The sequence below is a fragment of the Erinaceus europaeus genome, chromosome 2 (genome assembly GCF_950295315.1).
Source record: "Erinaceus europaeus chromosome 2, mEriEur2.1, whole genome shotgun sequence".
Taxonomy (NCBI): Eukaryota; Metazoa; Chordata; class Mammalia; order Eulipotyphla; family Erinaceidae; genus Erinaceus; species Erinaceus europaeus.
In genome coordinates, this window is record NC_080163.1 from 1406945 (window position 1) to 1476896 (window position 69952).

At 51.3% G+C, this 69952-nt stretch overlaps 2 protein-coding genes and 1 long non-coding RNA gene across 3 annotated transcripts; all 3 read right to left on the reverse strand.

Annotated features, from left to right (window-relative positions):
• Positions 1–1269: 1269 nt before the first annotated feature.
• On the reverse strand, positions 1270–42166 carry LOC103127639 (leukocyte-associated immunoglobulin-like receptor 1). Its single transcript, XM_060186511.1, has 16 exons — positions 41838–42166; positions 41460–41495; positions 40088–40396; positions 38280–38390; positions 38134–38173; positions 38029–38063; positions 37568–37620; positions 37001–37142; positions 22839–22874; positions 21467–21775; positions 2946–3032; positions 2583–2696; positions 2441–2480; positions 2336–2370; positions 1965–2017; positions 1270–1558 (listed from the first exon to the last, which is right to left on the reverse strand). The coding sequence occupies exons 1-16, from the start codon at positions 41869–41871 to the stop codon at positions 1385–1387; spliced, it is 1608 nt and encodes a 535-aa protein (XP_060042494.1). The 5' UTR covers positions 41872–42166; the 3' UTR covers positions 1270–1384.
• LOC132533111 (leukocyte-associated immunoglobulin-like receptor 1) lies at positions 16601–19655 on the reverse strand. Its single transcript, XM_060173076.1, has 3 exons — positions 19429–19655; positions 19004–19056; positions 16601–18577 (listed from the first exon to the last, which is right to left on the reverse strand). Exons 1-3 carry the CDS (start codon positions 19565–19567, stop codon positions 18431–18433), a joined length of 339 nt encoding a protein of 112 aa, XP_060029059.1. The 5' UTR covers positions 19568–19655; the 3' UTR covers positions 16601–18430.
• Positions 42167–53728: 11562 nt separating the features above from the next.
• Positions 53729–56220, reverse strand: LOC132536894 (uncharacterized). The gene is made up of 2 exons (XR_009548429.1): positions 56173–56220; positions 53729–55745 (listed from the first exon to the last, which is right to left on the reverse strand). It is a non-coding gene; the product is annotated as an uncharacterized LOC132536894 (long non-coding RNA).
• Between the last annotated feature and the right edge of the window lie 13732 nt (positions 56221–69952).

A 69952-nucleotide genomic window follows, 5' to 3' on the forward strand; every position in this document is an offset into this window, starting at 1 on the left:
CTACTTGGCTAGTATAAATACAAGCTACTTTTCTGAGTAAAAACAATTGGAATTGATTTCCGGCTCTGAGAGTCCCAGAGTGTATCTCCTGCAACGTCAGCTCGGCACGAGTTCCTGATCCTTCTCCCATGCAGCAGCCTAGATTGGCCTCAGTTGAGTTCTCTCCAACCCAGAGAGCATTTGCTCAGGAAGAAGCACCTCAGGCTCTCCTGGCACTGTCCAAGACTCAGTCCCCAGTACTTGTAGAAGCCAGAGCTGAGCAGTGCTCTGGTCTCTCTCTCTCTCTTTCTCTCTGTATCTTTCATTGTTAAAACACAGCAATTGAGTCTCCTGTGCCCACAACTCACCCCCTCTGTGGCCCAGATCTGCAAAGTCTTTCTTCTGGCTGTAGGAAGAACCCCAAATGTCAGGGCACAATACGTGTTCCCCTGCCCCAGACCAGGAGGGCACAGCTGATGTCCACTCCAAGATCAGCTAGTTGTGGGGGTGCAGAATCAAGACCCCTCACCCCCTGTCTATGCTGAGCTGGTGCCCCAGAAGAAGAAGCCCCAAGAAGCCAAGGAGTAGAGTTGACCTTCACAGGGCACCAGCAGACAGTGCCCACACCCACAAGTCACTGTGGGACGAGGCCTCCATGCTAACCAGCTTCTGTCTCCAGGCTCGCTCATGTTCTGGCTGATTGAACTAAGGCTCCTCAGTCAGGGGCCTCTGTTACATGGGGAATTCCAAATGACGCTTCTCTCAGAAAGGATGGATGGATCCTAGTCAGGGATGAGATAGATGGATCGCAGAAAGGTGAGGGAGAATGTCCAAAGGGAGAGCAAGAGATACGAAAAAGAAGGCACGTGTAATAGTTCTGTCTGCTTCTCCTTGTTTTTATTAAAGTTTTCTCTGATTACAAGAATGCCATATTGTTTCCATTAGTGGAGACTCCAAAATGAACACCGAGTAAAGATTTTAAAAAGTGAAGCTGGCCTACTGCACCACAGTGGGGGACTCTGGGTGGGGGAGGGGGGTTCAGGTCCTGGACACGAAGGTAGAGGAGGACTAGAGGGACTGAATTATCAAACGATCACACAGAAAACCGAGAAATGTGACGTGTGTGCTGACTGCTGTACTTCACTGTCGACTATAAACCATTAATCCCCCCCAAAAAAAGGAGGAAATAGCAAAATACTCAAGGGAAATATTATTTAAAGTGAAATTAAAAGCTGTTTTATTTCTTGATACTGGTTGGCTGAGGAGGCAGGGGCCCTGACCTTCCTGGAGTGAGTAGGGGGTCTCCACCTCCAGCTCCTCAGTGAGTAGAGAAGGGGGCCACCTGGGATGCCCTCCAGAGGCCCCTGTGTCTTTTGCGGGAGTGACTCCCCAGGTCTTGGGCTTCTCAGTGCCAGGCCAGGGCTGTGTATGTGCAGGACTGGGCCTTGGTCTCGGGGGGCTGTGGGGAGCCAGCTGGGGCTGCTCTCTGGGCAAGGCGATGGTGATTCAGCTGAGCATATGTGACCTCCTGGGGAGCTCCTGCATCGGGGGCCTGAGAGACACCAGGCGGGTGAGTGTTCTGGGAGCAGAGAAGATTGGACTCAGCTCCCAGGGGACCCCAGATCCTGCCGGCCACGTCTGCATGTGGGATCCCCCCGACAGGGGAGTGAGTGGGTGTGAGCAGGCTGCAGTGTAATGACTGAGGGCATGTCACCTGATGCCCACGTGGTGGGGGCTCCTCTGGGGGGTCCACTTCCAGGGTGACTCTGCATGGAGAGAGGCAGCCCCTACAGTGTGGGCTACTCACATGGGCTGGGGATCCCAGCCCTGGTCAGCCTGGTAAGCCCTTGATGGCAGCCTCCTAGAGGCCCTGGGTCTGCCCTCCAAAAGCCACTGACCCCACCACCACCCATAGGAGCAGACACCCTCCTGACACTGCCTCATGAAGAAAGCCTGTCCTCACACAGACCACTCAGGATCCTTACCGAAGGGGGCTGCACTCTGTCCTGCTCAGAAAGTCTGTCCACAGTGACCACACCTGGGGCAGAGCACAGGCATTGTGCTTGGGAGCAAGCTCAGCTGACACGTCCCTGCTCAGGACACACACACACATAGAGACACATACACAGACACACACACATACACACACAGACACAAACACACACACACAGACACATACACAGACACACACACAAACATACATACACATACAAATACACATATAAACACACAGACATACTCAGACACACACACACACACACACACTAACACAGAATGTGGCTGAAGGTTTCCCAGTGTCCCCTCCCCATCTTCCCGAGGGATACTATGCCATCCCAGACCCGCCATGTCGCTGTACCTGCTTCCACTGGGACATCAGCCATGGGGCAGAACCTGAGGGAAAGAAGGGGTGAGTAGGGGCTCCTGAGGTGGGGCAGGAGGGGCTGCTGTCCCTGGGCCTCACCTCTCCTGAAGTCTCTCCTTGCCTCTGTTGCCTTGGGACCCTGAGGACAGCCAGGGGTGTGTGAGTTAGGAGGGGGCCCTGCCAGCCCACAGCCCACCCAGCTGCCCTGTCACCCAGCTGCCCTGACACCCGGCTCTCTGACCACCTTTCATTTTCTGGTGTCGCCGGTGGAGGAGCAGGAGAAGCAGCAGACTCAGGAGCAGGAGGGAGGCCCCGGAGACCACGGCGAGGATGATGATGTGCTCTGGGGACAGGCCTGCCTGGGACAGGACCAGCTGTCAGCAGTCACCCAGCTCCTCCAGGGATGCAGGGATGCAGCTCACCTCAGACACTGAGCCTGCGCTCGGGGCTGTCACCCCTGTCACAACCTGCGCTGACCCCCTAACCTTGGCTAAGGGAGGGACACATGGCACAGCAGCCCCGAGACTGGACGGGGGAGTGGGTAAGGTCCACTCTGTGCCCTCCCCAGGGAAACATGCTGGTCAGGACCTGTGTTCCCACTCACTCTGGTGGTGACCGGACTCTGTGTGTGTCTGTGTGTCCCCTGGGAGGGCTGACGGGGATGTGGACTCTGCATGTGTCTGTGTGTCCCCTGGGAGGGAGAATGGGACATGTGTCACTGCCCCAGGTTCCCTCCTCCCTGCAGACCTGCCCCTGCAGCACCACTGCTGGGGGTTCAGAGGGGAAGCTGCCCCACAGGCAAGTCCACGGACATTGCAGTGATGGGAGTTAGAAGCCTGGTCCTCAGGGGCCGGGAGGTGGTGCACCTCGGTGAGCACACAGTCCCATCACAGGCACCTGGGTTTGGGCCCTTACTCCCCATCTCATGGGGCAAACTTCACAATTGGTGAGACACGTCTGCAGGAGTCTGTCTCCCTCCCTCCCTCTCTATCTCCCCTTCCCCTCTCAATTTCTCTCCATCCTACCAAATAATGACGGGAAAATGGGGGTAAAAATAGCCACCAAGGGTAATAGATTTGTAGTGTCAGCATGGAGCCCCCGTCATAACCCTGGCAGCAAAAAAAGAAAGAAAGAAAGAAAGAAAGGAAAGAAAGAAAGAAAGAGTCTGAGTTTGTGAGATGCTGAGCCCCTGTCCCTCCCAGTGCAGCAGTCAGGACCCTCCCTGTCCACCAGGGGCCACCACAGAGCTGCCTCCCTCTGCGGATCCACTCTGGGGTGTGAGGTCTGGGGTGTGAGGTCTGGGTGGGGCCTAGGCTGTGTCTGGCGTCTGGGATCCCAGGCCTGGGATCTGGCTGGCCTGGGCAGGTCTACTGTGTCACACCAGGGGCCTCTGGGGGGAGAAACTGCAACTTCCATCCTGCATGTTATTGGGTTGAGGGACAGGGGTGTGGGGGGTCTTCGAAAGGTGAGGGGAGCCCTCCCTCTCACTGGAGCTGTGGGCACAGGGCTGGTTCTGTCACCTACCTGTCATCTGGGCAACATGAGAGTTAGTGACACTCCTCCCTGTGGGCTCCTCAGCCCCTAACCTGAGTTCTGGGACTGGGCCTGCCCCCTGAGCCTGGACCCCAACACAGCGCACCCCCTCCCCGCTGACCCTTGAAGCTTTTCTCTGTACTCACCCCAGTGGGGTGTGGGGGAGGCAGCCTGCATGGCTCCTGTGGGCAGTGGGTAGGGTGTGTGTGTGTCTGTGTGTCTCGTGTCACTATATCTCTATGTGTCTGTGTGTCTCTGTATCTCTGTGTCTGTGTGTCTCATGTCACTGTATCTCTAACTTTCTGTTAGTGTATGTGTGTCTTTCTTGTGTCATCATGTCTGTCTTCACGAATAAAGAATTGTATTAGCAGGCAGCCATGAATTCCTGGTCTCCTGCCTGCAATGCTAGCCCAGCATCTATGCCTGTGTGTGTCTGTCTTATGTGACAGTGTTGTCTGTGTGTCTGTCTTGTGTCACTGTGTTTGTCTGTGTCCATGTCTCTGTGTCTGCACCCAGCCTGGCCCCCTCTACCATGGCATCATGCACAGAACATGGTACCACCTCTCAGCCCAGACCCACCTGAGGGTGGAGTAGGAACGTCGTCCGCCGTCACCACCAGCTGCAGGTCCTCACTGCGATGTGACCAGCTGCCGTGTCTTCTGTAGATGCAGCTATAGCTCCCTGCAGAGGCCTCACTCATGGCCTGGATGAGGAACCGGGCCTCTGTGGCTCCAGAAGGTGTTTCCTTCTCTGAGTATGTTGCTTCTTTCTTCTCCAGGCAGAAGAAAGGCACTTTGCCCACAGGGCTCTGGCACACGAGGGCCACATGCTGCCCGTGGGGCACCACGGGGCCTGGCTCGGCCTGCAGGGATGGCTTGGGCCAGTCCTCTGAGGGAGGACCAGGACCCATTGGGATGTCACACACATGATTCTCCCAGTCTGATGCTGGGTGTTTAAATGAACGTTAGGGAGCTGGCCCTGCCCTCACCTATGTGCCATCGTTTCCATCTCCCCCTCCACTGCCAGGACCCTGCTGCTGCCACAGGGAGAGAGCTCCCACCTCTGCCTCAGTTTCCTCACTTGACATGAGACTGCCCAGAGGGCAAGCTGCTGGGCCCACGTCAGAAGTCAGTGTCAGGCTGACCACTTGCTGAGCAACATGTGTGTGTGTGTGTAGGGGGAGTCCTTAGAGGGGAGGCAGGCAGGGGTGCACGGGAGAAGGAGAGGAATTCTGTGCCTCCACAGACACTGGCCGGGTGGACAGGGCAGCAGGGACAGACTGTCATGGCTGAGAGAGCCAGAGCCTCCTCTGTGGAGACTGGCCGTGGTCTCTGGTGCAGAGACAGCTGTGTTTGCCCGGAGATCAAAGGGAAACAGAAGCGGCCAGGACTGCAGGCTCTTCCTCAGAGCGCCCTGCTGAGACACGGAGATGCAGTGGGGGCAGGCAAGAGGGAGGCAGATCCCACCCAGGACCCCCACCTGGGGCTGCAGGGTGTCATGGGCTCAGCCTGGACACCTGGGGAACCAGCTCTGTACCCTCAGTGCACAAGACTGACTGGGGTGAGGTGGCGTGTAGTGGGGGTGGGGGGAGCAGGAAAGACAGTGCAGCTGGGAAGGCACCTGCTGGGATGCTCTGACCCAGACCCACATGGAGGAAGCATCTGTGTTATGTATTTGTGTGGGGGGTGTGTGAGAGACAGAGACAGAGATAGAGACAGACACTGAGCCCAGAGCAGTGAACCACTAGCAACAGCAAATAATAATAAGAAATGTCTGTGGATGATGATGTAGGACTCATATCCGTAATAAGGACCATATGTGAAGCATCCAGAATGCTGCAAAGGCAGGGACTGCAGTTCCGACTTGTTTCAGGCCCACAACCCCCAAACCAGCCCCCCAGACTCAGACTAGACAGCTCTTGGGGTGCAGGGGGACTGGAGAGACACTCACCGCTCTGTGAGGAGGTCAGCTGGCACAGACAGAGACCTGTGAGACAAGGTGGTGTGGAGAGACACCCTCCCCCAGGCTGCCCAGCAGCTGCTGGATAGAAATGGGCAGCCCCCCATGACTGCCTCCTCACCAGGCACTGAGCACAGTCCTGGGCTCTGCACAGTATTGGTGGCCCCCAGTCCCTCTCAGCAGTCCCCCAGCCTCCTCAGTGTCCTGAAACCCTCTAGCTGGACCCCTCCCCACTGAGACCTAGGTCTTGCCCAGAGCTGAGGGAAAAGCTGGGGAGAGGTGCACATGGCTCAGAGTCTCTGGGTAGCAGTCAGGACCCAGCAGGGAGCACCCCCACCCCAGGCCAGGACTCACCGAGGAACAGGATGATGGGAGGTCGGAGGGCCATGGCCCAGTGCAGACACGGAGCTCAGGACTGTGCTGGGCTCCACCTGGCAGGGCCTCCCTGAAGACGTGCTGTCCTGTTGACTGAACAGAGAGTGCCTTGGCTTGCAGAAGCTTCTCCCAGGCTGGGAAGAGGCCACCTCAGCTGCAGAGCGGTGGGGTGGTGTGGTCAGTCTAGGGAACCTGAGGACAGTGGCGTGTCACTGGCCACCCAGTACGGGTCCCCTCCCCTAGCCATCTGCTCTGGCAAGAGGCCCTGCCCTGAGTGCGTGCCTGCCTGCTGAGCTCAACCCACAGAGCACCCCAGCCCTGTGCCCTGCCCCAGCACCTGTGAGCCCCAGCAAGGGTGGATACCTCTGTGGGTATTGCTGGTGGCTTTCCCAACTGCTTGGCTCAGGATGGGAAGCATGCACCTGTGCAGACAGATACAGACAGACAGACAGCTGAGCAGCTGCTGCAGGCACTGATGAAAGGCCTGGGCAAGCCCCAGCCTCAGCCCAGCTTCCTCTCTGGCTAGAAGCAACCCTGTGGGGGGGTTGGGGGAGGACACCCTCAGCCTCAGGGGCAGCCCCGGGGGTGCCGAGATAGCCTGAGGGTGCTTCTTCCCAGGCTAGTGCTCTCTGCGTTGGAGAGAACTCAACTGGAGCCGATCTAGGCTGCTTCATGGGAGAGGGATCAGGAACTCGTGCAGCACTAACTTCACAGGAGATACACTCTGGAACTCTGGGAGCTGGAAAGCAATTTCCAAGTGATTTTACTCAGAAAAGCAGCTTGTATATATACTAGCCAAGTAGGGTGGAAACAGGGTGTGGCAGAGAGAGGGTGGAGGGAAAAAGGAGATTGGTGAAAAATCAGGGTGTGACAAGGAGAGGGGGCGGAGCAGGCAAGAATTCTACCACTGAACCACCAATGCCCTGGAGGGAGGGTGGTGCTTAGTTAACAGTGGTTTATGTAAATAGACCGCAGCTCTGAGTGGGATCAAACCAGTGCCCTGCAGGCATGCCGGTGCTTAGTTAAGCAGGATTAGAGACAGAATCTTCAAGCCAGGGGAGCTGGCATACTACCCAACACGGGGGCATGGCTGGGTGTGGCTGACATGCTCCCCTCAGGGCACAGCAGGCCTCTGAGGACCCTCTGTGCCTGGACTACAAGGACTCCCCTGGCCTCCTCCATTCCTGTGCCCTGCTGTGCCCCTGTCCTCTGCTGGAAGCATGGCCCCACTGTCCTGAGAGCCATTTCACAACCATGAGGCAAAGAGCTTCAGCAGAGGAAACAGAGCAAAGTGGATCCATGTCCTGAGGACTCTGCTGAGTTGCCAAGCACCCCAGGCTGCCTGTGCCCGTGCGTCTAAGCAAGCAAGTGCAGGCGGACTGTCTCTGCCACCAGCGTGCCAGCCTAGGTCTGTGGCACAGTCGTGGTGATGCTGCAGGCCCAGCTTACATCCCCAGAGTGTTCCAGGTGTTCTTCTCCTTTCTCTCTGAATGGACAGAGAGAAACTGAGAGAAAAGGGGGAGACAGAGGAGAAGATAGACACCTGTAGCCCTCTTTCTCCTATTGTGTAGCTTCCCACCTGCAGCTGGGCACTGGGAAGTGGGGACTGGAGGCCTGAATCCAGATTCTTCCACATGGTGACATGAGTGCTGAAGCACGTGCACCACACCTGCCACCTCCTTTTTTATTAATGAAATTTTATAGTTTTATAAAATATTCACTTATTATTCCCTTTTATTACCATGTTTTTTATATTGTTGTTGCTATTGATGTCTTTGTTGTTGAATAGGATAGAGAAATGGAAAGAAGAGGGGAAGACAGAGAAGGGTAAAAAGACAGACACCTGCAGACCTGCTTCACCGCCTGTGAAGCGACTCCTCTGCAGGTGGAGGGCGGGGTCTTGAACCAGGATCCTCACACTGGTCCTTGTGCTTTGCACCATGTGCACTTAACCTGCTGCACTGCCACCTGACTCCATGATTCTTTATTTCTTTTTTGGACACATACAGCCAGAAATTGAGAAGAAATTGGGTTATAGAGAGGGAGAGAGACAGAGACACCTGCAGCACTGCTTCACCACTTGTGAAGCTTTCCCCCTGTAGGTGGGGTCTGGGGTCTAGGAATCGGCCTCCTTGCACTCAGTCAGATGAGCCCTCAACCAAGTGTGCTTCCATCCAGCCCCCGAAGCTTCCCCTTTCTTTATCCTTCTAGACATAAAGACCAAAGGTGTCTATGGGGTCCAGAAGGCCAGAGGTCTCGCTTCTGTAATTGCTTCTCAACTCAATATAGGCAAAAATAGGCTGATCCATAACCCCAGACTGTCCCTTCCCTTCCCAAGTTGAGTAGGCCTCTGAGGAGGTGGAGTTCCAGGGCACTGTGGTGAGGTCTGACCAGGGAAGGCAGGCTGGTGTCATGGTAGCATTTTCACCATCTGTCTATGAGTGAAACCATCCCGTATTCCTCCTTCTCTTTCTGACTTACCTCACTCAACATGATTCCTCCAAGCTCCATCCTAGATGACGTGAAGAAAGTGAAATCACCATTCTTTTTCAATTTCTTTACGGGAGAATTAATGGTTTATAGCCAACAGTAAAATATAATAGTTGATACATGTGTGATATTTCTCAGTTCTCCACATAACAGTTCAACCCCCACTAGGTCCTCCTCTGCCATCTTGATCTGGGACCTGAACCCTCCCCACCCCCACTTCACAGTCCTTTGCTTTGGTGCATGTAACCAGCTCCAGTGTGAGTTCAGCTGTGTTTTCCCTTCTGTTCTTTTTTTTTCCAACTTCTGTCCATGAGTGAGATCATCCTTTGTTCTGTCTCCTCTTTCTGGAAGATCTCACTTCACAGGATGCCTTCAAGCTCCAGCCAAGATGAGGTGAAGAAGGTGAAGTCACCACTTTTAATAGCTGAGTAGTATTCCACTGTGTAGCTAGCTAGACCACATCTTTCTCAGTGACTCCTCTGCTCTAGCCCTCATTCTCTCTGTGTCTCTCAGTAAGTACAGAAATAATTTTAAAAATATGTATTTGTTGTTTAGAAGTGGGTGAGGAGCTATCTGAAGGTGCAATAATACTCTAGGTTGTGGAGAGATGGCTTAGTGGTCACACACAGGGCTTGCATACTAGAGGGCCAGGTTCAATCCCCAGAACCGCCAAAAGTCAGAGCTGGGTGGTCCCTGGATCCTCACAGGCACACGTACATTGCAGAAGTCCACGAGCTGTGGCCTGGGAAGTGGCCCCGTGACTACAGCATCTGACTGTGAGCTTGGAGTCCCGGAGGGATAAGCCCAGCAGTGAGTTTGCCAGTGTGACGCTCTGGTCCTATCCCCTCTGCTCTCTCTCACAGGGAAATAAAGAAGCCAATACTCCTTAAAAACACCCGCATTAAGTGCGCAGCTTTGTAACACCTCTCGGGTTGGGCTGGGTGGTGGTGCACCTGGGAGAGGAGACACTACCAGGTGCAGGGATCTGGGTTCGAGCCCCACTCCCCACCTGCAGTGGGAAGTTTCATGAATAGTAAAGAAGGGCTATAGGTGTTTCCCTTTCTCTCTCCCTCTCTACCCCTCCTCCCCTCTCAATTTCTTTCTGTCTTGTCAAAGAAAAGAAAGGGAAATGTCAGGAAATTGTGAGGATGTGGTAGAGCCTAGAAGGGCTTGACCTGAGGAGTGTGTCTATCCTGTCAATCTTTCTCTCTACCAACAGGTTGAGCAAGGAGGGCCGGGAGTAACCCCAAAGGTTTGCCTCATATTATCAGATTCCCTGCCTCACAAAGTACCCTGCATTCCTGATACTATGGCCTTCTCCCTTATTATCTACATAGTCATTGTTTTGCCTGAAAGATCCCCACCCATTCCATTGCTTTGATCTATCTTCTTTCTACCCTCAAGACCCTCCCTGCCTGCAGGGTATTACTAATACTACCAGGTAAAACCCTTGCAGCAGTTGCTAAGGAAGTTCCTACCTTTGCATCCCCTTTTGCCTTTCTCTGCCCCTTTCCTAGTTGTTTCCGTTTCTAGATTGCCATTTCTGGGTCTGCCCTTTAAAAGCCTTGGCTCTCGGATCAATAAAGAATGGAATTGCGTGGCCACCATGAGTCTGTTCCTGAGTCGTCTCTTTCAAATTGCTGAGTGAGTAGCAGCCCAGGCTGACTCCGGTTGAGTTCTCTCCAACCCAGAGAGTATGCACCCGGGAAGAGGATCCCCCACACTATCCCGGCAGTGGGAAAAATGGCCACCAGGAGTGGTAGGTTCCTCACACAGGTACCAAGCCCCAGTGATAAACCTGGTGACAAAAGAAAGAAAAATGAACAACAACAACAACAAAAAAAAAAGAAAAACAGAAAGGAGGGAATAAGGAAGAGACTCTCAAGGTGAGCACACCCAGATATCCAGGGAATGTCAGGCATTAAGCCAGCCCCCACCCCAACTCTGCTTCATCCTCCATTGCTGATACTATGGTCTATTTACATAATCATTGTTTTTCCTGGTATATGCCTGGCCTGCAGGGTATTAATTAATCCCACCAGGTAAAACCTTCGCAACATTTGCTGCAGAAGCTTTCTACCATCCCTCTCTTTCCTTTTCTTCACAACCTTTCCTAGCCATTTCTTTTTCTGACTTGCCACTTTTGGTTCTAAATATATTAAATAGCTGTCTCTGATCAATAAGGACACATAGCATTCCTGCTCTGCCACGAGTTCCTGTTCTCTCTCCCGAGTCGCTGAGTAAGCAGCAGCCCAAGTTGTCTCTGATCAAGTTCTCTCCAAACCAGAGAGAATGTGCCTGGGAAGAAACACCCTCACTCTAGCCTGGCAAGGGAACCCTTCCCAGAGGCAATGGTCATCCCGCTCTAGCCACTGGGCCCAACATACACAGGCACATCTGTGTTATGCTGTATGAGTGTGAGTGTGTGTGGGTGTGTGTGTGTGACTGTGTGTGTGTGTGTGCGTGAGGGTGTGTGTGTGTGTGTATGTGTGTGTGAGTGTGTGTGTGTGTATGAGTGTGTGTGTATATGAGTGTGTCTGTGAGTGTGTGTGTGTGTGTGTGTGTGTGTGTGCCAGGAGCTATTTCTCTGCTTTATAGATGATAAGCTTTGAGACAACGGAACCCCTCAAGACAAAATGTTAATTCCCCCCTGGGCAGGCCATTTACCCTTAGGTAAACCATTTATCAGTAATCAAGTGAGTCAACACAAGTGAGTCAACACACAGTTTGGTTCCTGCCATTTGTTGCAAGGAACATTCCGCTTTGAAGTTTGCTCCCCCTTCCCCTCCTCCAGCATTCCCTCTCCTTCCCCAAAGCCTTATAATGCCAGTGTTCTCAATAAAAATTTACAGCTTGATCAGAAACTTGACTTGCTGTCGTTCTTCGTGTCTCTTGTCCCTATCATTTCAGGTTTCATTGGGTTCCTAGCCCCTGTTCACCGCCCTGCTGGCAGCCCAAGTTGTCTCTGATCAAGTTCTCTCCAAACCAGAGAGAATGTGCCTGGGAAGAAACACCCTCACTCTAGCCTGGCAATGGAATCCTTCCCAGAGTTAATGGTCATCCCGCTCTAGCCACTGGGCCCGACATACACAGGCACATCTGTGTTATGCTGTATGAGTGTGAGTGTGTGTGGGTGTGTGTGTGTGACTGTGTGTGTGTGTGTGAGGGTGTGTGTGTGTGTGTGTGTGAGTGTGTGTGTGAGTGTGTGTGTGAGTGTGTGTGTGTGTATGAGTGTGTGTGTGTGTGTGTGTCTGGTTTCTTTGTGAGTCACTTGGAGTGGTGCGTGTTGAGGACAGTGTCCCATGCCCCAGTCTGTGAAGCTCTGCTGGGCTTCTCCTTGGGCCATGGCGGTTGAGTGTCTCAAACGCCTTCCTTCAAGTGTGCTGACCAGCAGCATGTGTTTCTGTCTTTGGAGAGCAGCAGGTGTCGGTGCTGTGGGGCCTGCTGCTCACCCAGCAACTGTCAGCTTGTGGCAGCTTGTGCCCCGCACAGCCAGTCCAGTGACCCTCAGCCAGGTCAGCTCCTGGTCCATTTTCCTTTCCCTGGTGACTGGAGCTGGTCACCTCTGTCTGATCCCGGGTCAGCTCGTGGCCCTGCATCTCTCTGCTGACTGGAGCAGCTGGGCACATTTCCGTCCACTCCCCTCATTTGCATTTCCTTTCTCTGGTTGCACCATGTCTGTCTGGGACTTTCCTCGTTTCATCCCCCTGAACTGACTGTTCCTCTTGGTCTTCTAACCAGCCCGCAGGGCCTTGGTCCCAGGCATGAGTCCCCAGCAGATGTGCCCCTTGGGCAGAGTTCCCGCTCTGGGCTCCTTACTTAGCCCAAACTGGCAGCGCCCCACTCCCGGAGGTACTATTGTGTGTGTGGGACCTGGGGGAGTCACATATATAGTGGGAATAATCAGTTCTATGTCACACATACTAACGTTGCAAAGGGGCAGGATTCTGAATGTTTTCACTCAATACTCAAGTGTGTGTGGGGTCCCAGAGGTGGCACAGTGGCTAAAGTCTGGACTCCCCCGCGTGAGGTCCCAGGTTCCATGCCAGAATGACACTCTATTCCCCTCCCTCACTATAAATAAATCAAGATCTTCTCTTTCATAAGTGCAAAGTTTTGCAGTGGAATGTGGTGTTCCTTGTGGCTCTGTGTTGCAGAGGTTGGAAATAGTGCAGTTGTCCCGGGACAGAGGAGTGGGTGAGGGAGTCGTGGTGTCTGTGCACAATGGAACAGCACTCAGATCTGAGAGAAGATGAGGCCTTGTCTCCCCAGCAATAAGGATGGAGCTGAAGGGGCTGCGCCGAGAATGCCAGGGGATCTCACTCCTGTCTGGGGGTTAGGAAATCAAGGGGAAAATTTCAGTTTGAAGTCTCAAGTTCACATCCCAGCAACACATATGCCCTAGGGGTGTTCCATCACTCTCCCTCAAGTAAATAAACAAATAAATAAATAACTCCAGACTTAGGAGATAATATAATGGCTATTCAAAAAGACATTCATGCCTGAGGCAGAAGGTTCCTGATTCAAGCCCAACATCACAGGAGCCAGAGCTTATCAGTGATCTGATAAAAGTAAAATAAAATAAAATAAAGCTATTTTTAAAATTTACATAATGAAGGGCAGGTGTAGACAGCATAATGGTTCTGCAAAGAGATTCTCATGTCTGAGGCTCCAAAGTCCCATGTTCAATCCTCTGCACCACCATAAACCAGAGCTGAGCACTGCTCTTGGGAAAACTAAATAAATTGATTACTTTAGTAATTAAAATAAAATTTAATAATGGACCCAGAAGGTTGTACAGTGACTAGAGCAATGCACCTGAAGGCACAAATTCCTAAGGTTGATCCCCAGGAACAGATAAGCCTGACTGATTGATTCTCTGGTCTCCATCTCTGCCTCTGTCTCTGTCTCTCTAATAAGTAAAGCTTTTTAAAAAGAAATGACAGAATGGCAGAGGTGATGTGTAACCTGTAGTGACACTTGAATTTTTCTCACGAGTCCAGCTCAAAAGACCCAGTTGACCACCTGGACTTTCTGTCCCACCCCTGTCTCTCTAGCCATCGCCCCAGGGCAGTGCTGGAGCTCCTCCATGGGTGAGCCCTGCACCCAGGGACCTCAGCCTTGGGCACCCACAGCTGTGATGCCTTGAGGCCTTGTCGCCTGCATCAGGAAGTGATGCTTCCCCTCTGAGGAGAGGACGCTTCTCCAGGAGAGCTGGACAAGGGAGAGCTCACTACCATGAGCCTTAGCTGGACATACTCTGGCCACTCTCTATTTCTCTCCCTCTCCCTCTCTCTCTCCCTTTCCTTCTCCCTCTCTCTACCCCCTCCTTCCTTTCTCCTCAATCTCCCACAACCTTCTTTTCCCTCTCTCTCTCTCTCTCTTTCTCTCTCTCCCTCTCCATATTCTCTCCAGAACTAGCAACAAATCTTTATGGTTCTGCTTTTTGACTATTTTTTTATGTTTTAAAGAAAGAATGAGACAGACAGAGGGAGAGAGAGACAGAGAGAGAGAGAGAGAGAGAGAGAGAGAGAGGAGCTAGACCACTACTCAGCATTGGCTCATTATGATGCCAGGAGAATGAGCCTGTGCCCTCTTGGGCTTCAGGCAGGAATTTCTGGTGCACAGTTTTATCTCCTGGCCCTAAATGAATCTTTTATGCAGCAAGCTTCAAATTATTTTTTATTTTTAAATATTTATTTATTTTCCCTTTATATTGCCCTTGTTTTTTATTTTTTATTTATTTTTCAAATATTTATTCATTTATTCCATTTTGTTGCCCTTGTAGTTGATGTCATAATTGTTGGATAGGACAGAGAGAAATGGAGAGAGGAGGGGAAGCAGAGAGGGAGAGAAAGACAGACACCTGCAGACCTGCTTCAGCACCTGTGTAGCGACTCCCCTGCAGGTGGGGAGCCGGGGAATCAAACCGGGATCCTTATGGTGGTCCTTGTGCTTTGCCCAATGTGCACTTAACCCACTGCGCTACCTCCCGACTCCCTACCCCTCGTTGTTTTTTTTTAATTTCATTATTGGGGAATGGATGTTGTACATTCAACAGTAAATACAATGGTTTGTACATGCATAACATTTCCCAGTTTTCCAAATAACAATAGAACCCACACTAGCTCCACTGTCATTCTTTTTAGGCCTGTATTCTCCCCCCACCCACCCCAGAGTCTTTAACTTTGGTGCAATACACCAACTCTAGTTCAGGTTCTACTTGTGTTTTCTCTCTCTCTTTCTCTCTCTCTCTCTCTCTCTCTCTCACTTTCTTTCTCTTTATTTAAATATGTATTTTCCCTTTTGTTGCCCTTGTTGTTTAACATTGTGGTGGATATTGATCCCGTTGTTGTTGGATAGGACAGAGAGAAATGGAGAGAGGAGGGGAAGACAGAGAGGGGGAGAGAAAGATAGACACCTGCAGACCTGCTTCACCGCTTGTGAAGTGACTCCCCTGCAGGTGGGGAGCTGGGGGCTCGAACTGGGATCCTTACTCCAGTCCTTGTGCTTTGCTCCATGTGTGCTAAATCCTCAGCACCAGCACCCGACTCCCTACTTGTGTTTTCTCTTCTGATCTTGTTTTTCAACTTCTGCCTGAGAGTGAGATTACCCCATAACCATCCTTCTGTTTCTGACCTATTTCACTTAACATGAATTTTTCTTTCTTTCTTTTAATTTAAGAAATGAGACATTCACAATCCGTAGGATAGGAGGGGTACAAATCCACACCATTTTCACCACCTGAGATCCATAACCCTTCCACTCCCCTGATCGCTTTCCCATTCTGCATGCTTCTCTCAATTCCTATCAAATAACATGAATTATTCAAGGTCCATCCAAGATGGGCTGACAACGGTGAAGTCACCATTTTTGATAGCTGAGTAGTATTCCATTGTGTATATATACCCCAACTTGCTCAGCCACTCGTCTGTTGTTGGACACCTGGGTTGCTTCCAGGTTTTGGCTATTACAAATTGTGCTGCCAAGATCATTTGTGTACACAGATCTTTTTGGATGGGTGTGTTGGGTTCCTTAGGATCTAGCCACAGGAGAGGAATTGCAGGATCATAGGGTAGGTCCATTTCTAGCCTTCTGAGTTTTTATGATTGTTGTAGTTAACCTTCAAATTATTTTTACTGGGCAAAGATTAGGATGGCAGCAAAGAAAGCAAATGCAAGAGTGTGAGCTGGGAAAGAAGTCAGCAAACTGCCGGGGGAAAGAAGTCGCGAATACAGCCAGACAGAGAAGGTCCACAGGATTTCACACAGAGCCTGTGAGCCGGCATGGTGATGGCTGTCCTCTGTCAGAAGGGAAACGGAACACTCCTGCGTCTGAAGCCATCGATGTTATTCAGGCAGGTCCAGTAATAGAAGAAAGAAAGAAAGAAAGAAAGAAAGAAAGAAAGAAAGAAAGAAAGAAAGAAAGACCGAAAGGAAGGAAGGAAGGAAGGAAGGAAGGAAGGAAGGAAGGAAGGAAGGGAAAAAGGATGAATGAATAATGGAGGGAAGGAGGGAGGAAGGAAGGAAAGGAGGGAGGAAGAAAAGAAAGAAGAAAGGTAACAAGAAAGGAAAGAAAAGAGAGAGAGAGAGAGAGAGAGAGGAGGGGGGCTGGGTGTGAAGAACTCCGTGAGGGCTGCCTCGGGATTCCAGGTGAAATGCGTGTGGAGAGTCTGAGAGCAAGCAGAGTGTCAGAGCAGGCCAATGAGCTCTGATCCTTATCAAGTCTTTCAACATGCAAGACAACGTATAGTGACAGGTCTCTCTCAGACATGCAGGTTTCTAAGCTCTTCTTGAACAAAACAGAAAAAGACAAAAGAAATTTAAACACGGCACTGGTGCCCCTACTGGTTCCATGGTAACTCAACATTTGATGTTATAAAAGATTTATTTATTTGGCTGCCAGGCGGTGGTACAGCTGCTTAAGAGCCCATAATAGCATGTGTGAGCATCCGGGTTCGAGCCCCAGCTCCCCACCTGCGGAGGGGATGCTATGAGCAGTGGAGCAGGGTTGCAGGTCTCTCTCTGTGTCTCTGTCTCTGTCTCTCTCTTCCTCTTAACTCTCCCCTCCCCTCTCAAGTTCTGTCTGTCCTATCAAATAACAAAGAAGAAGAAGAAGAAGAAGAAGAAGAAGAAGAAGAAGAAGAAGAAGAAGAAGAAGAAGAAGAAGAAGAAGAAGAAGAAAGAGAGTGGGAAGCAGAAGAGGGAGAGGAAGAAGAGGAAAAGAAAGGAAGAATGGCTGCCAAGAGTGGCAGATTCCTGATGAGGCTCTAAGTCCTAGCTGTAGCTTGCTGGCAAGGAACAAATAAATAAAGAACAGATTTCCTTGTTCATGAGAGATTCAGTGCACCAGTCCTGCTCCTGTGGTGCCAGGGACCAAGGTAGGGCCACGCGATTACTGCCCTGACACCCATCTTAACTGGGGTGGCTGCCAGGAGGGCTCTGGGGACTTCACAGATAGGACAGAGACAGCCAAGTGCCACGTCTACAGTGTGGGGTCTCCCTGTGAAGGGACCCCTGGCCCACCCCGCCATGTGACATAGCTGGCTTCACCCCAAGCCTGGGCCCACAGAAGCCCCGGGATGCCCTGCCAAGACTTCAAGGAGGGTGTGGGGAAGGTGGTAGAGTCCCCTCCTGCCACAGACAGGTGCAGAAGAGCGTTGGTGACCACGCTGACAGCAGCTCACCTCCTCCCAACACAGGCAGCCAGGGCTGTGTGCTCCCAGGAAATCTGAGGGCCGAGGGGCAGGGAAGGAGATGGGTGGTCTGTCATGGCCTATTCCCAGCAGGAGAGTCAGAACCTCAGGCAGGGTCCTCACCAGGAGGGCTCAGCAGGAGGAGAGCTGGCAGCTTTCACGCCAGCTCCACAGAAGGAGCAGGTGAGGTGGGAGAGTGAGTCAGGAAGGGGTGCTTTTGGGACTCAGGCTGGAGGGTCCCTGGTGCCAAGGACCCCGGACAGAGACTGAACCACAGCCCGAACTGGAGGGGCAGGTGCATGTGAAGTGACTGCACAGCAGCAGAGGGTCTCGTAAGGGGTGGGCCCAGAGGAAGGGGAGACTCAAGAGGGGACATGTGTGTCATCGGTGCTGGGGACAGGGCCTGTCCAGAGAGGGGCTTCAGAGCCGAGGTCAGAGCCTCAGGTGACAGAGCCTGGAACACAGCAGCCACTGCCTTGCAGACTCTGCTCCAGTGACAGGCCACCATGTGACCTCCAGGCTCCCTCGACAGCAGGGGAGCACAGGACCCCCATGGTCCTCCTCACAGTCTCCAGTCCACTTGGCCCCCAGGTGACCAGAGCCCACCTGCCTCTGGGGGTGGGGACAGGCAGCAGTGACAGCGAGTCTGTCTCTGTGCACAGCTGGGTCCTCGGGGGCCACGTCTTGTCTCACCACCTCCTCCTGCCTTCCCTGGTGAGGAGGCTCTGGGCACTGCTGGACTATGAGACACCAGTCAGTTCCCAGCTGGGGGAGGAGCCAGAGAGCAGTGCTGGCTCCATGGTGGGGCAGACAGCTGGGCTCCCTGAGCTGCCTGTGACAGTGGCCAGGCCAGAGAAACAGAGCTTGCATTCTGCACAGGGTCCCGTTTGGCTGAGGAGGCAGGGGTCCTGACCTTCCTGCAGTGAGTAGGGGTCTCCGCCTCCAGCTCCTCAGTGAGCAGAGAGGGGGGCCACCTGGGATGCCCTCCAGAGGCCCCTGTGTCTTTTGTGGGAGTGACTCCCAATGTCTTGGGCTGCTCAGTGCCAGGCCAGGTCCGCGTACATGCTGGACTGGGCCTTGGTCTCAGGGGGCTGTGGGGATCCGGCTGGGGCTGCTCTCTGGGCAAGGCGATGGTGGTCCAGCTGAGCATATGTCACCTCCTGGGGAGCTCCTGCAGCTGGGGGCTGAGAGACACCAGGTGGGTGAGTGTGCTGGGGGCAGAGAAGATTGGACTCAGCCCCCAGGGGACCCCAGATCCTGCTGGCCACGTCTGCATGTGGGATCCCCCCCACAGGGGAATGAGTGGGTGTGAGCAGACTGCCGTGTGATGACTGAGGGCATGTCACCTGATGCCCACGTGGTGGGCTCTCCTCGGGGGATCCACTTCCAGGGTGACTCTGCATGGCAGCCTGTACAGTGTGGGCTACTCACATGGGCTGGGGGTCCCGGCTCTGGTCAGCATGGTAAGCCCTTGATGGCAACCTCCTGAGAGGCCCTGGGTCTGCCCTCCAAAAGCTACTGACCCCACCACCACCCATAGGAGCAGACACCCTCCTGACACTGCCTCATGCAGAAAGCCTGTCCTCACACAGACCACTCAGGGGCCTTACCGAAGGGGGCTGCACGCTGTCCTGCTCAGAAAGTCCTTCCACGGTGACCACACCTGGGGCAGGGCACAGGCATTGTGCTTGGGAGCAAGCTCAGCAGACAGGTCCCAGCTCAGGACACAGACACACACACACAAACACACACACACACTCATACACACAGACACACACACACTCACACACCTACACACACACTGACATACACACACACACTGACATGCACACTGACACACTCACACACAGACACACACACACTCACACACCTACAAACACTGACATACACACACACACACTGACACACACTCACACAGACACACACTGACACACACACACACACACACACAGAATGCAGCTGAAGGTTCCCCAGTGTCCCCTCCCCATCTTCCCGAGGGACACTGTGCCTTCCCAGACCCGCCATGTCGCTGTACCTGCTTCCACTCGGATATCAGCCGTGGGGCAGAACCTGAGGGAAAGAGGGGGTGAGTAGGGGCTCCTGAGGTGGGGCAGGAGGGGCTGCTGTCCCTGGGCCTCACCTCTCCTGAAGTCTCTCCTTGCCTGCATGGCCATGGGACCCTGAGGACAGCCAGGGGTGTGTGAGAGTTAGGAGGGGCCCTGCCAGCCCACAGCCCACCCAGCTGCCCTGTCACCCAGCAGCCCTGACACCCGGCTCTCTGACCACCTTTCACTTGCTGGTGTCGCTGGTGGAGGAGCAGGAGAAGCAGCAGACTCAGGAGCAGCAGGGAGGCCCCGGAGACCACGGCGAGAATGATGATGTGCTCTGGGGACAGGCCTGCCTGGGACAGGACCAGCTGTCAGCAGTCACCCAGCTCCTCCAGGGATGCAGCTCACCTCAGACACTGAGCCTGCACTCGGGGCTGTCACCCCTGTCACAACCTGTGCTGACCCCCTATCTTTGGGGAAGGAGGGGACACATGGCACAGCAGCGCCGAGACTGGACAGGGGAGTGGGCAAGGTCCACTCTGTGCCCTCCCCCAGAGAGACATGCTGGTCAGGTCCTGTGTTCCCACTCACTCTGGTGGTGAACGGACTCTGCGTGTATCTGTGTGTCCCCTGGGAGGGAGAATGGGACATGTGTCACTGCCCCAGGTTCCCTCCTCCCTGCAGACCTGCCCCTGCAGCACCACTGCTGGGGGTTCAGTGGGGAAGCAGCCCCACAGGCAAGTCCACAGACATTCCAGTGATGGGAGTTAGAAGCCTGGTCCTCAGGGCCAGGAGTTGGTGCATCTCGGTGAGCACACAGTCCCATCACAGGCACCTGGGTTTGGGCCCTTACTCCCCATCCATCTCATGGGGCAAACTTCACAATTGGTGAGACAGGTCTGCAGGAGTCTGTCTCCCTCCCTCTCTATCTCCCCTTCCCCTCTCAATTTCTCTCCGTCCTACCAAATAATGACGGGGAAATGGGGGTAAAAATAGCCACCAAGGGTAATAGATTTGTAGTGTCAGCACAGAGCCCCAGTCATAACCCTGGTTGCAAAAAAAAGAAAGAAAGAAAGAAAGAAAGAAAGAAAGAAAGAAAGAAAGAGTCTGAGTTTGTAAGATGCTGAGCCCCTGTCCCTCCCAGTGCAACAGTCAGGACCCTCCCTGTCCACCAGGGGCCACCACAGAGCTGCCTCTCTCTTCGGATCCACTCTGGGGTGTGTGGTCTGGGGTCTGAGGTCTGGGTGGGCCCTGGGCTGTGTCGGACGTCTGGGATCCCAGGGTCTGGCTGCCCTGGGCAGGTCTACTGTGTCACACCAGGGGCCTCTGGGGGGAGACCTGCAATTTCCATCCTGCATGTTATTGGGTGGAGGGACAGGGGTGTGGGGGGTCTTTGAAAGGTGAGGGGAGCCCTCCCTCTCACTGGAGCTGTGGGCACAGTGCTGGTTCTGTCACCGGGTGTCATCTGAGCAACATGAGAGTTAGTGACAACCCTCCCTGTGGGCTCCTCAGCCCCTAACCTGACATCTGGGACTGAGCCTGCCCCCTGAGCCTGGAACCCAGCACAGCACAGCCCCTCCCCTCTGACCCTTGAATCTTTTCTCTGTACTCGCACCTGTCCGGTGTGGGGGAGGCAGCCTGCAGGGCTCCTGTGGGCAGTGGGTAGGGTGTGTGTGTCTGTGTGTCTCGTGTCACTGTATCTCTGTGTCTGTGTGTCTCGTGTCACTGTATCTAACTTTCTGTTTGTCTGTATGTGTGTGTCTTGTGTCATTGTGTCTGTTTTCACGAATAAAGAATTGTATTAGCAGGCAGCCATGAATTCCTGGTCTCCCTCCTGCAACACTAGCCTGGCATGTATGCTTGTGTGTCTGTCTTCTGTCACAGTGTTGTCTGTGTGTCTGTCTTCTGTCACAGTGTGTGTCTGTGTCCATGTCTCTGTGTCTACACCCAGCCTGGACCCCTCTTGGCCCCCTCCACCATGGCATCATGCACAGAACATGGCACCACCTCTCAGCCCAGACCCACCTGAGGGTGGAGGAGGGACGTCATCCACCATCACCACCAGCTGCAGGGCCTCACTGCGATGTGACCATCTGCCGTGTCTGCTGTAGATGCAGCTATAGCTCCCTGCAGAGGCCTCACTCACGGCCTGGATGAGGAACCGGGCCTCTGTGGCACCAGAAGGTGTTTTCTTTTCTGAGTATGTTGCCCCTTCCTTCTCCAGGCGGAAGAAAGGCACTTTGCCCACAGGGCTCTGGCACACGAGGGTCACACGCTGTCCATGGGGCACCACGGGGCCTGGCTCGGCCTGCAGGGACGGCTTGGTCCAGACCCCTGAGGGAGGGCCAGGGCTCGTCGGGACAGCACACACATGATTCTCCCAGTCTGATGCTGGGTGTTTAAATGAACGTTTGGGAGCTGGCCCTGCCCTCACCTACGTAAGTGCCATCGTTTCCATCTCCCCCTCCACTGCCAGGACCCTGCTGCTGCCCCAGGGAGGGAGCTCCCACCCCTGCTTCAGTTTCCTCACTTGACATGAGACTGCCCAGAGGGCAAGCTGCTGGGCCCACGTCAGAGGTCAGTGTCAACCTGACCATTTGCTGAGCAACATGTGTGTGTGTGTGTAGGGGGAGTCCTTAGAGGGGAGGCAGGCAGGGGTGCACGGGAGAAGGAGAGGAATTCTGTGCCTCCACAGACACTGGCCGGGTGGACGGGGACAGCAGGGACAGGCTGTCATGGCTAAGAGAGCCAGAGCCTCCTCTGGAGACTGGCCATGGTCTCTGGTGCAGAGACAGCTGTGTTTGCCCGGAGATCAAAGGGAAACAGAAGCGGCCAGGACTGCAGGCTCTTCCTCAGAGCGCCCTGCTAAGACACGGAGATGGCGTGGGGGCAAGTAAGAAGGATGCAGATCCCACCCAGGACCCCCACCTGGGGCTGCAGGGTGTCATGCGCTCAGCCTGGAAACCTGGGGAACCAGCTCTGTACCCTCAGTGCACAGGACCGACCGGGGTGAGGTGGGGTGTAGTGGGGGCGGGGGGAGCAGGAAAGACAGTGCAGCTGGGAAGGCACCTCCTGGGATGTTCCGACACAGCCCCACATGGAGGAAGCATCTGTGTTATGTATTTGTGTGGGGGGTTGTGAGAGGCAGAGACAGAGACAGAGACAGACACTGAGCCCAGAGCAGTGAACCACTAGCAACAGCAAATAATAAGAAGAAATGTCTGTGGATGATGATGTAGGACTCATATCCATAATAAGGACCATATATGAAGCATCCAGAATGCTCCAAAGGCAGGGACTACTGTTCCGACTTGTTTCAGGCCCACAAACCCCAAATCAGCCCCCAGACTCAGACAAAACTGCTCTTGGGGTGCCGGGGGACTGGAGAGACACTCACCCCTCTGTGAGGAGGTCAGCTGGCCCAGACAGAGACCTGCAAGACAAGGTGGTGAGGAGAGATGCCCTCCCTCTAGGCTGCCCAGCCGCTGCTGGATAGAAATGGGCAGCCCCCCATGACTGCCTCCTCACCAGGCACTGAGCACAGTCCTGGGCTCTGCACAGTCTCTGTGGCCCCCAGCCCCTCCCAGCAGCCCCCAGACTCCTCAGTGTGGAGGGACCCTGTGTCTTGAAACCCTCTAGCTGGACCCCTCCCCACTGAGACCTGGGTCTGACCCAGAGCTCAGGGAAAAGCTGGGGAGAGGGGCACATGGCTCAGAGTCTCTGGGCAGCAGTCAGGACCCAGCAGGGAGCACCTCCACCCCAGGCCAGGACTCACCGAGAACCAGGATGATGGGAGGTCGGAGGGCCATGTCGCAGTGCAGACACTGAGCTCAGGACTGTGCTGGGCTCCTCCCGGCAGGGCCTCCTCAGAAGACGGGCTGTCCTGCTGACTGACCAGAGAGTGCCCTGAGAGGGTGCCCGCCTGCTGAGCTCTACCCACAGTGCCCTGCCCCAGCACCTGTGAGCCCCAGCAAGGGTGGGCGCCTCTGTGGGTCCTGCTGGTGGCTTCTCCCAACTGCTTAGCTCAGGATGGGAAACGTGCCCCTGTGCAGACAGAGACAGACTGACAGACAGATGTGCAGCTTCTGCAGGCACTGATGAAAGACCTGTGCAAGCCCCCGCCTCAGCCCAGCTTCCTGTCTGGCTGGAAGCAGCCTTGTGGGGGGTTGGGGAGGGGAGGACATCCTCAGCCTTGGGGCAGCACCTGGGCATGGCTGGGTGTGGCTGACATGCTCCCCTCAGAGCACAGCAGGCCTCTGAGGACCCTCTGTGCCTGCACTACAAGGACTCCCCAGGCCTCCTCCGTGCCTGTGCCCTGCTGTGCCCCTGTCCTCTGCTGGTAGCACAGCCCCAATATTCTGAGAGCCATTTCACAACCATGAGGCAAGGAGCTTGAGAAGAGGAAACGGAGCAAACTGGTTCCGTGTCCTGAGGACTCTGCTGAGTTGCCAAGCACCCCAGGCTGCCTGTGCCCGTGCGTCTAAGCGAGCAAGTGCAGGCGGCCTGGCTCTGCCACCAGCGTGCCAGCCTAGGTCTGTGGCACAGTCGTGGTGATGCTGCAGGCCCAGCTTACATCTCCAGAATGTTCCAGGCGTTCTTCTCCTTTCTCTCTTAATGGACAGAGAGAAACTGAGAGAAAAGGGGGAGACAGAGGAGGAGACAGTCACCTGCCGCCCTCCTTCTCCTATTGTGAAGCTTCCCACCTGCAGCTGGGCACTGGGAAGTGGGGACTGGGGGCCTGAACCCAGATTCTTCCACATGGTGACATGAGTGCTGAACCACGTGCACCACATCTGCCACCTCTTTTTTTATTAATAAAATTTTATAGTTTTTAAAAATATTTGCTTATTTATTTATTCCCTTTTATTTTGTGTTTTTTATATTGTTTTGTTATTGATGTCTTTGTTGTTGGATAGGATAGAGAAATGGAAAGAGGAGGGGAAGACAGAGAAGGGTTGTTGTATGCTTTACATTGGGTTCTAGTTCTCCCCCGCCAAGAGAATTGGATCAGTCCTGTTAATTTTGCAGGCCCGCTTGGCCCCGCCCCTAGGAACTCTGCCAGAGTTTCAGAGTTCCAGAGTTCCAGAGTAAGAGAGAGTGCTTGCGCCGCCGCAAAGAGACAGCAGAGTTCTGTTTGGTGATTAGTTTGTCTTAGTTTATGAATCGTTGTTCCTGAATAAAGAAATACAGCTTCCCTGCCCAGCCGTATGTCTCTGGTTGTCTCTGTTACCCGCCTTGAAGCCACCCGCCAGCTAGAACTTACGAATTTTAACAACAAAGGGTAGAAAAGACAGACACCTGCAGCACTGCTTCAACACTTGTGAAGCTTTCCCCCTGTAGGTGTGGTCTGGGGTCTAGGAATTGGCCTCCTTGCACTCAGTCAGATGAGCCCTCAACCAGGTGTGCCTCCATCCAGCCCCGAAGCGTCCCCTTTCTTTATCCCTCTAGACAGAGACCAAAGCTGTCTATGGGGTCCAGAAGGCCAGAGGTCTCGCTTCTGTAATTGCTTCTCCACTCTACATGTGCATGGATAGGCTGATCCATAACCCCAGGCTGTCTCTTCCCTTCCCAAGTTGAGTAGGCCTCTGAGGAGGTGGAGTTCCAGGGCACAGTGGTGAGGTCTTCTGACCAGGGAAGGCAGGCTGGTGTCATGGTAGCCTTTTCACCATCTGTCTATGAGTGAAACCATCCTGTATTCCTCCTTCTCTTTCTGACTTACCTCACTCAATATGATTCCTCCAAGCTCCATCCTAGATGCCGTGAAGAAAGTGAAATCACCATTCCTGTTCAATTTCTTTATGGGAGGATTAATGGTTTATAGCCAACAGTAAAATGTACTAGTTGGTACTTGTGTGACATTTCTCAGTTCTCCACATAACAATACAACCCCCACTAGGTCCTCCTCTGCATCTTGATCTGGGACCTCAGCCCTCCCCACCCCGCTCCACAGTCCTTTGCTTTGGTGCACGACACCAGCTCTAGTGTGACTTCTGCTCTGTGTTTTCCCTTCTGTTCTTATTTTTCAACTTCTGTCCATGAGATCATCCTTTGTTCTTTCTTCTATTTCTGGAAAATCTCACTTCACAGGATGCCCTCAAGCTCCAGCCAAGATGAGGTGAAGGAGGTGAAGTCACCACTTTTAATAGCTAAGTAGTATTCCACTGTGTAGCTAGCTAGACCACATCTTTCTCAGTCACTCCTCTGCTCTAGCTCTCATTCTCTCTGTGTCTCTCAGTAAGTACAGAAATAATTTTAAACTATGTATTTGTTGGGAGTTGGGCTGTAGCACAGCGGGTTAAGCCCAGGTGGTGCAAAGCACAAGGACCGGCATAAGGATCCCGTTTCGAACCCCGGCTCCCCACCTGCAGGGGAGTCACTTCACAGGTGGGGAAACAAGTCTGCAGGTGTCTATCCTTCTCTCCTCCTCTCTGTCTGCCCCTCCTCTCTCCATTTCTCTCTGTCCTATCCAACAACAATAACAACAATAATAACTACAACAATAAAACAATAAGGGTAACAAAATGGAATAAATAAATAAAATAAATATTAAAAAATATGTATTTGTTGTTTAGAAGTGGGTGAGGACCTATCTGAAGGTGCAATAATACTCTAGGCTGTTGAGAGATGGCTTAGTGGTCGCACACAGGGCTTGCATTCTAGAGGGCCCAGGTTCGATCCCCAGAACTGCCAAAAGTCAGAGCTGAGTGGTCCCTGGATCCTCACAGGCACACGTACATTGCAGAAGTCCAAGTGCTGAGGCCTGGGAAGTGGCCCCGTGACTACAGCGTCTGACTGTGAGCACGGAGTCCCAGAGGGATAAGCCCAGCAGTGAGTTTACCAGTGTGACACTCTGGTTCTATCACCCTTGCTCTCGCTCACAGGGAAATAAAGAAGCCAATATACCTTAAAAACACACACATTAAGTGTGCAATTTTGTGACACCTCTAGGGTTGGCCTGGGTGGTGGTGCACCCAGGAGAGCAGACACTACCAGGTGCAGGGATCTGGGTTCGAGTCCCCGCTCCCCACCTGCAGTGGGAAGTTTCATGAACATTAAAGTAGGGCTACAGGTGTTTCTCTTTCTCTCTTCCTCTCTACCCCTCCTCCCCTCTCAATTTCTTTTTGTCTTGTCAAAGAAAAGAAAGGGAAATGTCAGGAAATTGTGAGGATGTGTTAGAGCCTGGAAGGTTGTGACCTGAGGAGTGCATCTATCCTGTCAATCTCTCTCTCTACCAAGAAGCTGAGCAAGGAGGGCCAGGAATAACCCCAAAGGTTTGCCTCATATTATCAGACTCCCTGCCTCACGAAGCACCCTGCATTCCTGATACTATGGCCTGCTCCCTTATTATCTACATAATCATAGTTTTGCCTGAAATATCCCCACCCATTCCATTGCTTTGATCTATCTTCTTTCTACCCTCAAGACCCTCCCTGCCTGCAGGGTATTACTAATCCTACCAGGTAATACCCTTGCAGCAGTTGCTAAGGAAGTTCCTACCTTTGCATCCCCTTTTGCCTTTCTCTGCCCCTTTCCTAGCCATTTCCGTTTCTGGATTGCCATTTCTGGGTCTGCCCTTTAAAAGCCTTGGCTCTCTGATCTATAAAAAATGGAATTGTGTGGCCACCATGAGTCTGTTCCTGAGTTTTCTCTTTCACATTGCTGAGTGAGTAGCAGCCCAGGCTGGCTCCGGTTGATGCACCCGGGAAGAGGATCCCCCACACTATCCCGGCAGTGGGAAAAATGACCACCAGGAGTGGTAGGTTCCTCACACAGGTACCAAGCCCCAGTGATAAACCTGGTGACAAAAGAAAGAAAAATTAACAAAAAAAAAAGAAAGAAAGAAAGAAAGAAAGAAAGGAGGGAAGAAGGAAGAGACTCTCAAGGTGAGCAAACCCGGATTTCCAGGGAGTGTCAGGCATTAAGCCAGCCCCCACCCCCAACTCTGCTTCATCCTCCATTGCTGATACTATGGTCTATTTACATAATCATTGTTTTTCCTGGTATATGCCTGGCCTGCAGGGTATTAATTAATCCCACCAGGTAAAACCTTCGCAACATTTGCTACAGAAGCTTTCTACCATCCCTCTCTTTCCTTTTCTTCACAACCTTTCCTAGCCATTTCTTTTTCTGACTTGCCACTTTTGGTTCTAAATATAGAAAATAGCTGTCTCTGATCAATAATGACACATAGCATTCCTGCTCTGCCACGAGTTCCTGTTCTCTCTCCCAAGTCGCTGAGTAAGCAGCAGTTGAAGTTGTCTCCGATCAAGTTCTCTACAAACCAGAGAGAATGTGCCTGGGAAGAAACACCCTCACTCTATCCTGGCAAGGGAACCTTTCCCAGAGGCAATGGTCATCCCGCTCTAGCCACTGGGCCCCACAGACACAGGTACACCTGTGTTATGGTGCGTGAGTCTGTGTGTGTGTGTGTGTGTGTGTGTGTGTGTGGTATCTTTGTGAGTCACATGGAGTGGTGCTTGTGAGGACAGTGTCCATGCCCCAGGCTGTGAAGCTCTGCTGGACTCCTCCTTGGACCATCGCCGTTGAGTGTCTCAAACGCCTTCCTACAAGTGTGCTGACCAGCAGCGTGTGTTTCTGTCTTTGGAGAGCAGCAGGTGTCGGTGCTGTGGGGCCTGCTGCTCGCCCAGCACCTGTCGGCTTGTGGCAGCTGGTGTCCCGCACAGCCAGTCCAGTGGCCCTCAGCCAGGTCAGCTCCTGGCCCCTTTTCATTTCCCTGGTGACCTGAGCTGGTCCCCTCTGTCTGATCCCGGGTCAGCTCGTGGCCCTGCATCTCTCTGGTGACTGGAGCAGCTGGGCACATTTCCGTCCACTCCCCTCATTTGCATTTCCTTTCTCTGGTTGCACGACGTCTGTCTGGGACTTTCCTTGTTTCATCCCCCTGGACTGACTGTTCCCCTTGGTCTTCTCACCAGCCAGCAGGGGCTTGGTCCCAGGCACATGAGTCCCCAGCAGATGTGCCCCTTGGGCAGAGTTCCCACTCTGGGCTGCTTACTTAGCCCAAACTGGAATCGCCCCACTCCCGGGGCTGCTTTTGTGTGTGTGGGACCTGGGGGAGTCACATATATAGTGGTGTTGTTTTCGACGGGTTAGTTTGTTTTCACCGGGCTGGCTTCACGGGCGGGTAACAGACGACCAGGGACTCATGGTTGAGCTGTAGGCAGTATCTCTTTATTCATGCAGGACGCAGCACAGTCTAAGACGAGCTAAGTTAAACTCAAAGTACAGTACCATAAAACTCACAATGCTGTCTTTATATATACTTGCCAAGTAAGGTGGAAACAGGATATGACATAGAGAGGGTGGAGAGAAAAGTGACTGGTGAAAATCAGAGTGTGACAAAGGGGGCAGATTAGGCGAGAATCCTATCACTGAACCACAAATGCCCTGGAGGGAGGGTGGAACTTGTTAACAGTGGTTATGTAAATAGAATGAAGTGGTTATGTAAATAGAATAGTGTTAAGCAGGGGGGATTTAAACCAAATAACAGAAGGGGTCTCATGCATACCAACATTCCCCCTTTCTTTTTAACTAATGGCCATTGTGGGGTGAACAGAAACGTATATTGTACAGGCGTTTTCAAAAGTACTGGCATAAGACATGGAAAACAAAATAGGCGAGCAGCAATAACCAGTGTGATGCCAAGGGGAGCTTTTCTTGCCTCAAAGGGCAAGGCCTAGCAGGCGAAAGGGCATTTCTTGCCTCTGGGAATGCTTCATGTCTCTGGGGGCGTCTCTTGCCTCAAAGGGCATTTCCTGCCTCTGTGGGCATCTCTTGCCTCTTGGGGCGCTTCATGCCTCTGTGGGCATAACCTAATAAGGAGGGGGAGTTTTCTGCCTCTGGAGCAGAGCCTGCAGGCGAGGGGACATGGTCTATAAAGTCTCAAGGCAATTGGCTGAAGTTAGTCTTTGAGAAACACAGCAGCATGTACCAGTAAGTCCGATGGAGGTGTCAGTCCAAAGTAGCTGACCACAGAAGAAAATGCCAGAAGATGAAATGCTGCACGTCTGTCTCTATGGGGAATGTCGGCCACCAGAATTTTGCTTTTCTGTAGAGAGTGAGCTTTGGAGTCTGTGAATCTGTTTCTTCAGGTTGTGCCAGGTCACATCATTGGTTTCTGGGGGCGATGTCAGAGAACAGGGGTCCAAATGGATTTCTCGGAATTTTACTTGAGTAGATGCTTTTTCATGTGAAGACTTGACAGCTGAAATTCACTTACTTGTCAAACAAAACTTGTAGCAGATTAGAAGTTTACTATAATTGATAACTCCATTATAATTGGAAGTCCTTTTTAGTATGATTTTAAGGTTGTTTAAGCAGTTTAAACTCAATAAAATGTGGAAAGGTAAACAGAAGAACCACGGTTAAAAGCCTCAGGCATGAGAATAATTAACATAATCATTGCACTATCTGCCCCACCCATAACTCATACAGTTTTCAGGATTAAACGTTTCAGATTCATGTCAAGATGTAAAAGAGAAATCAAAGGAGGGGAAAAACAACTTTTTGGATTGTTTCTGGATGTTTCTAGAAATCATGGCTGCATCTAGCATTTTTTTAAGTCAATGTCAAACAAAAATTCAGTCATTCAAATCATTCTCTTATGAAAACACAACTTGAACCAGATTATCAAGATCTCACCATGTAGGATTAAGAGTCCCCGGAGAGCGTCCTAGTCCAAAAAGCTCCTCAAAATTCCATTTAGGGTGTTTCTGACTGTTCCTGCTGGATTGCTTCAGGCACCCATTTTTAAAAGCGTCTTCCCATTGAAGAAAGAATCCAATCAGGAGAGTAGAACTAACCACATGTCTCCATACTTGGTAACTGCCAGGGTACTTGAGAATGTTCTTCAAATTAGAGTAGTCCTTCTCCATGGGAAACATTCGAGAAGAAGTCCAGAAAGTCCCAAGGGAAATCCCCATGCATATCCCAAGGTCTACGATCACAGTCATAAAGAACCAAACTGTGGCCCGGAGCAAAATGTAGTCTTTTTCCTCAGGAAACATGGGAGAGGGAATCCAGAAAGTCTAAGGAGAAATCTCCGTGCATCTCCCAAGCTCTGTGATCCCGGTCATAAGAAACCAAAGTTCCTGGTCAGGGAAACAAAGTTTGGCCCAGAGCAAAATGTTCCAGAGACAGAGTAACTGTCTCATGATGAAACAGTAGAGGCTTTGGCAAACCTCTTCATAAGTAGATGAGAAGACCATAGTGCATAGGTAGGCAAAGTCTTCACTTATCTGGGAGTTGCGCAGGTCTGGCCCCACGTTGGGCGCCATATGTTGTTTTCGACGGGTTAGGTTGTTTTCACCGGGCTGGCTTCACGGGCGGGTAACAGACGACCAGGGACTCATGGTTGAGCTGTAGGCAGTATCTCTTTATTCATGCAGGACGCAGCACAATCTAAGACGAGCTAAGTTAAACTCAAAGTACAGTACCATAAAACTCACAATGCTGTCTTTATATATACTTGCCAAGTAAGGTGGAAACAAGATGTGACATAGAGAGGGTGGAGAGAAAAGTGACTGGTGAAAATCAGAGTGTGACAAAGAGGGGGCAGATTAGGCGAGAATCCTATCACTGAACCACAAATGCCCTGGAGAGAGGGTGGAACTTGTTAACAGTGGTTATGTAAATAAAATGAAGTGGTTATGTAAATAGAATGGTGTTAAGCAGGAGGGATTTAAACCAAATGAAACAGAAGGGGTCTCATGCATACCAACATAGTGGGAATGATCAGTTCTATGTCACACACACTAATGTTGCAAAGGGGCAGGATTTTGAATGTTTTCACTCAATACTCAAGAGTGTGTGGGGTCCCAGAGGTGGCACAGTGGCTAAAGTCTGGACTCCCCAGCGTGAGGTCCTGGGTCCCATGCCAGAGTGACACTTTAGTCCCCTCCCTCACTATAAATAAATCAAACTCGTCTCTTTCATAACTGTGAAGTTTTGCAGTGGAACGTGGTGTTCCTTGTGGCTCTGTGTTACAGAGTTTGGAAATAGTGCAGTTGTCCCGGGACAGAGGAGTGGGTGAGGGAGTCGTGGTGTCTGTACACAATGGAACAGCACTCAGATCTGAGAGAAGATGAGGCCTTGTCTCCCCAGCAACATGGATGGAGCTGGAGGAGCTGCGCCGAGAATGCCAGGGGATCTCACTCCTGGCTGGGGGTTAGGAAATCAAGGGGAAATTGCAGTTTGAAGTCTCAAGGTCACCTCCCAGCAACACATATGCCCTAGTGGTGTTCCAGTGCCCCCTCAATAAATAAACAAATAAATAAATGACTCCAGACTGAGGAGATAATATAATGGCTCTTCAGGAAGACATTCATGCCTGAGGCAGAAGGTTCCTGATTCAAGCCCCACATCACAGGAGCCAGAGCTTAGCAGTGATCTGGTAAAAGTAAAATAAAATAAAATAAAGCTATTTTTAAATTTACATAATGAAGGGCAGGTGTAGACAGCATAATGGTTCTGCAAAGAGATTCTCATGTCTGAGGCTCCAAAGTCCCGTGTTCAATCCTCTGCACCACCATTAACCAGAGTTGAGCACTGCTCTAGGGAAAAGTAAATAAACTGATTAATTAAGTAATTAAAATAAAATTGCATAATGGACCCAGAAGGTTGTCCAGTGACTAGAGCAATGCACCTGCAGGCACAAAGTCCCAAGGTTGATCCCCAGCAACAGATAAGCCTGACTGATTGATTCTCTGGTCTCCATCTCTGCCTCTGTCTCTGTCTCTCACTAATCAGTAAAGCTTTTTAAAAAGAAATGACAGAATGGCAGAGGTGATGTGTAACCTGTAGTGACACTTGAATTTTTCTCACGAGTCCAGCTCAAAAGACCCAGTTGACCACCTGGATTTTCTGTCCCACCCCTGTCTCTCTAGCCAGGGGCCCAGGGCAGTGATGGAGCTCCTCCATGGATGAGTCCTGCACCCAGGGACCTCAGCCTTGGGCACCCACAGCTGTGATGCCTTGAGGAAGTGATGCTTCCCCTCTGAGGAGAGGACACTTCTCCAGGAGTGCTGGACAAGGGAGAGCTTACTACCATGAGCCTTAGCTGGACAATCTCTGGACACTCTCTTATTTCTCTCCCTCTCACTTTCCCTCTCCCTCTCCTTCTCCCTCTCTCTACCCCCTCCTTCCTTTCTCCTCAATCTCCCACAACCTTCTTTTCTCTCTCTCTCTACACATTCTCTCCAGAACTAGCAACAAATCTTTATGGTTCTGCTTTTTGACTATTTTTTTATGTTTTAAAGAAAGAATGAGACAGACAGAGGGAGATAGAGACAGAGAGAGAGAGAGAGAGAGAGAGAGAGAGAGAGCTAGACCACTACTCAGCATTGGCTCATTATGATGCCAGGAGAATAAGCCTGTGCCCTCTTGGGCTTCAGGCAGGAATTTCTGGTGCACAGTTTTATCTCCTTGCCCTAAATGAATCTTTTAGGCGGCAAGCTTCAAATTATTTTTTTAATATTTATTTATTTTCCCTTTTTATTGCCCTTGGTTTTTATTTTTTATTTATTTTTCAAATATTTATTCCATTTTGTTGCCCTTGTAGTTGATGTCATCATTGTTGGATAGGACAGAAAGAAATGGAGAAAGGAGGGGAAGCAGAGAGGGAGAGAAAAAGACAGACACCTGCAGACCTGCTTCAGCACCTGTGTAGCGACTCCCCTACAGGTGGGGAGCCGGGGAATCAAACCGGGATCCTTATGGTGGTCCTTGTGCTTTGCCCCATGTGTGCTTAACCCGCTGCGCTACCTAACGACTCCCTATCCCTTGTTTTTTTTTTTTAAATTTCGTTATTGGGGAATGGATGCTGTACATTCAACAGTAAATACAATGGTTTGTACATGCATAACATTTCCCAGTTTTCCAAATAACGATAGAACCCACACTAGCTCCACTGTCATTCTTTTTGGGCCTGTATTCTCCCCCCCCCACCCACCCCAGAGTCTTTAACTTTGGTGCAATACACCAACTCTAGTTCAGGTTCTACTTGTGTTTTTTCTCTCTCTCTCTCTCTCTCACTTTCTTTTTCTTTAAATATGTATTTTCCCTTTTGTTGCCCTTGTTGTTTAACATTGTGGTGGTTATTGATGCCGTTGTTGTTGGATAGGACAGAGAGAAATGGAGAGAGGAGGGGAAGACAGAGAGGGGGAGAGAAACACAGACAGCTGCAGACCTGCTTCACCGCTTGTGAAGTGACTCCCCTGCAGGTGGGGAGCTGGGCTCGAACCGGGATCCTTACTCCAGTCCTTGCGCTTTGCTCCATGTGTGCTTAATCCTCAGCACCAGCACCGGACTCCCTACTTGTGTTTTCTCTTCTGATCTTGTTTTCAACTTCTGCCTGAGAGTGAGATTACCCCATAACCATCCTTCTGTTTCTGACCTATTTCACTTAACATGAATTTTTCTTTCTTTCTTTTAATTTAAGAAATGAGACATTCACAATCCGTAGGATAGGAGGGGTACAAATCCACACCATTCCCACCACCTGAGCTCCTTAACCTTCCCCTCCCCTGATCGCTTTCCCATTCTGCATGCTTCTCTCAATTCCTATCAAATAACATGAATTATTCAAGGTCCAACCAAGATGGGCTGACAATGGTGAAGTCACCATTTTTGATAGCTGAGTAGTATTCCATTGTGTATATATACCCCAACTTGCTCAGCCACTCGTCTGTTGGTGGACACCTGGGTTGCTTCCAGGTTTTGGCTGTTACAAATTGTGCTGCCAAGAACATATGTGTACACAGATCTTTTTGGATGGGTGTGATCTTTTTGTTGGGTTCCTTAGGATCTAGCCACAGGAGAGGAATTGCAGGATCATAGGGTAGGTCCATTTCTAGCCTTCTGAGATTTTATAGTTGTTGTAGTTAACCTTCAAATTATTTTTACTGGGCAAAGATTAGGATGGCAGCAAAGAAAGCAAATCCAAGAGTGTGGGCAGGGAAAGAAGTCAGCAAACTGCTGGAGGAAAGGAATCCCGAATACAGCCAGACAGAGAAGGTCCGCAGGATTTCACACAGAGCCTGTGAGCCGGCATGGGCTTCCCAGCTGTGGGTGATGGCTGTCCTCTGTCAGAAGGGAAACAGAACCCTCCTGCGTCTGAAGCCCTTGATGTTATTCAGGCAGGTCCAGTAATAGAAGAAAGAAAGAAAGAAAGAAAGAAAGAGAGAGAGAGAGAGAGAGAGAGAGAGAGAGAGAAAGAAAGAAAGGAAGGAAGGAAGGAAGGAAGGAAGGAAGGAAGGAAGGAAGGAAGGAGGAAGGAAGGAAGGGAAAAAGGATGAATGAATAATGGAGGGAGGGAGGGAGGAAGGAAGGAAAGGAGGGAGGAAGAAAAGAAAGAAGAAAGGAAAGAAAAGAGAGAGAGAGAGAGAGAGAGAGAGGAGGGGGGCTGGGTGTGAAGAACTCCGTGAGGGCTGCCTCGGGATTCCAGGTGAAATGTGTGTGGTGAGTCCGGGAGAAAGCAGAGTGTCAGAGCAGGCCGATGAGCTCTGATCCTTATCAAGTCTTTCAACATGCAAGACAACGTATAGTGACAGGTCTCTCTCAGACATGCAGGTTTCTAAGCTCTTCTTGAACAAAACAGAAAAAGACAAAAGAAATTTAAACACGGCACTGGTGTCCCTAGTGGTTCCATGGTAACTCAACATTTGATGTTATAAAAGATTTATTTATTTGGCTGCCAGGCGGTGGTACAGCTGCTTAAGAGCCCATAATAGCATGTGTGAGCACCCGGGTTCGAGCCCCAGCTCCCCACCTGCGGAGGGGATGCTATGAGCAGTGGAGCAGGGTTGCAGGTCTCTCTCTGTGTCTCTGTCTCTGTCTCTCTCTTCCTCTTAACTCTCCCCTCCCCTCTCAAGTTCTGTCTGTCCTATCAAATAACAAAGAAGAAGAAGAAGAAGAAGAAGAAGAAGAAGAAGAAGAAGAAGAAGAAGAAGAAGAAGAAGAAGAAGAAGAAGAAGAAGGAGAAAGAGAGTGGGAAGCAGAAGAGGGAGAGGAGGAGAGGAAGAAGAGGAAAAGAAAGGAAGAATGGCTGCCAAGAGTGGCAGATTCCTGATGAGGCTCTAAGTCCTAGCTGTAGCTTGCTGGCAAGGAACAAATAAATAAAGAACAGATTTCCTTGTTCATGAGAGATTCAGTGCACCAGTCCTGCTCCTGTGGTGCCAGGGACCAAGGTAGGGCCACGCGATTACTGCCCTGACACCCATCTTAACTGGGGTGGCTGCCAGGAGGGCTCTGGGGACTTCAAATATAGGACAGAGACAGCCAAGTGCCGCATCTACAGTGTGGGGTCTCCCTGTGAAGGGACCCCTGGCCCACCCCGCCATGTGACATAGCTGGCTTCACCCCAAGCCTGGGCCCACAGAAGCCCCGGGATGCCCTACCAAGACTTCAAGGAGGGTGTGGGGAAGGTGGTAGAGTCCCCTCCTGCCACAGACAGGTGCAGAAGAGCGTTGGTGACCACGCTGACAGCAGCTCACCTCCTCCCAACACAGGCAGCCAGGGCTGTGTGCTCCCAGGAAATCTGAGGGCCGAGGGGCAGGGAAGGGGATGGGTGGTCTGTCATGGCTTATTCCCAGCAGGAGAGTCAGAACCTCAGGCAGGGTCCTCACCAGGAGGGCTCAGCAGGAGGAGAGATGGCAGCTTTCACACCAGCTCCATGGAAGGAGAGGGTGAGGTGGGAGAGTGAGTCAGGAAGGGGTGCTTTGGGGACTCAGGCTGGAGGGTCCCTGGTGCCAAGGACCCTGGACAGAGACTGAGCCACAGCCCGAACTGGAGGGGCAGGTGCGTGTGAAGTGACTGCACAGCAGCAGAGGGTCTCGTAAGGGGTGGGCCCAGAGGAAGGGGAGACTCAAGACGGGACATGTGTGTCATCGGTGCTGGGGACAGGGCCTGTCCAGAGAGGGGCTTCAGAGCCGAGGTCAGAGCCTCAGGTGACAGAGCCTGAAACACAGCAGCCACTGCCCAGCAGACTCTGCTCCAGTGACAGGCCACCATGTGACCTCTGGGCTCCCGCAACAGCAGGGGAGCACAGGACCCCCATGGTCCTCCTCACAGTCTCCAGTCCACTTGGCCCCCAGGTGACCAGAGCCCACCTGCTTCTGGGGGTGGGGACAGGCAGCAGTGACAGCGAGTCTGTCTCTGTGCACAGCTGGGTCCTCGGGGGCCACGTCTTGTCTCACCACCTCCTCCTTCCTTCCCTGGTGAGGAGGCTCTGGGCACTGCTGGACTATGAGACACCAGTCAGTTCCCAGCTGGGGGAGGAGCCAGAGAGCAGTGCTGGCTCCATGGTGGGGCAGACAGCTGGGCTCCCTGAGCTGCCTGTGACAGTGGCCAGGCCAGAGAAACAGAGCTTGCATTCTGCACAGGGTCCCGTTTGGCTGAGGAGGCAGGGGTCCTGACCTTCCTGCAGTGAGTAGGGGTCTCCGCCTCCAGCTCCTCAGTGAGCAGAGAGGGGGGCCACCTGGGATGCCCTCCAGAGGCCCCTGTGTCTTTTGTGGGAGTGACTCCCAATGTCTTGGGCTGCTCAGTGCCAGGCCAGGTCCGCGTACATGCTGGACTGGGCCTTGGTCTCAGGGGGCTGTGGGGATCCGGCTGGGGCTGCTCTCTGGGCAAGGCGATGGTGGTCCAGCTGAGCATATGTCACCTCCTGGGGAGCTCCTGCAGCTGGGGGCTGAGAGACACCAGGTGGGTGAGTGTGCTGGGGGCAGAGAAGATTGGACTCAGCCCCCAGGGGACCCCAGATCCTGCTGGCCACGTCTGCATGTGGGATCCCCCCCACAGGGGAATGAGTGGGTGTGAGCAGACTGCCGTGTGATGACTGAGGGCATGTCACCTGATGCCCACGTGGTGGGCGCTCCTCGGGGGATCCACTTCCAGGGTGACTCTGCATGGCAGCCTGTACAGTGTGGGCTACTCACATGGGCTGGGGGTCCCGGCTCTGGTCAGCATGGTAAGCCCTTGATGGCAACCTCCTGAGAGGCCCTGGGTCTGCCCTCCAAAAGCTACTGACCCCACCACCACCCATAGGAGCAGACACCCTCCTGACACTGCCTCATGCAGAAAGCCTGTCCTCACACAGACCACTAGGGGCCTTACCGAAGGGGGCTTCACGCTGTCCTGCTCAGAAAGTCCTTCCACGGTGACCACACCTGGGGCAGGGCACAGGCATTTTGCTTGGGAGCAAGCTCAGCAGACAGGTCCCAGCTCAGGACACAGACACACACACACAAACACACACACACACTCATACACACAGACACACACACACTCACACACCTACACACACACTGACATACACACACACACTGACATGCACACTGACACACTCACACACAGACACACACACACTCACACACCTACAAACACTGACATACACACACACACACACTGACACGCACACTGACACACTGACACACACACACTGACACACACTCACACAGACACACACTGACACACACACACACACACACACAGAATGCAGCTGAAGGTTCCCCAGTGTCCCCTCCCCATCTTCCCGAGGGACACTGTGCCTTCCCAGACCCGCCATGTCGCTGTACCTGCTTCCACTCGGATATCAGCCGTGGGGCAGAACCTGAGGGAAAGAGGGGGTGAGTAGGGGCTCCTGAGGTGGGGCAGGAGGGGCTGCTGTCCCTGGGCCTCACCTCTCCTGAAGTCTCTCCTTGCCTGCATGGCCATGGGACCCTGAGGACAGCCAGGGGTGTGTGAGAGTTAGGAGGGGCCCTGCCAGCCCACAGCCCACCCAGCTGCCCTGTCACCCAGCAGCCCTGACACCCGGCTCTCTGACCACCTTTCACTTGCTGGTGTCGCCGGTGGAGGAGCAGGAGAAGCAGCAGACTCAGGAGCAGCAGGGAGGCCCCGGAGACCACGGCGAGGATGATGATGTGCTCTGGGGACAGGCCTGCCTGGGACAGGACCAGCTGTCAGCAGTCACCCAGCTCCTCCAGGGATGCAGCTCACCTCAGACACTGAGCCTGCACTCGGGGCTGTCACCCCTGTCACAACCTGTGCTGACCCCCTATCTTTGGGGAAGGAGGGGACACATGGCACAGCAGCGCCGAGACTGGACAGGGGAGTGGGCAAGGTCCACTCTGTGCCCTCCCCCAGAGAGACATGCTGGTCAGGTCCTGTGTTCCCACTCACTCTGGTGGTGAACGGACTCTGCGTGTATCTGTGTGTCCCCTGGGAGGGAGAATGGGACATGTGTCACTGCCCCAGGTTCCCTCCTCCCTGCAGACCTGCCCCTGCAGCACCACTGCTGGGGGTTCAGTGGGGAAGCAGCCCCACAGGCAAGTCCACGGACATTCCAGTGATGGGAGTTAGAAGCCTGGTCCTCAGGGCCAGGAGTTGGTGCATCTCGGTGAGCACACAGTCCCATCACAGGCACCTGGGTTTGGGCCCTTACTCCCCATCCATCTCATGGGGCAAACTTCACAATTGGTGAGACAGGTCTGCAGGAGTCTGTCTCCCTCCCTCTCTATCTCCCCTTCCCCTCTCAATTTCTCTCCGTCCTACCAAATAATGACGGGGAAATGGGGGTAAAAATAGCCACCAAGGGTAATAGATTTGTAGTGTCAGCACAGAGCCCCAGTCATAACCCTGGTTGCAAAAAAAAAGAAAGAAAGAAAGAAAGAAAGAAAGAAAGAAAGAAAGAAAGAAAGAAAGAAAGAAAGAAAGAGTCTGAGTTTGTAAGATGCTGAGACCCTGTCCCTCCCAGTGCAACAGTCAGGACCCTCCCTGTCCACCAGGGGCCACCACAGAGCTGCCTCTCTCTTCGGATCCACTCTGGGGTGTGTGGTCTGGGGTCTGAGGTCTGGGTGGGCCCTGGGCTGTGTCGGACGTCTGGGATCCCAGGGTCTGGCTGCCCTGGGCAGGTCTACTGTGTCACACCAGGGGCCTCTGGGGGGAGACCTGCAATTTCCATCCTGCATGTTATTGGGTGGAGGGACAGGGGTGTGGGGGGTCTTTGAAAGGTGAGGGGATCCCTCCCTCTCACTGGAGCTGTGGGCACAGTGCTGGTTCTGTCACCGGGTGTCATCTGAGCAACATGAGAGTTAGTGACAACCCTCCCTGTGGGCTCCTCAGCCCCTAACCTGACATCTGGGACTGAGCCTGCCCCCTGAGCCTGGAACCCAGCACAGCACAGCCCCTCCCCTCTGACCCTTGAATCTTTTCTCTGTACTCGCACCTGTCCGGTGTGGGGGAGGCAGCCTGCAGGGCTCCTGTGGGCAGTGGGTAGGGTGTGTGTGTCTGTGTGTCTCGTGTCACTGTATCTCTGTGTCTGTGTGTCTCGTGTCACTGTATCTAACTTTCTGTTTGTCTGTATGTGTGTGTCTTGTGTCATTGTGTCTGTTTTCACGAATAAAGAATTGTATTAGCAGGCAGCCATGAATTCCTGGTCTCCCTCCTGCAACACTAGCCTGGCATGTATGCTTGTGTGTCTGTCTTCTGTCACAGTGTTGTCTGTGTGTCTGTCTTCTGTCACAGTGTGTGTCTGTGTCCATGTCTCTGTGTCTGCACCCAGCCTGGACCCCTCTTGGCCCCCTCCACCATGGCATCATGCACAGAACATGGCACCACCTCTCAGCCCAGACCCACCTGAGGGTGGAGGAGGGACGTCATCCACCATCACCACCAGCTGCAGGGCCTCACTGCGATGTGACCATCTGCCGTGTCTGCTGTAGATGCAGCTATAGCTCCCTGCAGAGGCCTCACTCACGGCCTGGATGAGGAACCGGGCCTCTGTGGCACCAGAAGGTGTTTTCTTTTCTGAGTATGTTGCCCCTTCCTTCTCCAGGCGGAAGAAAGGCACTTTGCCCACAGGGCTCTGGCACACGAGGGTCACACGCTGTCCATGGGGCACCACGGGGCCTGGCTCGGCCTGCAGGGACGGCTTGGTCCAGACCCCTGAGGGAGGGCCAGGGCTCGTCGGGACAGCACACACATGATTCTCCCAGTCTGATGCTGGGTGTTTAAATGAACGTTTGGGAGCTGGCCCTGCCCTCACCTACGTAAGTGCCATCGTTTCCATCTCCCCCTCCACTGCCAGGACCCTGCTGCTGCCCCAGGGAGAGAGCTCCCGCCCCTGCTTCAGTTTCCTCACTTGACATGAGACTGCCCAGAGGGCAAGCTGCTGGGCCCACGTCAGAGGTCAGTGTCAACCTGACCATTTGCTGAGCAACATGTGTGTGTGTGTGTAGGGGGAGTCCTTAGAGGGGAGGCAGGCAGGGGTGCACGGGAGAAGGAGAGGAATTCTGTGCCTCCACAGACACTGGCCGGGTGGACGGGGACAGCAGGGACAGGCTGTCATGGCTAAGAGAGCCAGAGCCTCCTCTGGAGACTGGCCATGGTCTCTGGTGCAGAGACAGCTGTGTTTGCCCGGAGATCAAAGGGAAACAGAAGCGGCCAGGACTGCAGGCTCTTCCTCAGAGCGCCCTGCTGAGACACGGAGATGGCGTGGGGGCAAGTAAGAAGGATGCAGATCCCACCCAGGACCCCCACCTGGGGCTGCAGGGTGTCATGCGCTCAGCCTGGAAACCTGGGGAACCAGCTCTGTACCCTCAGTGCACAGGACCGACCGGGGTGAGGTGGGGTGTAGTGGGGGCGGGGGGAGCAGGAAAGACAGTGCAGCTGGGAAGGCACCTCCTGGGATGTTCCGACACAGCCCCACATGGAGGAAGCATCTGTGTTATGTATTTGTGTGGGGGGTTGTGAGAGGCAGAGACAGAGACAGAGACAGACACTGAGCCCAGAGCAGTGAACCACTAGCAACAGCAAATAATAAGAAGAAATGTCTGTGGATGATGATGTAGGACTCATATCCATAATAAGGACCATATGTGAAGCATCCAGAATGCTGCAAAGGCAGGGACTACTGTTCCGACTTGTTTCAGGCCCACAAACCCCAAATCAGCCCCCAGACTCAGACAAAACTGCTCTTGGGGTGCCGGGGGACTGGAGAGACACTCACCCCTCTGTGAGGAGGTCAGCTGGCCCAGACAGAGACCTGCAAGACAAGGTGGTGAGGAGAGATGCCCTCCCTCTAGGCTGCCCAGCCGCTGCTGGATAGAAACGGGCAGCCCCCCATGACTGCCTCCTCACCAGGCACTGAGCACAGTCCTGGGCTCTGCACAGTCTCTGTGGCCCCCAGCCCCTCCCAGCAGCCCCCAGACTCCTCAGTGTGGAGGGACCCTGTGTCCTGAAACCCTCTAGCTGGACCCCTCCCCACTGAGACCTGGGTCTGACCCAGAGCTCAGGGAAAAGCTGGGGAGAGGGGCACATGGCTCAGAGTCTCTGGGCAGCAGTCAGGACCCAGCAGGGAGCACCTCCGCCCCAGGCCAGGACTCACCGAGAACCAGGATGATGGGAGGTCGGAGGGCCATGTCGCAGTGCAGACACTGAGCTCAGGACTGTGCTGGGCTCCTCCCGGCAGGGCCTCCTCAGAAGACGGGCTGTCCTGCTGACTGACCAGAGAGTGCCCTGAGAGGGTGCCCGCCTGCTGAGCTCTACCCACAGTGCCCTGCCCCAGCACCTGTGAGCCCCAGCAAGGGTGGGCGCCTCTGTGGGTCCTGCTGGTGGCTTCTCCCAACTGCTTAGCTCAGGATGGGAAACGTGCCCCTGTGCAGACAGAGACAGACTGACAGACAGATGTGCAGCTTCTGCAGGCACTGATGAAAGACCTGTGCAAGCCCCCGCCTCAGCCCAGCTTCCTGTCTGGCTGGAAGCAGCCTTGTGGGGGGTTGGGGAGGGGAGGACATCCTCAGCCTTGGGGCAGCACCTGGGCATGCTCCCCTCAGAGCACAGCAGGCCTCTGAGGACCCTCTGTGCCTGCACTACAAGGACTCCCCAGGCCTCCTCCGTGCCTGTGCCCTGATGTGCCCCTGTCCTCTGCTGGTAGCACAGCCCCAATGTTCTGAGAGCCATTTCACAACCATGAGGCAAGGAGCTTGAGAAGAGGAAACGGAGCAAACTGGTTCCGTGTCCTGAGGACTCTGCTGAGTTGCCAAGCACCCCAGGCTGCCTGTGCCCGTGCGTCTAAGCGAGCAAGTGCAGGCGGCCTGGCTCTGCCACCAGCGTGCCAGCCTAGGTCTGTGGCACAGTCGTGGTGATGCTGCAGGCCCAGCTTACATCTCCAGAATGTTCCAGGCGTTCTTCTCCTTTCTCTCTGAATGGACAGCGAGAAACTGAGAGAAAAGGGGGAGACAGAGGAGGAGACAGTCACCTGCCGCCCTCCTTCTCCTATTGTGAAGCTTCCCACCTGCAGCTGGGCACTGGGAAGTGGGGACTGGGGGCCTGAACCCAGATTCTTCCACATGGTGACATGAGTGCTGAACCACGTGCACCACATCTGCCACCTCTTTTTTTATTAATAAAATTTTATAGTTTTTAAAAATATTTGCTTATTTATTTATTCCCTTTTATTTTGTGTTTTTTATATTGTTTTGTTATTGATGTCTTTGTTGTTGGATAGGATAGAGAAATGGAAAGAGGAGGGGAAGACAGAGAAGGGTTGTTGTATGCTTTACATTGGGTTCTAGTTCTCCCCCGCCAAGAGAATTGGATCAGTCCTGTTAATTTTGCAGGCCCGCTTGGCCCCGCCCCTAGGAACTCTGCCAGAGTTTCAGAGTTCCAGAGTTCCAGAGTAAGAGAGAGTGCTTGCGCCGCCGCAAAGAGACAGCAGAGTTCTGTTTGGTGATTAGTTTGTCTTAGTTTATGAATCGTTGTTCCTGAATAAAGAAATACAGCTTCCCTGCCCAGCCGTATGTCTCTGGTTGTCTCTGTTACCCGCCTTGAAGCCACCCGCCAGCTAGAACTTACGAATTTTAACAACAAAGGGTAGAAAAGACAGACACCTGCAGCACTGCTTCAACACTTGTGAAGCTTTCCCCCTGTAGGTGTGGTCTGGGGTCTAGGAATTGGCCTCCTTGCACTCAGTCAGATGAGCCCTCAACCAGGTGTGCCTCCATCCAGCCCCGAAGCGTCCCCTTTCTTTATCCCTCTAGACAGAGACCAAAGCTGTCTATGGGGTCCAGAAGGCCAGAGGTCTCGCTTCTGTAATTGCTTCTCCACTCTACATGTGCATGGATAGGCTGATCCATAACCCCAGGCTGTCTCTTCCCTTCCCAAGTTGAGTAGGCCTCTGAGGAGGTGGAGATTCCAGGGCACAGTGGTGAGGTCTTCTGACCAGGGAAGGCAGGCTGGTGTCATGGTAGCCTTTTCACCATCTGTCTATGAGTGAAACCATCCTGTATTCCTCCTTCTCTTTCTGACTTATCTCACTCAATATGATTCCTCCAAGCTCCATCCTAGATGCCGTGAAGAAAGTGAAATCATCATTCCTGTTCAATTTCTTTATGGGAGGATTAATGGTTTATAGCCAACAGTAAAATGTACTAGTTGGTACTTGTGTGACATTTCTCAGTTCTCCACATAACAATACAACCCCCACTAGGTCCTCCTCTGCATCTTGATCTGGGACCTCAGCCCTCCCCACCCCGCTCCACAGTCCTTTGCTTTGGTGCACGACACCAGCTCTAGTGTGACTTCTGCTCTGTGTTTTCCCTTCTGTTCTTATTTTTCAACTTCTGTCCATGAGATCATCCTTTGTTCTTTCTTCTATTTCTGGAAAATCTCACTTCACAGGATGCCCTCAAGCTCCAGCCAAGATGAGGTGAAGGAGGTGAAGTCACCACTTTTAATAGCTGAGTAGTATTCCACTGTGTAGCTAGCTAGACCACATCTTTCTCAGTCACTCCTCTGCTCTAGCTCTCATTCTCTCTGTGTCTCTCAGTAAGTACAGAAATAATTTTAAACTATGTATTTGTTGGGAGTTGGGCTGTAGCACAGCGGGTTAAGCCCAGGTGGTGCAAAGCACAAGGACCGGCATAAGGATCCCGTTTCGAACCCCGGCTCCCCACCTGCAGGGGAGTCACTTCACAGGTGGGGAAACAAGTCTGCAGGTGTCTATCCTTCTCTCCTCCTCTCTGTCTGCCCCTCCTCTCTCCATTTCTCTCTGTCCTATCCAACAACAATAACAACAATAATAACTACAACAATAAAACAATAAGGGTAACAAAATGGAATAAATAAATAAAATAAATATTAAAAAATATGTATTTGTTGTTTAGAAGTGGGTGAGGACCTATCTGAAGGTGCAATAATACTCTAGGCTGTTGAGAGATGGCTTAGTGGTCGCACACAGGGCTTGCATTCTAGAGGGCCCAGGTTCGATCCCCAGAACTGCCAAAAGTCAGAGCTGAGTGGTCCCTGGATCCTCACAGGCACACGTACATTGCAGAAGTCCAAGTGCTGAGGCCTGGGAAGTGGCCCCGTGACTACAGCGTCTGACTGTGAGCACGGAGTCCCAGAGGGATAAGCCCAGCAGTGAGTTTACCAGTGTGACACTCTGGTTCTATCACCCTTGCTCTCGCTCACAGGGAAATAAAGAAGCCAATATACCTTAAAAACACACACATTAAGTGTGCAATTTTGTGACACCTCTAGGGTTGGCCTGGGTGGTGGTGCACCCAGGAGAGCAGACACTACCAGGTGCAGGGATCTGGGTTCGAGTCCCCGCTCCCCACCTGCAGTGGGAAGTTTCATGAACATTAAAGTAGGGCTACAGGTGTTTCTCTTTCTCTCTTCCTCTCTACCCCTCCTCCCCTCTCAATTTCTTTTTGTCTTGTCAAAGAAAAGAAAGGGAAATGTCAGGAAATTGTGAGGATGTGTTAGAGCCTGGAAGGTTGTGACCTGAGGAGTGCATCTATCCTGTCAATCTCTCTCTCTACCAAGAAGCTGAGCAAGGAGGGCCAGGAATAACCCCAAAGGTTTGCCTCATATTATCAGACTCCCTGCCTCACGAAGCACCCTGCATTCCTGATACTATGGCCTGCTCCCTTATTATCTACATAATCATAGTTTTGCCTGAAATATCCCCACCCATTCCATTGCTTTGATCTATCTTCTTTCTACCCTCAAGACCCTCCCTGCCTGCAGGGTATTACTAATCCTACCAGGTAATACCCTTGCAGCAGTTGCTAAGGAAGTTCCTACCTTTGCATCCCCTTTTGCCTTTCTCTGCCCCTTTCCTAGCCATTTCCGTTTCTGGATTGCCATTTCTGGGTCTGCCCTTTAAAAGCCTTGGCTCTCTGATCTATAAAAAATGGAATTGTGTGGCCACCATGAGTCTGTTCCTGAGTTTTCTCTTTCACATTGCTGAGTGAGTAGCAGCCCAGGCTGGCTCCGGTTGATGCACCCGGGAAGAGGATCCCCCACACTATCCCGGCAGTGGGAAAAATGACCACCAGGAGTGGTAGGTTCCTCACACAGGTACCAAGCCCCAGTGATAAACCTGGTGACAAAAGAAAGAAAAATTAACAAAAAAAAAAAGAAAGAAAGAAAGAAAGAAAGAAAGGAGGGAAGAAGGAAGAGACTCTCAAGGTGAGCAAACCCGGATTTCCAGGGAGTGTCAGGCATTAAGCCAGCCCCCACCCCCAACTCTGCTTCATCCTCCATTGCTGATACTATGGTCTATTTACATAATCATTGTTTTTCCTGGTATATGCCTGGCCTGCAGGGTATTAATTAATCCCACCAGGTAAAACCTTCGCAACATTTGCTACAGAAGCTTTCTACCATCCCTCTCTTTCCTTTTCTTCACAACCTTTCCTAGCCATTTCTTTTTCTGACTTGCCACTTTTGGTTCTAAATATAGAAAATAGCTGTCTCTGATCAATAATGACACATAGCATTCCTGCTCTGCCACGAGTTCCTGTTCTCTCTCCCAAGTCGCTGAGTAAGCAGCAGTTGAAGTTGTCTCCGATCAAGTTCTCTACAAACCAGAGAGAATGTGCCTGGGAAGAAACACCCTCACTCTATCCTGGCAAGGGAACCTTTCCCAGAGGCAATGGTCATCCCGCTCTAGCCACTGGGCCCCACAGACACAGGTACACCTGTGTTATGGTGCGTGAGTCTGTGTGTGTGTGTGTGTGTGTGTGTGTGGTATCTTTGTGAGTCACATGGAGTGGTGCTTGTGAGGACAGTGTCCATGCCCCAGGCTGTGAAGCTCTGCTGGACTCCTCCTTGGACCATCGCCGTTGAGTGTCTCAAACGCCTTCCTACAAGTGTGCTGACCAGCAGCGTGTGTTTCTGTCTTTGGAGAGCAGCAGGTGTCGGTGCTGTGGGGCCTGCTGCTCGCCCAGCACCTGTCGGCTTGTGGCAGCTGGTGTCCCGCACAGCCAGTCCAGTGGCCCTCAGCCAGGTCAGCTCCTGGCCCCTTTTCATTTCCCTGGTGACCTGAGCTGGTCCCCTCTGTCTGATCCCGGGTCAGCTCGTGGCCCTGCATCTCTCTGGTGACTGGAGCAGCTGGGCACATTTCCGTCCACTCCCCTCATTTGCATTTCCTTTCTCTGGTTGCACGACGTCTGTCTGGGACTTTCCTTGTTTCATCCCCCTGGACTGACTGTTCCCCTTGGTCTTCTCACCAGCCAGCAGGGGCTTGGTCCCAGGCACATGAGTCCCCAGCAGATGTGCCCCTTGGGCAGAGTTCCCACTCTGGGCTGCTTACTTAGCCCAAACTGGAATCGCCCCACTCCCGGGGCTGCTTTTGTGTGTGTGGGACCTGGGGGAGTCACATATATAGTGGTGTTGTTTTCGACGGGTTAGTTTGTTTTCACCGGGCTGGCTTCACGGGCGGGTAACAGACGACCAGGGACTCATGGTTGAGCTGTAGGCAGTATCTCTTTATTCATGCAGGACGCAGCACAGTCTAAGACGAGCTAAGTTAAACTCAAAGTACAGTACCATAAAACTCACAATGCTGTCTTTATATATACTTGCCAAGTAAGGTGGAAACAGGATATGACATAGAGAGGGTGGAGAGAAAAGTGACTGGTGAAAATCAGAGTGTGACAAAGGGGGCAGATTAGGCGAGAATCCTATCACTGAACCACAAATGCCCTGGAGGGAGGGTGGAACTTGTTAACAGTGGTTATGTAAATAGAATGAAGTGGTTATGTAAATAGAATAGTGTTAAGCAGGGGGGATTTAAACCAAATAACAGAAGGGGTCTCATGCATACCAACATTCCCCCTTTCTTTTTAACTAATGGCCATTGTGGGGTGAACAGAAACGTATATTGTACAGGCGTTTTCAAAAGTACTGGCATAAGACATGGAAAACAAAATAGGCGAGCAGCAATAACCAGTGTGATGCCAAGGGGAGCTTTTCTTGCCTCAAAGGGCAAGGCCTAGCAGGCGAAAGGGCATTTCTTGCCTCTGGGAATGCTTCATGTCTCTGGGGGCGTCTCTTGCCTCAAAGGGCATTTCCTGCCTCTGTGGGCATCTCTTGCCTCTTGGGGCGCTTCATGCCTCTGTGGGCATAACCTAATAAGGAGGGGGAGTTTTCTGCCTCTGGAGCAGAGCCTGCAGGCGAGGGGACATGGTCTATAAAGTCTCAAGGCAATTGGCTGAAGTTAGTCTTTGAGAAACACAGCAGCATGTACCAGTAAGTCCGATGGAGGTGTCAGTCCAAAGTAGCTGACCACAGAAGAAAATGCCAGAAGATGAAATGCTGCACGTCTGTCTCTATGGGGAATGTCGGCCACCAGAATTTTGCTTTTCTGTAGAGAGTGAGCTTTGGAGTCTGTGAATCTGTTTCTTCAGGTTGTGCCAGGTCACATCATTGGTTTCTGGGGGCGATGTCAGAGAACAGGGGTCCAAATGGATTTCTCGGAATTTTACTTGAGTAGATGCTTTTTCATGTGAAGACTTGACAGCTGAAATTCACTTACTTGTCAAACAAAACTTGTAGCAGATTAGAAGTTTACTATAATTGATAACTCCATTATAATTGGAAGTCCTTTTTAGTATGATTTTAGGGTTGTTTAAGCAGTTTAAACTCAATAAAATGTGGAAAGGTAAACAGAAGAACCACGGTTAAAAGCCTCAGGCATGAGAATAATTAACATAATCATTGCACTATCTGCCCCACCCATAACTCATACAGTTTTCAGGATTAAACGTTTCAGATTCATGTCAAGATGTAAAAGAGAAATCAAAGGAGGGGAAAAACAACTTTTTGGATTGTTTCTGGATGTTTCTAGAAATCATGGCTGCATCTAGCATTTTTTTAAGTCAATGTCAAACAAAAATTCAGTCATTCAAATCATTCTCTTATGAAAACACAACTTGAACCAGATTATCAAGATCTCACCATGTAGGATTAAGAGTCCCCGGAGAGCGTCCTAGTCCAAAAAGCTCCTCAAAATTCCATTTAGGGTGTTTCTGACTGTTCCTGCTGGATTGCTTCAGGCACCCATTTTTAAAAGCGTCTTCCCATTGAAGAAAGAATCCAATCAGGAGAGTAGAACTAACCACATGTCTCCATACTTGGTAACTGCCAGGGTACTTGAGAATGTTCTTCAAATTAGAGTAGTCCTTCTCCATGGGAAACATTCGAGAAGAAGTCCAGAAAGTCCCAAGGGAAATCCCCATGCATATCCCAAGGTCTACGATCACAGTCATAAAGAACCAAACTGTGGCCCGGAGCAAAATGTAGTCTTTTTCCTCAGGAAACATGGGAGAGGGAATCCAGAAAGTCTAAGGAGAAATCTCCGTGCATCTCCCAAGCTCTGTGATCCCGGTCATAAGAAACCAAAGTTCCTGGTCAGGGAAACAAAGTTTGGCCCAGAGCAAAATGTTCCAGAGACAGAGTAACTGTCTCATGATGAAACAGTAGAGGCTTTGGCAAACCTCTTCATAAGTAGATGAGAAGACCATAGTGCATAGGTAGGCAAAGTCTTCACTTATCTGGGAGTTGCGCAGGTCTGGCCCCACGTTGGGCGCCATATGTTGTTTTCGACGGGTTAGGTTGTTTTCACCGGGCTGGCTTCACGGGCGGGTAACAGACGACCAGGGACTCATGGTTGAGCTGTAGGCAGTATCTCTTTATTCATGCAGGACGCAGCACAATCTAAGACGAGCTAAGTTAAACTCAAAGTACAGTACCATAAAACTCACAATGCTGTCTTTATATATACTTGCCAAGTAAGGTGGAAACAAGATGTGACATAGAGAGGGTGGAGAGAAAAGTGACTGGTGAAAATCAGAGTGTGACAAAGAGGGGGCAGATTAGGCGAGAATCCTATCACTGAACCACAAATGCCCTGGAGAGAGGGTGGAACTTGTTAACAGTGGTTATGTAAATAAAATGAAGTGGTTATGTAAATAGAATGGTGTTAAGCAGGAGGGATTTAAACCAAATGAAACAGAAGGGGTCTCATGCATACCAACATAGTGGGAATGATCAGTTCTATGTCACACACACTAATGTTGCAAAGGGGCAGGATTTTGAATGTTTTCACTCAATACTCAAGAGTGTGTGGGGTCCCAGAGGTGGCACAGTGGCTAAAGTCTGGACTCCCCAGCGTGAGGTCCTGGGTCCCATGCCAGAGTGACACTTTAGTCCCCTCCCTCACTATAAATAAATCAAACTCGTCTCTTTCATAACTGTGAAGTTTTGCAGTGGAACGTGGTGTTCCTTGTGGCTCTGTGTTACAGAGTTTGGAAATAGTGCAGTTGTCCCGGGACAGAGGAGTGGGTGAGGGAGTCGTGGTGTCTGTACACAATGGAACAGCACTCAGATCTGAGAGAAGATGAGGCCTTGTCTCCCCAGCAACATGGATGGAGCTGGAGGAGCTGCGCCGAGAATGCCAGGGGATCTCACTCCTGGCTGGGGGTTAGGAAATCAAGGGGAAATTGCAGTTTGAAGTCTCAAGGTCACCTCCCAGCAACACATATGCCCTAGTGGTGTTCCAGTGCCCCCTCAATAAATAAACAAATAAATAAATGACTCCAGACTGAGGAGATAATATAATGGCTCTTCAGGAAGACATTCATGCCTGAGGCAGAAGGTTCCTGATTCAAGCCCCACATCACAGGAGCCAGAGCTTAGCAGTGATCTGGTAAAAGTAAAATAAAATAAAATAAAGCTATTTTTAAATTTACATAATGAAGGGCAGGTGTAGACAGCATAATGGTTCTGCAAAGAGATTCTCATGTCTGAGGCTCCAAAGTCCCGTGTTCAATCCTCTGCACCACCATTAACCAGAGTTGAGCACTGCTCTAGGGAAAAGTAAATAAACTGATTAATTAAGTAATTAAAATAAAATTGCATAATGGACCCAGAAGATTGTCCAGTGACTAGAGCAATGCACCTGCAGGCACAAAGTCCCAAGGTTGATCCCCAGCAACAGATAAGCCTGACTGATTGATTCTCTGGTCTCCATCTCTGCCTCTGTCTCTGTCTCTCACTAATCAGTAAAGCTTTTTAAAAAGAAATGACAGAATGGCAGAGGTGATGTGTAACCTGTAGTGACACTTGAATTTTTCTCACGAGTCCAGCTCAAAAGACCCAGTTGACCACCTGGATTTTCTGTCCCACCCCTGTCTCTCTAGCCAGGGGCCCAGGGCAGTGATGGAGCTCCTCCATGGATGAGTCCTGCACCAGGGACCTCAGCCTTGGGCACCCACAGCTGTGATGCCTTGAGGAAGTGATGCTTCCCCTCTGAGGAGAGGACACTTCTCCAGGAGTGCTGGACAAGGGAGAGCTTACTACCATGAGCCTTAGCTGGACATACTCTGGACACTCTCTTATTTCTCTCCCTCTCACTTTCCCTCTCCCTCTCCTTCTCCCTCTCTCTACCCCCTCCTTCCTTTCTCCTCAATCTCCCACAACCTTCTTTTCTCTCTCTCTCTCTCTCTCTCTCTACACATTCTCTCCAGAACTAGCAACAAATCTTTATGGTTCTGCTTTTTGACTATTTTTTTATGTTTTAAAGAAAGAATGAGACAGACAGAGGGAGAGAGAGACAGAGAGAGAGAGAGAGAGAGAGAGAGAGAGAGGAGCTAGACCACTACTCAGCATTGGCTCATTATGATGCCAGGAGAATGAGCCTGTGCCCTCTTGGGCTTCAGGCAGGAATTTCTGGTGCACAGTTTTATCTCCTGGCCCTAAATGAATCTTTTAGGCGGCAAGCTTCAAATTATTTTTTTAATATTTATTTATTTTCCCTTTTTATTGCCCTTGGTTTTTATTTTTTATTTATTTTTCAAATATTTATTCCATTTTGTTGCCCTTGTAGTTGATGTCATCATTGTTGGATAGGACAGAAAGAAATGGAGAAAGGAGGGGAAGCAGAGAGGGAGAGAAAAAGACAGACACCTGCAGACCTGCTTCAGCACCTGTGTAGCGACTCCCCTACAGGTGGGGAGCCGGGGAATCAAACCGGGATCCTTATGGTGGTCCTTGTGCTTTGCCCCATGTGTGCTTAACCCGCTGCGCTACCTAACGACTCCCTATCCCTTGTTTTTTTTTTTTAAATTTCGTTATTGGGGAATGGATGCTGTACATTCAACAGTAAATACAATGGTTTGTACATGCATAACATTTCCCAGTTTTCCAAATAACGATAGAACCCACACTAGCTCCACTGTCATTCTTTTTGGGCCTGTATTCTCCCCCCCCCACCCACCCCAGAGTCTTTAACTTTGGTGCAATACACCAACTCTAGTTCAGGTTCTACTTGTGTTTTTTCTCTCTCTCTCTCTCTCTCACTTTCTTTTTCTTTAAATATGTATTTTCCCTTTTGTTGCCCTTGTTGTTTAACATTTTGGTGGTTATTGATGCCGTTGTTGTTGGATAGGACAGAGAGAAATGGAGAGAGGAGGGGAAGACAGAGAGGGGGAGAGAAACACAGACAGCTGCAGACCTGCTTCACCGCTTGTGAAGTGACTCCCCTGCAGGTGGGGAGCTGGGCTCGAACCGGGATCCTTACTCCAGTCCTTGCGCTTTGCTCCATGTGTGCTTAATCCTCAGCACCAGCACCGGACTCCCTACTTGTGTTTTCTCTTCTGATCTTGTTTTCAACTTCTGCCTGAGAGTGAGATTACCCCATAACCATCCTTCTGTTTCTGACCTATTTCACTTAACATGAATTTTTCTTTCTTTCTTTTAATTTAAGAAATGAGACATTCACAATCCGTAGGATAGGAGGGGTACAAATCCACACCATTCCCACCACCTGAGCTCCTTAACCTTCCCCTCCCCTGATCGCTTTCCCATTCTGCATGCTTCTCTCAATTCCTATCAAATAACATGAATTATTCAAGGTCCAACCAAGATGGGCTGACAATGGTGAAGTCACCATTTTTGATAGCTGAGTAGTATTCCATTGTGTATATATACCCCAACTTGCTCAGCCACTCGTCTGTTGGTGGACACCTGGGTTGCTTCCAGGTTTTGGCTGTTACAAATTGTGCTGCCAAGAACATATGTGTACACAGATCTTTTTGGATGGGTGTGATCTTTTTGTTGGGTTCCTTAGGATCTAGCCACAGGAGAGGAATTGCAGGATCATAGGGTAGGTCCATTTCTAGCCTTCTGAGATTTTATAGTTGTTGTAGTTAACCTTCAAATTATTTTTACTGGGCAAAGATTAGGATGGCAGCAAAGAAAGCAAATCCAAGAGTGTGGGCAGGGAAAGAAGTCAGCAAACTGCTGGAGGAAAGGAATCCCGAATACAGCCAGACAGAGAAGGTCCGCAGGATTTCACACAGAGCCTGTGAGCCGGCATGGGCTTCCCAGCTGTGGGTGATGGCTGTCCTCTGTCAGAAGGGAAACAGAACCCTCCTGCGTCTGAAGCCCTTGATGTTATTCAGGCAGGTCCAGTAATAGAAGAAAGAAAGAAAGAAAGAAAGAAAGAAAGAAAGAAAGAAAGAAAGAAAGAGAGAGACAGAGAGAGAGAGAGAGAGAGAGAAAGAAAGGAAGGAAGGAAGGAAGGAAGGAAGGAAGGAGGAAGGAAGGAAGGGAAAAAGGATGAATGAATAATGGAGGGAGGGAGGGAGGAAGGAAGGAAAGGAGGGAGGAAGAAAAGAAAGAAGAAAGGAAAGAAAAGAGAGAGAGAGAGAGAGAGAGAGGAGGGGGGCTGGGTGTGAAGAACTCCGTGAGGGCTGCCTCGGGATTCCAGGTGAAATGTGTGTGGTGAGTCCGGGAGCAAGCAGAGTGTCAGAGCAGGCCGATGAGCTCTGATCCTTATCAAGTCTTTCAACATGCAAGACAACGTATAGTGACAGGTCTCTCACAGACATGCAGGTTTCTAAGCTCTTCTTGAACAAAACAGAAAAAGACAAAAGAAATTTAAACATGGCACTGGTGCCCCTAGTGGTTCCATGGTAACTCATATTTGATGTTATAAAAGATTTATTTATTTGGCTGCCAGGCGGTGGTACAGCTGCTTAAGAGCCCATAATAGCATGTGTGAGCACCCGGGTTCGAGCCCCAGCTCCCCACCTGCGGAGGGGATGCTATGAGCAGTGGAGCAGGGTTGCAGGTCTCTCTCTGTGTCTCTGTCTCTGTCTCTCTCTTCCTCTTAACTCTCCCCTCCCCTCTCAAGTTCTGTCTGTCCTATCAAATAACAAAGAAGAAGAAGAAGAAGAAGAAGAAGAAGAAGAAGAAGAAGAAGAAGAAGAAGAAGAAGAAGAAGGAAAAGGAGAAAGAGAGTGGGAAGCAGAAGAGGGAGAGGAAGAAGAGGAAGAAGAGGAAAAGAAAGGAAGAATGGCTGCCAAGAGTGGCAGATTCCTGATGAGGCTCTAAGTCCTAGCTGTAGCTTGCTGGCAAGGAACAAATAAATAAAGAACAGATTTCCTTGTTCATGAGAGATTCAGTGCACCAGTCCTGCTCCTGTGGTGCCAGGGACCAAGGTAGGGCCACGCGATTACTGCCCTGACACCCATCTTAACTGGGGTGGCTGCCAGGAGGGCTCTGGGGACTTCAAATATAGGACAGAGACAGCCAAGTGCCGCATCTACAGTGTGGGGTCTCCCTGTGAAGGGACCCCTGGCCCACCCCGCCATGTGACATAGCTGGCTTCACCCCAAGCCTGGGCCCACAGAAGCCCCGGGATGCCCTACCAAGACTTCAAGGAGGGTGTGGGGAAGGTGGTAGAGTCCCCTCCTGCCACAGACAGGTGCAGAAGAGCGTTGGTGACCACGCTGACAGCAGCTCACCTCCTCCCAACACAGGCAGCCAGGGCTGTGTGCTCCCAGGAAATCTGAGGGCCGAGGGGCAGGGAAGGGGATGGGTGGTCTGTCATGGCTTATTCCCAGCAGGAGAGTCAGAACCTCAGGCAGGGTCCTCACCAGGAGGGCTCAGCAGGAGGAGAGATGGCAGCTTTCACACCAGCTCCATGGAAGGAGAGGGTGAGGTGGGAGAGTGAGTCAGGAAGGGGTGCTTTGGGGACTCAGGCTGGAGGGTCCCTGGTGCCAAGGACCCTGGACAGAGACTGAGCCACAGCCCGAACTGGAGGGGCAGGTGCGTGTGAAGTGACTGCACAGCAGCAGAGGGTCTCGTAAGGGGTGGGCCCAGAGGAAGGGGAGACTCAAGACGGGACATGTGTGTCATCGGTGCTGGGGACAGGGCCTGTCCAGAGAGGGGCTTCAGAGCCGAGGTCAGAGCCTCAGGTGACAGAGCCTGAAACACAGCAGCCACTGCCCAGCAGACTCTGCTCCAGTGACAGGCCACCATGTGACCTCTGGGCTCCCGCAACAGCAGGGGAGCACAGGACCCCCATGGTCCTCCTCACAGTCTCCAGTCCACTTGGCCCCCAGGTGACCAGAGCCCACCTGCTTCTGGGGGTGGGGACAGGCAGCAGTGACAGCGAGTCTGTCTCTGTGCACAGCTGGGTCCTCGGGGGCCACGTCTTGTCTCACCACCTCCTCCTGCCTTCCCTGGTGAGGAGGCTCTGGGCACTGCTGGACTATGAGACACCAGTCAGTTCCCAGCTGGGGGAGGAGCCAGAGAGCAGTGCTGGCTCCATGGTGGGGCAGACAGCTGGGCTCCCTGAGCTGCCTGTGACAGTGGCCAGGCCAGAGAAACAGAGCTTGCATTCTGCACAGGGTCCCGTTTGGCTGAGGAGGCAGGGGTCCTGACCTTCCTGCAGTGAGTAGGGGTCTCCGCCTCCAGCTCCTCAGTGAGCAGAGAGGGGGGCCACCTGGGATGCCCTCCAGAGGCCCCTGTGTCTTTTGTGGGAGTGACTCCCAATGTCTTGGGCTGCTCAGTGCCAGGCCAGGTCCGCGTACATGCTGGACTGGGCCTTGGTCTCAGGGGGCTGTGGGGATCCGGCTGGGGCTGCTCTCTGGGCAAGGCGATGGTGGTCCAGCTGAGCATATGTCACCTCCTGGGGAGCTCCTGCAGCGGGAGGCTGAGAGACACCAGGTGGGTGAGTGTGCTGGGGGCAGAGAAGATTGGACTCAGCCCCCAGGGGACCCCAAGATCCTGCCGGCCATGTCCGCATGCGGGATCCCCCCACATGGGTGTAAGTGGGAGTGAGCAGACTGCCGTGTGATGACTGAGCGCATGTCACCTGATGCCCACGTGGTGGGCGCTCCTCTGGGGGGTCCACTTCCAGGGTGACTCTGCATGGCAGCCCGTACAGTGTGGGCTACTCACATGGGCTGGGGGTCCTGGCTCTGGTCAGCATGGTAAGCCCTTGATGGCAACCTCCTGAGAGGCCCTGGGTCTGCCCTCCAACAGCCACTGACCCCACCACCACCCATAGGAGCAGACACCCTCCTGACGCTGCCTCATGCAGAAAGCCTGTCCTCACACAGACCACTCAGGGGCCTTACCGAAGGGGGCTGCACGCTGTCCTGCTCAGAAAGTCCTTCCACGGTGACCACACCTTGGGCAGGGCACAGGCATTGTGCATGGGAGCAAGCTCAGCTGACACATCCCAGCTCAGGACACACACACACACACACACACATACACACACACTCATACACACAGACACACACACACTCACACACCTACACACACACTGACATACACACACACACACTGACATGCACACTGACATACACACACACACACACTGACACACACACTGACACACTGACACACACACACTGACACACACTCACACAGACACACACAGACATACACACAGACACACACACACACACAGAATGTAGCTGAAGGTTCCCCAGTGTCCCCTCCCCATCTTCCCAAGGGACACTGTGCCCTCCCAGACCTGCCATGTCGCTGTACCTGCTTCCACTCGGACATCAGCCTTGGGGCAGAACCTGAGGGAAAGAGGGGGTGAGTAGGGGCTCCTGAGGTGGGGCAGGAGGGGCTGCTGTCCCTGGGCCTCACCTCTCCTGAAGTCTCTCCTTGCCTGCATGGCCATGGGACCCTGAGGACAGCCAGGGGTGTGTGAGAGTTAGGAGGGGGCCCTGCCAGCCCACAGCCCACCCAGCTGCCTGTCACCCAGCTGCCCTGACACCCGGCTCTCTGACCACCTTTCATTTTCTGGTGTCGCCGGTGGAGGAGCAGGAGAAGCAGCAGACTCAGGAGCAGCAGGGAGGCCCCGGAGACCACGGCGAGGATGATGATGTGCTCTGGGGACAGGCCTGCCTGGGACAGGACCAGCTGTCAGCAGTCACCCAGCTCCTCCAGGGATGCAGGGATGCAGCTCACCTCAGACACTGAGCCTGCGCTCAGGGCTGTCACCCCTGCCACAACCTGCGCTGACCCCCTATCCTTGGGGAAGGAGGGGACACATGGCACAGCAGCCCCGAGACTGGACGGGGAGTGGACAAGGTCCACTCTGTGCCCTCCCCCAGGGAGACATGCTGGTCAGGTCCTGTGTTCCACTCACCCTGGTGGTGACCGGACTCTGCGTGTGTCTGTGTGTCCCCTGGGAGGGCTGACGGGGACGTGGACTCTGCGTATGTATGTGTGTCCCCTGGGAGGGCTGACGGGGACGTGGACTCTGCGTATGTCTGTGTGTCCGCTGGGAGGGCTGACGGGGACGTGGACTCTATGTGTGTCTGTGTGTCCCCTGGGAGGGCTGACAGGGAAGTGGACTCTGCGTGTATATGTGTCCCCTGGGAGGGAGAATGGGACATGTGTCACTGCCCCAGGTTCCCTCCTCCCTGCAGACCTTTCCCTGCAGCACCACTGCTGGGGGTTCAGAGGGGAAGCTGCCCCACAGGCAAGTCCACGGACATTGCAGTGACGGGAGTTAGAAGCCTGGTCTTCAGGGCCGGGAGGTGGTGCACCTCGGTGAGCACACACAGTCCCATCACAGGCACCTGGGTTTGGGCCCTTACTCCCCATCCATCTCATGGGGCAAACTTCACAATTGGTGAGACACGTCTGCAGGAGTCTGTCTCCCTCCCTCCCTCTCTATCTCCCCTTCCCCTCTCAATTTCTCTCTGTCCTACCAAATAATAACAGGAAAACGGGAAAAATTGCCACCAAGGGTAACAGATATGTAGTGTCAGCACGGAGCCCCAGTCATAACCCTTGTGGCAAAAAAAAAAAGAAAAGAAAAGAAAGAAAGAAAGAAAGAAAGAAAGAGTCTGAGTTTGTGAGATGCTGAGCCCCTGTCCCTCCCAGTGCAGCAGTCAGGACCCTCCCTGTCCACCAGGGGCCACCACAGAGCTGCCTCCCTCTGCGGATCCACTCTGGGGTGTGAGGTCTGGGGTCTGAGGTCTGGGTGGGCCCTGGGCTGTGTCTGGCGTCTGGGATCCCAGGCCTGGGGTCTGGCTGCCCTGGGCAGGTCTACTGTGTCACATCAGGGACCTCTGGGGAGAGAAACTGCAACTTCCATCCTGCATGTTATTGGGTTGAGGGACAGGGATGTGGGGGGTCTTTGAAAGGTGAGGGGAGCCCTCCCTCTCACTGGAGCTGTGAGCACAGGGCTGGTTCTGTCACCAAGCTGTCATCTGAGCAACATGAGAGTTAGTGACAACCCTCCCTGTGGGCTCCTCAGCCCCTAACCTGACATCTGGGACTGGACCTGCCCCCTGAGCCTGGACCCCAGCCCAGCACAGCCCCTCCCCCCTGACCCTTGAAACTTTCCTCTGTGCTCGCCCCTGTCGGGTGTGGGAGAGGCAGCCTGCAGGGCTCTTGTGAGCAGTGGGTAGGGTGTGTCTGTCTGTGTGTCTCGAGTCACTGTATCTCTATGTGTCTGTTTATCTGTGTGTGTCTGTCTTGTGTCATCATGTCCGTCTTCACAAATAAAGAATTGTATTAGCATGCAGCCATGAATTCCTGGTCTCCAGCTTGTGACGCTAGCATGGCATGTATGCCTGTGTGTCGTCTGTCTTATGTCACAATGGTGTCTGTGTGTCAGTCTTGTGTCACTGTGTGTGTCTGTGTCCATGTCTCTGTGTCTGCACCCAGCCTGGCCCCTCCTGTCCCCCTCCACCATGGCATCATGCACAGAACATGGCACCACCTCTCAGCCGAGACCCACCTGAGGGTGGAGTAGGGACGTCGTCCTCCGTCACCACCAGCTGCAGGTCCTCGCTGCTATCTGACCATCTGCCGTGTCTTCTGTAGATGCAGCTATAGGTCCCTGCAGAGGCCTCACTCACGGCCTGGATGAGGAACCGGGCCTCTGTGGCACCAGAAGGTGTTTCCTTCTCTGAGTATGTTGCCCCTTCCTTCTCCAGGCGGAAGAAATGCACTTTGCCCACAGGGCTCTGGCACACGAGGGTCACACGCTGTCCATGGGGCACCACGGGACCTGGCTCGGCCTGCAGGGAGGGCTTGGGCCAGTCCTCTGAGGGAGGACCAGGGCCCGTCAGGACGTCACACACATGATTCTCCCAGTCTGATGCTGGGTGTTTAAATGAACGTTTGGGAGCTGGCCCTGATCTCACGTACGTGCCATCATTTCCATCTCCCTCTCCACCGCCAGGACCCTGCTGCTGCCCCAGGGAGAGAGCTCCCGCCCCTGCTTCAGTTTCCTCACTTGACATGAGACTGCCCAGAGGGCAAGCTGCTGGGCCCACGTCAGAGGTCAGTGTCAGGCTAACCACTTGCTGAGCAACATGTGTGTGTGTGTGTGTGTGTGTGTGTGTGTGTGTAGGGGGAGTCATTAGAGGGGAGGGAGGTAGGGGTGCGCGGGAGAAGGAGAGGAATTCCATGCTTCCACAGACACTGGCCGGGTGGACGGGGACAGCAGGGACAGACTGTCATGGCTGAGACAGTCAGAGCCTCCTCTGGAGACTGGCCATGGTCTCTGGTGCAGAGACAGCTGTGTTTGCCCGGAGATCAAAGGGAAACAGAAGCGGCCAGGACTGCAGGCTCTTCCTCAGAGCACCCTGCTGAGACACGGAGATGGGGTGGGGGCAGGCAAGAAGGATGCAGATCCCACCCAGGACCCCTACCTGGGGGCTGCAAGGTGTCATGTGCTCAGCCTGGACACCTGGGGAACCATCTCTGCACCCTCAGAGCACAGGACTGGGGTGGGGTGGGTTTGGGGTGGGGGGAGCAGGAAAGACAGTGCAGCTGGGAAGGCACCTGCTGGGATGCTCTGACCCAGCCCCACATGGAGGAAGCATCTGTGTTATGTATTTGTTTGTGGGGGGTGAGAGGCAGAGACAGAGACAGACACTGAGCCCAGAGCAGTGAACCACTAGCAACAGCAAATAATAATAAGAAATGTCTGTGGATGATGATGTAGGACTCATATCCGTAATAAGGACCATATATGAAGCATCCAGAATGCTGCAAAGGCAGGGACTGCTGTTCCGACTTGTTTCAGGCCCACAACCCCCAAACCAGCCCCCAGACTCAGACAAAACTGCTCTTGGGGTGCCGGGGGACTGGAGAGACACTCACCCCTCTGTGAGGAGGTCAGCTGGCCCAGACAGAGACCTGCGAGACAAGGTGGTGAGGAGATACGCCCTCCCCCAGGCTTCCCAGCAGCTGCTGGATAGAAATGGGCAGCCCCCCATGACTGCCTCCTCACCAGGCACTGAGCACAGTCCTGGGCTCTGCACAGTCTCTGTGACCCCCAGCCCCTCCCAGCAGTCCCCCAGCCTCCTCAGTGATGAGGGACCCCGTGTCCTGAAACCCTCTAGCTGGACCCCTCCCCACTGAGACCTGGGTCTGGCCCAGAGCTCAGGGAAAAGCTGGGGAGAGGGGCACATGGCTCAGAGTCTCTGGGAAGCAGTCAGGACCCAGCAGGGAGCACCCCACCCCAGGCCAGGACTCACCGAGGAACAGGATGATGGGAGGTCGGAGGGCCATGGCCCAGTGCAGACACGGAGCTCAGGACTGTGCTGGGCTGCTCCTCACAGGGCCTCCCTGAAGACGCGTTGTCCTGATGACTGACCAGAGAGGGCCCTGAGATGCTGCCGCCTGCTGAGCTCTACCCACAGTGCCCTGCCCCAGCACCTGTGAGCCCCGGCAAGGGTGGGCGCCTCTGTGGGTCCTGCTGGCGGCTTCTCCCAACTGCTTGGCTTAGGATGGGAAGCGTGCGCCTGTGCAGACAGAGACAGACTGACAGACAGATGTGCAGCTTCTGCAGGCACTGATGAAAGACCTGTGCAAGCCCCCGCCTCAGCCCAGCTTCCTGTCTGGCTGGAAGCAGCCCTGTGGGGGGTTGGGGAGGAGAGGACACCCTCAGCCTTGGGGCAGCACCTGGGCATGGCTGGGTGTGGCTGACATGCTCCCCTCAGAGCACAGCAGGCCTCTGAGGACCCTCTGTGCCTGCACTACAAGGACTCCCCAGGCCTCCTCCGTGCCTGTGCCCTGCTGTGCCCCTGTCCTCTGCTGGAAGCACGGCCTCCCTGTCCTGAGAGCCATTTCACAACCATGAGGCAAGGAACTTGAGCAGAGGAAACAGAGCAAACTGGATCCATGTCCTGAGGACTCTGCTGAGTTGCTAAGCACCCCAGGCTGCCTGTGCAAACACATCTAAGCGAGCTAGTGCAGGCGGCCTGGCTCAGCTACCAGCGTGCCAGTCTAGGTCTGTGGCACAGTAGTGGTGGTGCTGCAGGCCCAGCTTACATCCCCAGAGTGTTCCAGGCGTTCTTATCCTTTCTCTCTGAATGGACAGAGAGAAACTGAGAGAAAAGGGGGAGACAGAGGAGGAGATAGACACCTGTGGCCCTCTTTCTCCTATTGTGATGCTTCCCACCTGCAGCTGGGCACTGGGAAGTGGGGACTGGGGGCCTGAACCCAGATTCTTCCGCATGGTGACATGAGTGCTGAACCACGTGCACCACACCTGCCACCTCTTTTTTATTAATAAAATTTTATAGTATTTTAAAAATATTTACTTATTTATTTATTCTCTTTTAATGCTGTGTTTTTTATATTGTTTTGTTATTGATGTCTTTGTTGTTGGATAGGATAGAGAAATGGAAAGAGGAGGGGAAGACAGAGAAGGGTAGAAAAGACAGACACCTGCAGACCTGCTTCACCGCCTGTGAAGTGACTCCTCTGCAGGTGGAGAGCGGGGGCTCGAACCGGGAACCTCACACTGGTCCTTGTGCTTTGGGCCATGTGCACTTAACCTGCTGCACTGCCACCTGACTCCATGATTCTTTATTTCTTTTTTGGATACATACAGCCAGAAATTGAGAAGAAAGTGGGTTATAGAGAGGGAGAGAGACAGAGACACCTGCAGCACTGCTTCACCACTTGTGAAGCTTTCCCCCTGTAGGTGGGGTCTGGGGTCTAGGAATCGGCCTCCTTGCACTCAGTCAGATGAGCTCTCAACCAGGTGTGCCTCCATCCAGCCCCGAAGCTTCCCCTTTCTTTATCCTTCTAGACATAAGGACCAAAGCTGTCTATGGGGTCCAGAAGGCCCGAGGTCTCGCTTCTGTAATTGCTTCTCCACTCGACATGGGCATGGATAGGCTGATCCATAACCCCAGGCTGTCTCTTCCTTTCCTGAGTTGGGTAGAACCTCTGAGGAGGTGGAGTTCCAGGGCACAGTGGTGAGGTCTTCTGACCAGGGAAGGCAGGCTGGTGTCATGGTAGCCTTTTTCACCATCTGTCTATGAGTGAAACCATCCTGTATTCCTCCTCTTTCTGACTTATCTCATTCAACATGATTCCTCCAAGCTCCATCCTAGATGACGTGAAGAAAGTGAAATCATCATTCTTTTTCAATTTCTTTATGTGAGGATTAATGGTTTACAGCCAACAGTAAAATATAATAGTTGGTACATGTGTGACATTTCTCAGTTCTCCACATAACAATTCAATCCCCACTAGGTCCTCCTCTGCCATCTTGATCTGGGACCTGAGCCCTCCCCACCCCCACTTCACAGTCCTTTGCTTTGGTGCATGGCACCAGCTCCAGTGTGACTTCTGCTTTGTGTTTTCTCTTCTGTTCTTTTTTTCCAACTTCTGTCCATGAGTGAGATCATCCTTTGTTCTTTCTCCTCTTTCTGGAAGATCTCACTTCACAGGATGCCTTCAAGCTCCAGCCAAGATGAGGTGAAGAAGGTGAAGTCACCACTTTTAATAGCTGAGTAGTATTCCACTGTGTAGCTAGCTAGACCACATCTTTCTCAGTGACTCCTCTGCTCTAGCTCTCATTCTCTCTGTGTCTCTCAGTAAGTACATAAATAATTTAAAAATATGAATTTTTTGTTTAGAAGTGGGTGAGGAGCTATCTGAAGGTGCAATACTCTAGGGTGTGGAGAGATGGCTTAGTGGTCACACACAGGGCTTGCATTCTAGAGGGCCCAGGTTCAATCCCCAGAACTGCCAAAAGTCAGAGTTGAGTGGTCCCTGGATCCTCACAGGCACACGTACATTGCAGAAGTCCATGTACTGCGGCCTGGGAAGTGGCCCCGTGACTAGAGTATCTGACTGTGAGCACGGAGTCCAGGGATAAGCCCAGCAGTGAGTTTGCCAGTGTGACGCTCTGGTCCTATCCCCTCTGCTCTCTCACAGGGAAATGAAGAAGCAAATACTCCTTAAAAACATACACATTAAGTGCACAGCCTTTGTGACACCTCTCGGGTTGGGCTGGGTGAGAGCAGACACACTATCAGGTACAGGGATTGGGTTTGAGCCCCTGCTCCCCACCTGCAGGGGGAAGTTTCATGAGCAATGAAGCAGGGCTGTAGGTGTTTCTTTCTCTCTCCCTCTCTCTCCCTCCTCCCCTCATAATTTCTTTCTGTCCTGTCAGAGAAAAGAAAGGGAGAAAATGGCCACCAGGAGTGGTAGGTTCGTCACACAGGTATGAAGCCCCAAAGATAAACCTGGTGGCAAAAGAAATAAAAATGAACAAAAGATAAGAAAGGACAAACTTCCGGAGGCGGGGCTACGAGCATCAGCAGATCTGTTTCTCTCCTCTCCTCTCCTTTCCCGGATCAACTAGGAATACCAAAGGAGACCACCTGGGACCACAACAAGACAGGACTAGAATGACTACAGGAACCCACCAAATCACCGGTGCGTGCAAACACACATTGCTGGTGACAGAGAGGAGCCTAGGGAGAGACTAAGTGGCTGGTAACAGTCCGGCAGTTTATCAGTTGAGACACCACCTCCAGTCTGCTCCACCAGCAAGGGGACAGCTGAAGGGAGGAGAGGACTCCCCAGAGACTCACGAAGTGCAAGTGAGTCTCCATTGCTTCTGCCCTCAGAATCTGGAGCAGCGGCAGGGAGGGACACCGGGAGACAGAGATCTAACCAGGAAACTCAGGAAAAGGCCTATACCTCGGTGGCATAGATGTGGGGCTGTGAAAGTCTCTTTGCATAACCACTGGACTATGTCTGCCACACCCTGCCTTATCTCTTGGTCAGGAGTCAGTGATTAAGCTAAGAAGCCTACTTAAAGTTTAGAAGCCCTCAGGCTCCCATAGCCTACAGAGAAGAAAAAAAAAAGAGGCTTTTAAATCACTGAGCTCCAACTCAGGGATTAAAATACTATTGAAACAACTGTTAACTTCCACCACTGTGAACCCTTTAATTACCTTACTTAGACACAAGTCAATCCAGGAAATAGTGATCAGTAATTTGAAAAGTACTAAGAGAGGGAACTCATAATATATGAAATGGGTAAACCAACAAGAAGAAATATTGGAGAAACTAACCAGGACAACAGTCCAACTAAAAGCCCCCCAAAGGGTGAAGCACAAAATAACGAGGTCAACACCCAAACATTAGCTAAGGAAATAATCACAGGAGTTAGTAAAGAGTTTGAAAGAAATGTAATCAGAAATACGGGAACAACAAATGAGACTCTGGAAGAAAACACTAACTATCTCAAGGTTATTAGAGAGCTGAAAGCTGAAATAGCTGAGCTAAGAACACAACTAGCTAAACAAGCTAAATAGTATCAGAACAGGGCAACAAAATAGATGAACTCCAGAAAACAGTAGAGGGCAGAGAGAATAGAATCTATGAGGCTGAAGACAGAATTAGCAAGATTGAGGATGAATTAGAGACAACCAAAAAAGTAATAGATCTCAAAAAGAGATTAAGAGATGCTGAAAACAACAACAGAGACCTATGGGATGACTTCAAAAGAAACAATATACACATTATTGGCTTACCAGAGGAAGAAAGAGAGGGAGAGGAAGAAAGCATTCTTCAGGCCATAATAGCTGAAAACTTCTCTAGTCTAGACAACATCAAAGACATAAAGATTCAAGAAGCCTAGAGGGTCCCAAACAAAATTAACCCAGACTTAAAGACACCAAGACACGTCATATTTAGAATGGAAAGGAATAAAGATAAAGAAAGGATTCTGAAGGCTGCAAGAGGAAAACAAAGAGTCACCTACAAAAGAAAACCCATAAGATTAGCAGCAGACTTCTCCATACAAACACTACAGGCCAGAAGAGAATGGCAAGATATCTATCGAGTGCTCAATGAGAAAGGCTTTCAGCCAAGAATACTATATCCTGCTAGACTGTCATTCAGACTAGATGGAGGCATCAAAACCTTCTCAGACAAGCAACACTTGAAGGAATCAACTATCACCAAGCCTGCCCTGAAAGAAGTTCTGAAAGGTCTTCTATAAACAGTCAGACCATCATAAATAGGACATATATCAGAACACTCTAAAACTCTACAAGAATGGCATTAAAATATCTTCAGTCTTTGATATCAATAAATGTCAATGGCCTGAATTCACCTATCAAAAGACACAGAGTAGGAAGATGGATCAGAAAACACAACCCAACAATATGCTGTCTACAGGAAACCCACCTAACTCAACAAGACAAACACAGACTTAAAATTGAAAGGATGGAAAACTATCATACAAGCCAACGGAACACAAAAAAGGGGAGGAACAGCTATTCTCATATCTGACACGATAGACTTTAAAATAGATAAGATTAAAAAAGATAGGAATTGACACTACTTAATGCTCAGAGGATCAGTCAATCAAGAGGATTTAACAATTATTAACATCTATGTACCCAATGAGAAGACATCTAAATACATCAAATGTCTACTGAAAGAGCTACAGCAATATATTAACAGCAACACAGTCATAGTAGGGGACTTCAACACCCCACGCTCTCAACTTGACAGATCATCCAGGCAGAAAATCAATAAAGACATAAGGGAGCTAAATGAAGAGATAGATAAACTAGAACTATTGGACATTTTCAGAGTCATTCACCCCAAGAAACTAGAATACACATTTTACTCAAATCCACATGGGTCATTCTCAAGGATAGACCATATGTTAGGCCACAAAGACAGCATCAGCCAATTCAAGAGCATTGAAATCATCCCAAGCATCTTCTCAGACCACAGTGGAATTAAACAAACACTTAACAATCAACAAAAGATTAGAAATAGTCCTAAACTGTGGAAGCTCAACAGTACACTTCTTAACAACCTCTGGGTCAAAGAGGAAATCAAGGAAGAAATCAAAATGTTTTGAGACTTCAATGAAAATGAAGACACAAGTTATCAAAATATTTGGGACACAGCTAAGGCAGTACTGAGAGGGAATTTCATAGCTATATAAGCACACATTAGGAAACAAGAAAAAGCACAAATAAACAGCCTGATTGCACATCTTAAAGACCTAGAAGAAGAACAACAAAGGAACACTAAAGCAACCAGAAGGACAGAAGTCACTAAAGTTAGGGCTGGAATAAATAACATTGAGAATAAGAAAACCATACAAAAGATCAACAAAAGTAAATGTTGGTTCTTCAAAAGTGTGAACAAAATTGACAAATCTTTAGCCAGACTCACAAACCAAAAACGGGAGAAGACCCACATAAATCGCATACTAAATGAAAGAGGAGATATCACAACAGACATCACAGAAATTCAACATATCATGCAAGGCTTCTATGAAAAACTATATGCCACCAAGCTAGAGAACCTGGAAGAAATGGACGATTTTGTAGATACCTACCAACTTCCAAAAATAAGTAAAGAGTAAGTGGATAACATGAACAGGCCCATCATAGCTAATGAAATTGAAACAGTTATCAAAAATCTCCCCCAAAATAGAAGTCCTGGACCAGATGGTTTTACAAATGAATTCTACAAAACCCTCAAAGAAGAACTAATAGCTCTACTTTTAAAAGTCTTCCAGAAGATTGAAGACACTGGAATACTCCTTGCCAGCTTCTATGAAGCCAACATCACTCTGATACCAAAAGCAGACAGGGACACAACCAAAAAAGAAAACTACAGACCAATATCTTTGATGAACACAGATGCTAAAATATTGAACAAAATTCTAGCCAACCAGATACAGCAGTATATCAAATAGATTGTCCATCATGACCAAGTGGGGTTTATCCCAGGCATGCAAGGTTGGTTTAATATACAATCAATGTGATCCACCACATCAACAAAAGCAAGACCAAAAACCACATGATAATATCAGTAGATACAGAGAAAGCCTTTGACAAAATCCAACATCCCTTTATGGTCAAAACACTACAAAAAATGGGAATAGATGGAAAATTCCTGAAGATAGTGGAGTCTATATATAGCAAACCTACAGCCAACATCATACTCAATGGTGAAAAACTGGAAGCATTTCCACTCAGATCAGGTACTAGATAGGGCTGCCCACTATCACCATTAGTATTCACATAGTTTTGGAAGTTCCTGCCACAGCAATCAGGCAGGAGGAAGGAATTAAAGGGATACAGATTGGAAGAGAAGAAGTCAAACTGTCCTTATTTGCAGATGACATGATAGTATACATGGAAAAACCTAAGGAATCCAGCAAGAAGCTTTTGGAAATCATCAGGCAATACAGTAAGGTGTCAGGCTACAAAATTAACATTCAAAAGTCAGTGGCATTCCTCTATGCAAACACTAAGCTAGAAGAAATTGAAATCCAGAAATCAATTCCTTCTACTATAGCAACAAAAACAATAAAATATCTAGGAGTAAAGCTAACCAAAGAAGTGAAAGACTTGTATACTGAAAATTATGAGTCACTACTCAAAGAAATTGAAAATGACACAAAGAAGTGGAAAGATATTCCATGTTCATGGGTTGGTAGAATTAACATCATCAGAATGAATACACTACCCACAGCCATCTACAAATTTAATGCTATTGCCATCAATATCCCAAGCACATTTTTTAGGAGACAAGAAAAAATGCTACAAATGTTTATCTGGAACCAGAAAAGACCTAGAACTGCCAAAACAATCTTGAGAAAAAAGAACAGAATTGGAGGCATCACACTCCCAGATCTCAAATTGTATTATAGAGCCATTGTCATCAAAACTGCTTGGTACTGGAACATGAATAGACACATTGACCAGTGGAATAGAATTGAGAGCCCAGAAGTGAGCCCCCACATCTATGGACATCTAATCTTTGACAAAGGGGCCCAGACTATTACATGGGGAAAGCAGAGTCTCTTCAACAAATGGTGTTGGAAACAATGGGTTGAAACATGCAGAAGAATGAAACTGAATCACTGTATTTCACCAAATACAAAAGTAAATTCCAAGTGGATCAAGAACTTGGATGTTAGACCACAAACTATCAAATACTTAGAGGAAAATATTGGCAGAACTCTTTTCCACATAAATTTCAAAGACATCTTCAATGAAATGAATCCAATTACAAAGAAGACTAAGGAAAATATAAACCTATGGGACTACATCAAATTAAGAAGCTTCTTCATAGCCCAAGAAACCACTACCCAAACCAAGAGACCCCTCACAGAATGGGAGAAGATCTTTACATGCCATACATCAGACAAGAGTTTCATAACCAACATACATAAATAGCTTGCCATACTCAACAACAAGACAACAAATAACCCCATCCAAAAATGGGGGGAGGACATGGATTGAATATTCACCACAGAAGAGAGCCAAAAAGCTGAGAAACACATGAAAAAATGCTCCAAGTCTCTGATTGTCAGAGAAATGCAAATAAAGACAACAATGAGATATCACTTCACTCCTGTGAGAATGCCATACAACAGAAAAGGTAACAGCAGCAAATGCTGGAGAGGGTGTGGGTTCAAAGGAACCCTCCTGCACTGCTGGTGGGAATGTCAATTGGTTCAACCTTTGTGGAGAACAGTCTGGAGAACTCTCAGATGACTAGAAATGGGCCTACCCTATGATCCTGCAATTCCTCTCCTGGGGATATATCCTAAGGAACCCAACACATCCACCCAAAAAGATCTATGTACACATATGTTCTTGGCAGCACAATTTGTAATAGCCAAAACCTGGAAGCAACCCAGGTGTCCAACAACAGATGAGTGGCTGAGCAAGTTGTGGTATATATACACAATGGAATACTACTCAGCTGTAAAATATGGTGACTTCACTGTTTTCAGCCGATCTTGGATGGACCTTGAAAAATTCATGTTAAGTGAAATAAGTCAGAAACAGAAGGATGAATATGGGATGATCTCACTCTCAGGCAGAAGTTGAAAAACAAGATCAGAAAAGAAAACAGAAGTAGAACCTGAAATGGAATTGGCATATCTCACCAAAGTAAAAGACTCTGGGATGTGTGTGTGTGTGTGTGTGTGTGTGTGTGTGTGTGTGTGTGTGTGTGTGTGTGTGTGGAGAGTACAGGTCCAAGAAGGATTCAGAGGACCTAGTGGGGGTTGTACTGTTATATGGGAATCTGGGGAACGTTAGGTATGTATAAACTAGTGTACTTACTGTTGAATGTAAAACATTAATTCCCCAATAAAAAAAAAACAGTACTAAAAAGGAAAAAAAAATTCTGCATTCTTAAAAAAAAAAAAAAGAAAAGAAAGGAGGGAGGGAGGAAGAAGTCTCACAAGGTGAGCACACCCGGATTTCCAGGGAACCCTCCCCAGAGGCAATGGACACCCCGCTCTAGCCCCTGGGCCCCACAGACACAGGTACACCCATGTTCTGCTGTGTGTGTGAGTGTGTGTGTGCGTGTGTGTGTGCATGCGTGTGTGTGTCTTTGTGTGTGTGATGTGTGTGTTGTGTGTGTGTTGTGTGTGTGTGTCTGTGTGTGTGTCTCTGTGTGTGTTTGTGTGTGCGTGTGTGTGTGATGTGTGTGTGTTGTATGTGTGTGTTGTGTGTGTCTGTGTGTGTGACTGTGTGTATGTGTGTGAGTGTGTGTGACTGTGTGTATGTGTGTGAGTGTGTGTGACTGTGTGTGTGTGTGTGTGTGTCTGGTTTCTTTGTGAGT

What these genes read in the sequence shown, in the direction of transcription:
- LOC103127639 (XM_060186511.1), bottom strand. Translation starts at nt 41,871, where the DNA reads ATGGCCCTCCGACCTCCCATCATCCTGGTTCTCG. An exon ending in TGATATCCGAGTGGAAGCAG is followed by an intron (nt 37,621 to 38,028) that starts GTACAGCGACAT and finishes GCCCTGCCCCAG; the next exon opens with GTGTGGTCACCGTGGAAGGA. An exon ending in CGTCCCTCCTCCACCCTCAG is followed by an intron (nt 3,033 to 21,466) that starts GTGGGTCTGGGC and finishes TCTCCCTCCCAG; the next exon opens with GGGACACACAGACACATGCA.
- LOC132533111 (XM_060173076.1), bottom strand. Translation starts at nt 19,567, where the DNA reads ATGGCCATGCAGGCAAGGAGAGACTTCAGGAGAGGTGAGGCCCAGGGA. An exon ending in TGATATCCGAGTGGAAGCAG is followed by an intron (nt 19,057 to 19,428) that starts GTACAGCGACAT and finishes GCCCTGCCCCAG; the next exon opens with GTGTGGTCACCGTGGAAGGA. An exon ending in ACAGCGTGCAGCCCCCTTCG is followed by an intron (nt 18,578 to 19,003) that starts GTAAGGCCCCTG and finishes GGTGTCTCTCAG; the next exon opens with CCCCCAGCTGCAGGAGCTCC.